The following is a 72,089-nucleotide window of genomic DNA, read 5'->3' as shown; positions in this document are numbered from 1 at the left end:
ACTTATTAGGTCCCTGTCAGAAGTTATCCCATAAGGGGAAGTTCCCAATATTAGCCTATGGAGGATTAGCCTTACTGCGGTAGCAGAGGCTTGTGGCAGATATGCCCGCCTCACAAGGTTTTAGGGGAGAGCACCTGCATCTCAGCCCTGTTTAACAGTGGTGAGGCGCCCAGAGTCCTAAGTCCAACAAAAGATAAGGTAAAAATGGGAGGCAAAAAGGGCAAAAATGTAGGGGAGACCACCCTAAGGCTGACAGGTCTAACAAACACTGTCCTTGATAATATGTCCCCAAATTTGCTATGGCAGGGCGAGAGCCTCGGCTCTCACTCTTGCATAGCAAACAGCAATGTTGAAAAAATCTTCTGGTAAGATAACAAAGGATTTTGAAGTCCATTATCGTCGTTTTAGTTGTAGTTTGGTGCCATTAAAGCGGCAACAATTTTAACGCCGTCCTTGTAAATATGCCCCTAAGTTTTATAATGTCAACAATCCCGTCTCCCATTTAATGATGCACAAAGTATTTAGTGAAGTGCATATTGGCTCGTGAAGCAACACTGTCTGATTGTGATCGATAAAGAATTCAAAGTGTTGTGTACTTCTTTTGCCCGTAATGTATATATGGGGCATATTTACAAGTCCCTGGTGCCACTATTGCATCACTTTTAACATGGGAAAAGTGATGCGAAAGTGGCACAAGGGGCTTATAAATCTGCTACACAGTGTTCTGTCTTTGTTTGCTTTCCTCTCTGTCATGTAGAGGATCCTGGGTAAATATAACGGTTTCTGTACAGCCAGTACCTTTAAACCCTACCAGCAAACTGTTTACTGCCTGTTACCATAGTATCAGTTCATGGAACACTTAAGTGAGCACACAGGTTACAAGTTCCCCACACAATGTTGCTAATCCAAACAGTTACTATGCTGGAGTTTTTAGTGTTTTCCATAGGAACCGTTAATTCCAGCTACAGACTCTGGTAAAGAGCTGGTAAAGAGTTAGCCTCAGTATTATACTTCTAGTTATAAACATCATTTCTATTTTTATTCTTTAATGTTTTCTAAGCATATGATTATCACACTAAATATTAGTGAAATATTGTCAGAAAAAGAAGACGTATATACTTTTTAAAAATTAACTTTTACTAAAACAACAATAAATAACTAGAAACGTAATGTTAAGATAACAATATAATAAATAGGTAGAAACATAACTTTAACATAACAATATAATAAACAAAATATGAGATGGACTCCAATGGAAGGAGGGTAGGTAACCTGAAAAACAAAAATGAAAATACGTGTTTAAAATCAGATCGATGTGACTAAATGAGGTCAAAGATCACAAATTAAAGTAATACTTGGCAATATTTGGTTATTTGCACGCCTGCAGTGTGCCTGATACATTTCACCTCTCTTATAGGCCCGCGTTGCAGAGGTGTCTGTAGGGAAGTGCCTACTGTGTCAGAATTACAGTATGGACCAACAGGTCTTCAAAATGATTCAGAGATGAGACAGAATTAGGTGAGAGATCATGTCATTATGCAGGACAATATTATTTATTTAAAATGCATTTAATTGGAGGCATTGTGTATCTAGGCCGCTCTGCTTACCTTGTGTAAACACTGTGCTGAACAGAGTTCACAACTTGAATTTTGCTTCGGTTCTACACTGTAGACGGTATTAAATTCAGCCTTGATATTTTTATCGGCAGAGTGGACAGCAGCATCCATAACTTTAAAAGAGAAAGAGAAACAATGTGAGAGAGAGTGAGAGAGAGAAAGAGAGAACAAACAACATTAAAAGTGTGAGAGAGAGAAAGTAATAGATGGAGCAGGAGAGGTAGTGTTAATACTAGAGAAAATCTCCGTAGCTCACCTTTTTGCCTCCGTTGTGTGTCCAAGTATGTGCCGGTTCATAGTGCACACTCAAGTTTAGTGATCTGAAAGATAGTATAGAGTCAGTAATAGCAGAGTACATGCAACTGCACAAGTATATTTCTGCTTTATGTCTTTGCACACTCAGGATACTGTATTACATCAACTTCCACTGCAAGGAGGTATCTGTGCGCTCTTTTTCTCCCAGAGTACTATACCCCATGCACTCCCACTGTATAGCGGTGAGTTCTCATGACTGTGTACCCAGACTGTTGTACCCCATTGAGTCCCAGTGTCCGGAGGTGAGTGACTTTTCTTGCGCACTCAGGGGCAGATGTACAAGCCCCTTGCACCACTTTTGCGTCACTTTTCCATGTTAAAAGTGACGCAAAAGTGGCGCAAGGGGCTTGTAAATCTTCCCCTCAGACTGTTGCAACCCATACATTCTCACTGCTGGGAAGTAATTATACATTCCTACGCAGTCAAGCTGCTGCACAGTAACCACTCTCTCAGCACACAGGTGACTTCTGGTTGCTTCGGAAACAAGCGTCTTTGCTCACCTTGTGCCATTGGCGTGATTCAAAGAGGGTGCACCACGTGTCGAAGCAGCCTTCTCAGACGTTGTTACGATGGCCACACATCATTGCAGAATCCTCAAATGTTGAGCTTTGGAGGTGTTGGGGGACGCCAATTTGTGAAACACAACCTGTTAGATAAAAAGGAAGATAACATTGTGCATCATTTCTTTATCAAAGGAAAGAGGAAGTGAGAGAGTGACTGAAAAGAATATTCGCAGCTCACCTTTCTGTCCCTGGTGTGTCTTTCACCAAGTGCCGGGACATATTGCACCCTGAAGCTCTACATCTAAAAGATAGTAAAAGAAAGATGTTATGATTGGTAATTGTTACTGTTTTAATGTGGAGTAGAAATACATTGCACTTACAAACACCTTCCCTCCCACATTAAAAATACAACTATTTGTACAGTTCCAACTTGTTTAATAGGTTTCGATTTTATGAACAATTAGTATAGTAGTAATGTTTTTTATCGCGTTGTGGTTTCAATCATCATGAGCAACGGACATTAGACCGATTATAAAAACTTTCCTGCTATTGGAAAAAAAAATACAAATGCAATAAGATACGGTATATAGGACTGCGTACGCCTACATAGCTGCGTCACCTTTTTGTATGCAGTCTGCTACACCCCATCAACTTCCTCCACTGCGCACCCAGGCCTCACTGCTCACCTTTTTGTGGACAGGGCACCTTCTACATCATGCAGTCCCGCTCTGCCACCAAGAAGTCTTACATATGGTGCTGAGTCTTGATATCGCTATGGCTAAGGACATACTTGTGCTCCCATCATCATCACAGGTTGCTCATAGGCTCAGTCCTTGTGGTACCACTAACTCAGTAACCAAAGAAGCCACACACGTAGTGGTGGGCCCCCCTGCTTTGTGGTTCGGGCCTACATGAGGCGTCCGAACCACTATGACGGGCCATCACAGCTCTTGCGATGGGAGCAACTCTAAAATGGCGTGGAGATTGTGAGCCCCATCTTTTTTATTGGTAGGGTCACATGTGTAGTGGGATTGGTGTCACTACAACGCATGCTTTTACATCGCATGCCTTTACAACGCGGTTTTTACCACGCAGTCCATTACAACGCATAATGCTTTTAGGTGCTGGATAGTGAATTATTTAATTTACTATTCCAACTCCAGTCCCCGTGGATAGCAGAGAAGGTGTTGGATAGTAAATTAAATATATTCCCTATCCTAGAGCGCCCCCCAGCGCAATGCGTTGTAATGGTATGCGTTGTAATGGTTGCGATGTAATGGTAGTGCGTTGTAAAAAATGCGTTGTAAGTGATGTTCCCCGTGTAGGGACGTATGTGCTGGTTGGGTGTGGTGTGGGTTTATACCAGCCATGAGGGAGTGTGTGTGTGCCGTTCTGACAACTAGACCTGGAAGTAAGTAATCACTACAATGGAAATCTGGGCCATGCGCGAGGCTGTGAATGATGACTCTGGAGCTATGGGGGTGGTTTCGTCGTGAGCTATATGAAAAATCAACTGATTTGGGTGTCCGTTTTGTAGTGCTGCTGTCACCAGGGTCTTACACGCTAATGTGTCATTATGTCTGTGAAGTCCCACAATATGGCTAACATGGAAGGTACGGGGTACCATTGACCTTATATTCATCCATAGTTGCACACATAAAAGATGGTGGACATGCGAATATGAATGTTTGTTGTACATTCAGTGGAGTGTTGTAGCTGTAGTATTACAGGGCTGTGAAAGGTTTAGGTTGCAGTTTTTGGCACATGAAGGGCAGATAATATATATACATATGTAGTCATTCAGGTATACTGTCGAACTTGGTGCTGGAAATCAGTGTTCGAGGCTCAGAGTCACGTCCACATCCTGTTATTGTAGAGTAATGATGTAATCTACGCCTGCCTGAAAATGTACTGTAAATACGGTGCTCATGTAAATTGTTGATATAGTTTTGGGTCGACTTCCCACTATATAAAAATGCTAAAAAAACAGACAAACAAGAAATGGCACACACTTATAAACTGACTATAGAGTTTCTTTACAGTATTGTAATGATCCACTTTGTACGTGCGTATTTGTAGAATGAGCGAGAGAAAGTTATATAATCCACGTTTTTGTTATTGGCAGAGGTAAAATGGTTGCATACGCTGTTTACAGCAGAATATATTGTGGTAGGGCACAGGAGCAGCATTTTACAAACATAATAAGTACACAGACACAGATAGATAGTTGAAGTGGGTATGGGCACGTGTGCTCGACTCCATTTTATTACGTTGCTGTTGGTAACAAGTAGAATAGTAATCATGATATCATACACAGATATTCAATCATAAACGGTTTATGACTTCTACTGTAGAAAGGTAGTATCACTATATGTGAAATAATACACAGAAGATTCTATTGTAAAGGGTTCATGAGTTGTGGTGCACTAAGGTAGGATCGGTGTGTGTGGAGCCTGCGATGATGCATGGTTCAGGCAGAGCGCACTGATAAGAATGTATTTTGGCAACTGAATTTTGCCTTAATAAGGCCACATGGTGATTATTTATGGTGCACTGAGTTAGTGGTACGTATGGTGTTCCGCGTGTGCTCACCCTGCGAGGATGCGTGGTTCGAGCGGTCTGTACTCAAAGCATTGACTGTTGCATACTAGACTGCATGAACTTTGAGGAGAAAAAAAACCTACCATCGATGGTTATCAATTGCTCTGCAAACTAGGTCTACTGATTGCTTCCCATAACAAATTAAACGATTGCATTTCACGCAGTGCATTATAACTTTCTCAAAATGGGGACGTATGTCTGGTGGCGATGTTAAAGGTGATGCCCCAGAGGTACTTGGTATTGCCGGTGGTGGAGGTACATTTTGGCGCTGTGTTCTACATTCTTTGTGAACATAGTTCACAGGATGCAGGGATTAAAGGTGCTTGCACATACTAGCAGTGCCACAAGAGTATTTTTTGTCTCTGCCTTAAATAAATCAAGGCTAAATTCCCTACTGTCTGTAGTGTAGATACAAAGCTGAATTCTTGTTGTAAACCCTGCTGTTCGCAGTGTAGATCTTAGGCTGGACTGCATTTTCTGTAATCACAATTGAAATAAAAGATGAAACATGTTTGGAATACATTGTTGAAATGTGTATCTTTCAGGGACATTATAGTTCAATTTGTGACCTGTGCTGTTCGCAGTGTAGACAGCCATTGTGTGTGCCTTTGCACTTGCAGCATGAATTTAGTTTTTCAACGAAACCTAGAACTGATATAAAATGAGTTTAAGAAGGAAAGCGACTAAAGGGATATTGTCTAGGGTTTGATAGACGTTTTACTTTGTTTGGTACTGCACTGTGCAAATAAAGAATGAAGAGTCCGTTGAATTCTGCCTGAATACGGCCATGTGGTGATGAATTATTGTGCACTGAGTTAGTAGTACCTTTGGGACTGAGCGTCTACTTAACCTGCAATGATGCGTGGTCTGGGCAGGCCGCACTGGGGTAATGTTTTTTGATACTGAATTTTGCCTTAATAAAGCCCTGTGGCGATTATTTATGGTAGTGGTAAGTCTGGTGTTTAGCGTGAACGTACCCTGCGATAATGCGTGGTCGGGGGAGACACAGTAATTGGAGTAATGTCTTTTGTCGATTGAATTCTGCATACATTTTATTTGAAAGTGATAGTATGCCTGACTGTGACATAAAACAGTTCACCCTTCTTTGCGATGATTTATGGTGCACTGAGTTAGTAGTATCTTTGGCGCCAAACTTGTATGTAGCCTGCGATTATGCATGGTCCAGGGAGCAATGTTTTTTGCCTAGTGAATTCTGCCTTAATAAGGCCACAGGGAGATGACTTGTGGTGTAGTGAATTAGTGGTACCTGAAAAACTCAGTGTGTGCGCACTCTGCGATGATTCGTGGTTCAGGCGGGTCGCACTGGTACAATGTCTCTTGCCTATTGGAATGCATCATGTACAATCGCCAGTTCACCTGAATCGTGAGGCCTTACAATGTAGATCGAAGCCAGTAGTCAGTACAGACATTGAGGAATGTTTTTTGTCGCATCCTTTAACAAAATCTGAGGACATAGAGTACAATTGTCTCTGCTTTAAAGAAAGCAAGGCTAATTTTCATGCTGTCCGTAGTGTAGAGCCAAAGTTTAATTCAAGTTGTGAACCCTGCTGTTCTCACTGTTGAGCGAAGGCAGTAGTTAGCACAGACATCAAGGAATTATTTTTGTTGTATACTTTTACAAATTCTGAGGACATAGAGTGCAATTATCTGAGCCTTAAATAAATCAAGACTGAATTTCATGCTGTCCGTAGTGTACATCCGAAGCTGATTTCAAGTTGTGAACCCTTCTGTCTGCACTGTAGATTAAAAGCAGTAGTCAGCACAGATATGGGCGAATCATTTTTGTCTCTTATTTTAACAAAATCTGAACACATACAGTACGATTGTCTCTGGATTAAATAAATCAAGGGTGAATTCCCTACTGTCCGTAGAGTAGATACAACGTTGAATTCAAGTTGTGAACCCTGCTGTCCGCAGTGTAGATCGAAGGTAGTGGTCGACACAAAACTCGCCGAATGCTTTTTTGTCATATACATTAACACAATCTGAGGACACAGCACAATTGTCTCTACCTTAAATAAAGCTGTCTGTAGTGTAGATCCAAAGCTGAATTCAAGTTGTGAACCCTGCTGTCCGCAGTGTAGATTGAAGGCAGTAGTCAGCACAGTTATAGACAAATGCTTTTTGTGGCGTCTACCTTAAATAAAGCAAGGCTTGATTCAATGCTGTCCGTAGTGTAGATCCAAAGCTGAATTCAAGGTGTGAACCCTGCTGTCCATAGTGTAGATCGAAGGCAGTAGTCAGCACAGTTATAGACAAATGCTTTTTGTCACATCCTTTTACAAAATCGGAAGACATAGAGTACAATTGTCTCTGCCTTAAATAAGGCAAGGCTAAATTCAATGCTGTCCGTAGTGTAGATCCAAAGCTGAATTCAAATTGTGAACCTTGCTGCCTGCAGTGTGGATCAAAGGCAGTAGTCGATACAGACATAAGTTTGCGGTGCTGAGGCGTTGAGTTGGGAATGAGCCTGTATCGAGCAGGCACATGGTCATGGCGGCAGCCACGTGGCAGGGTGAGGACCTTCGCTGTGGCAGAGTCTTTTCTCTTTGCAGAAGTTAACCACGCACATGGCGTAGGCTAATTATTTATATTCTGGAGTTGTGTACGTTGGACCAGCCCACTCTGCTTCTGCTTCAAGGGGGGGAGGAGACAACACAGCTACATGACTGAGATATTCCCCAGAATCTGAGATAATATGGTTGTGTCCACTGTGCAGTACACTACAGGTATCAATACTATATTTTCACATGGAAAAGTTTTTGTTTCTATAATGAGTTGTGTATAGCATATCACCGGTACACTTGGGATTTTGTAAATTATTGTTGAGGTGCGAATTTACTCCCATATACATAGCTGGTTGCCACATCTCTGAACATTCAGCTATTGTGAGTTTGAGAGGATATGGTATCTATGGAAGGTTAGTTGTCCTGTTTTGCGCTGCATCTGAGGTAGTGAGGGAGTAGGGGGGAGGGGCCAGGGGGGTGGTTGTGGTGGTGGCGGCGCTGGGTGTTGTGATTCGGTTGTGTGTCGGAGGTGCATGTTAGTACGTTGATCACATATTCGTCTTCAAATATGGGTGTGAGTTGGGTGTAATTCACGAAGTAGATAGTCGACGTCTTTACACCAGTTAAATGTTGATGTTAATTTGTTAGTGGTAAATGGAGGTATCGCCTGTTGTTTTAGTGGTTTGTGGTAATTTTGTTGGCGGAAGGAATCAATTGAAGAGTGGTGATATTTGCAGTTTTTACTACGTTGAGAACGGGATGATAATTAAAAAAGATAGAAAAAACAGGTATGCTTAGTGAACATTATAATTAGGAATTATCATTGAAAAAACTTTGAAATTCACTGAACAAACCAGAGATTTCAGGCAGGTTATAGTGAGGAATTATCATTTAAAAAAACCTTTGAAATTCACTGAAAAAAACATAGGTTTCAGGCAGGTTATAGTTAGTAATTATCATATAAAAAACCTTAGAAATTCATTGAAAAAACCATAGTGATATCATTTGAGATGTCATCAGTGATGTCATGAGTGATGTCACTGACCATGCCATGAATGATGTAATATGGGATCTCATCACCAGTAGATTGCGGACGCGAGAGTTACAGTTAGTACAACTAACTATAATGGAGTATTTTCAATAGTGTTGTATGAGTTAGATGTTCAGCTAACTATCACACCCCTTAAACCTATGTTTTTTTTCAATGAATATATATATATTGTAGAACCTTTTCTCTTTACAGATCTCCTTCCCTAACCCTTCCCCCGCTTGACCACTCTAATCCTCAGTGCTGTCATAGCATTCCGAGTTGTTTTTTTATTTATTTTTTATATTTTTATTGAGTTCTGGGCAAAGATTCAACAACATAAAGTTTGCAAAATATCCCAAAAATTCCCAATCCCACAACTGAGTCTGAACATGATCAACAACAATGTACTCGAATCCCCCAAATCAGTACATAAAGCATAAAGAATTAAATTTCAACATAAAGCTTATATTCCAAATATCCAGCTCCGACCAATATCTCAGTCAAAATAATCTTTCAAGGTTTTAGTAAATTTACGCAAAGTTCCCATCCTTTTTGCATACAAATATTTGCTGCTCCTAACTCTCTTAATTTTTTGAAAGCACTCATCTACCGTTGGAATTATTTCTGTTTTCCAGTATTTAAGAATCAAAGATCTGGCAATTGCAACAATAATATACAAGAGCTTCACTAAGGAATCGTCCAAATTAAGCTCTGGATCAACCTCAAGTATAATTAAATTATTATAACTAAAAATCGTAAAATGTAAATATTGAGACAGTATAGAAAACATATTTTCCCAGAATACCTTAATTTTAGGGCAAGAGGCAATGATATGCGACTAGTTAGCCTCATCCGGTTGAGTGCATCTAAAGCAAGTAGGCGACGTATTGCTATACATTTTTTACATGACTGCAGGCGTGTAATACAAAAGCCACTTGCTAAAGAAAAGCATACGTCTCCAATTGGCGCCTTTAAGAACCGTGAAATTCAATTTATTTAGGGTTTTCCAGGATGTAGCCTTTAAATTAAAGCTTTCATGCTTTTGCCACTTTTTAATCGCTTTGGCACTTATATCCTCCTCCCTACTTTGCGCCAAACTTTTCCTCCATACTCCCGCCCTCTTAAATACTGGGTACCAAAAAAGATCATTCGTTAAATTAGAGATTTGACTTTTCTGTGTTATGTCTATATAACCCAATAACCTGTAAAGTGCCACGTATGAGCCCATAAGAAGAAACTTTCCATGTATTAGCGTAGACATCTCATCGAGAGTCAACCAAACTCTTCTTTAATAAAATTAGATAAATTAGTGAACCCAAATCTAGCCCAATTGCCTATAGTATCTGATTCTATTCTGGTCCCCATTCCAAAGGCGGCCTCTCTTAATGGAGTTGCTAAGGTCAGGAGAGATAGTGAGTACCTTTTCAGCATAACATCTCGCTTTTGAGAAGCCAGCTCAAAGTCTTGTATCTGACTAATTTAGGTGATTTAAAGATCGAGAGTGGAGAAGGAATCTTTGTTTCTTTACAAATTAAACTAAAGAAGAAATTAATAAATAATACATCTCTGGTTGCTGGATATTTAAATCTGGAGACATACTGTGCAAAATATGCATAGTAATAATCTTTCAAATTTGGTAAACACAGTCCCCCTTGTTCCTTATCTGCATACAGGGTTTCTATGGCCATTCGTGGGGTCTTTTTAGCCCAAACGAAGGCTGAAAAAAGGGATTCAACTCTTGAGAAAAAATAGCTAGGAAGGGATGCAAGAGATGGTGGAGAACAAAAAATGGAATAAAGGGAGTACTGACATTTTAATTAATGCCACTCGGCCTAGAATGGATAAAGGTAGTGCTTCCCATCTTAAAAATATATCGCACACTTTCCGAATTAAGGGCTCAAAATTCAACATATATAATTCTCGTACCGAGGATGTAAAATATACCCCCAGATATCTTTTGGGTCTATTGTTTATACATCTCTGAATATCTGGATGCAAAACCGGGTTTGAATTACCTGCAGACTATAATCTCGGTTTTCCTTTTATTAATACGGTACCCCCCAAGGCCTCAAATTGTGTGAAAATAGAAAAAACCTGTGCTTGCGACTGCATCTCAGGTTTCAATAATAGCATGATATCATCCGCGTACAGTTTGATCTTGTCCATACCGTCTATGGGCGGAGATATATCTTTACTTTTTCTTATCGCAGCGGCTAGAGGCTCAATAAAAAAAGCAAAAAGGGTGGGGGAAAGTGGGCAACCTTGCCTCGTCCCTCTTTGAACTGGGATCGACCCTACCATCGATTTATTGATAAGAATATGAGCCTTTGCTCCCTGATACAGATTTTTAATTAAAGTAATAACTTGAGAAGAATACCAAAATGGTATAAAATGAAAAAAAGAGTGTCCCAGACTACTAAATCAAAAGCTTTTTCCTTCTCTAAAAGAAGAACTAAAGCCGACACCTTACATGTTTCAAAGAAATTCAAGCACAGTTGTTATTACTCCTTCGAGCTTGGTACCACTCACTAGCTCCGCATGTGACTTAAATCAGACATCGGACACTTCAGATATCAAAAAGAAAGATTTAATGAGTGCGGCAGTGGTGCCAACTGATGTCACTGACGGGGGGTCAGGTGGGGGAGTGGCAGACCCCCTTGGGCCCCTGTTAGAGATGAGCACGGAAACAGAGGGAGAGATGAGGTTGTCCGTGAAAGACATGCTCAACCTGATTCTGGGCGAAGTCAGAGAAATAAAGAGGTCGCAAAACGTGGAACTTATGGCAATCCATCAGAGACTAGATCAAATGGACAAAATTGAGGAATTAGTATCTACCTTTCCAGTCCGCTTAGTGGAAGCAGAAGAGCGGATCTCTACCTTGGAGGGCCAAATGGTCGAAGTAAAAAAAGATTCCAAAGTTACTACTAAAACTACAAAGGCTCTTGAGTTAAAGTTAGATGAGTTGGAGAATTATAATAGGAGGTCCAATTTACGTGTCGTGGGAGTTCCTGAGGGAATTGAGGGATCAGATACGCTGGCATGGGTGACCTCTTTTCTCCAAAAGGGGGTCATACCGGAACATAAAGGAGACCTCACTATTACAAGAGCCCATCGGGTTCCTGCCAGACCATTTCCGAACTCTACCCTTCCGCGTACTATTGTGCTAAATTTTGCAGACGTAAGGGTAAAGGAACAAATATTGTCTAAGGCAATCAAACAAAGGCAATTCCCCGTGAATGCTACGGTGAAATGCCGAATATTCTCAGATATGTCTGCTACGGCGGCTAGATGTAGGAAAGAGTTTGTAAAGATGCTTCAGTTATTTAAGGCCTAAGGTGCTCAGGCGATGATAGCACAACAGTCCAAACTCAGAGTCTTGATTAAAGGCAAATTCTTTCTGCTATCCGACATTGAGGAAGCACAGGAACTGCTTCAAGAAATACAAAATGTATAAATGGTGATAGACTTGACTATTTATTCCTATAATATTTTGCAGTATTCACATATGAGCTTTTCTTAGCGCCATCACTAATACTGTTTGTGGTTTCGGGGGGTGAGGGAGTAGCACGGTCCTGGGGGTTAGGGGGTGTTTCACCACTACACCTCAAGGTTAAGGGAAGGGTTGCTGTGGCAAGCGTGGGGGAAGAGGATAGAGTCAGTAGGGTGCCACAGGTAGGGGGGGGTAAAATCAAAAATGTGTTACTGGCGAAGACCTTTTTTTTATTCTGTTTCTGGCTGAGGATTAATATGCTTTTCGATCAGGGAGCAGATGGTTCTGAGAAGTTTGGGGAAATAAGGGAAGAAAATTATGTCATTGGTTCCAATTATATGTTTGAATTATGTCTAAGTTTGGTCTGAAAATTATTTCTTTTAATGTCAATGGCCTTAATAACAAGAAGAAAATGCGGGCAATAGAGGCATGGATTTTGACGGAGAATCCTGCAATTATTATGATACAAGAAACTCATATCGCAATGTCTAAAGCTGATAAATTTTCTACGTTTAAAGGATGGGCTTCCTATCGAGGGTTTTCCTTCTTTTCTAAGTCGCAGCGGTGGGTTGAACTCTTTTTCAGTAAGAAACTTGAGGCGGAAATCATTCAAACTGAAGCAGATAATCGGGGTCGTTGGTGCTGGGCTAAATGTAAAATTAAGAACAGACTATCACCTATTACCTTTGTGAGTTTTTATGCTCCTATTAATGATAGCCCTGCAGTTTATGAAGAAATGTTTCAGTCTCTTTTTATGGTTAACGGAGATCTGGTTATTGGAGGGGACTTCAATATCTTGATGAAACCACACCTCTTTTTTTTTTTTTTTTTGTCCTCATTAGCCATTGAGACGATCCAACTGTGCTCCTATCCGCACAGACAAGAGGCCAGACCCCCCTATAGCACCAAGAAGCCCAATAGTAAGCTCCAAGTACTCAGAGAGTCCGTCCCCATGTCACCAGCAGAGCTTGGACGAACATTCTCCCTTCAGACCAGTTCGGCCAGTTGTCCAATAGCTGTACGGTGCCTCCCTTTGGACAGAGAGATTTTAGGCCTAATCATCGGAACCGGGGAAAGAAAAAAAAAAACCCCGGGTTGACTAACTGTCCCTTCTCCAATTGATCAAGAGGTCTCAAAATCTCAAAGATCGAGGACTACATGATCTAGATAGATCCTGCTTTGACGTTGCATATAATGAAGACAGCCAGTCTGCATGTGTTGGGGGGTTTATGTTGACCCAGTTTTTGCAGATTTCTCTTCTTGCCAATAAAATGGCGTAAAACAGAAATTCTTTCTCTAATCCCTTGATATTGTCGTTTATTCCAAAGATAATTAAAAACCATGAGCACGGGATAGATGAACCAAGAATAGATTCAAGTGTTGTTCTGACTTCGTTCCAGAAGGTAGCAATTCTCGGGCACTTTTTATTTTTAATTTTATAGAGCAGGGTAAAAGATTTCTCCCATATGTCCTCCATATGTTGTTCTCCCTCCGGACCCCAGAGTTTTTCCGGGAGGTTGAGATCCCTCTCTCCATCCTCTATGATATGCGAGTAAAAGAGTGCTACTTCCTTTTTCCCGGGAGGTCTTTCGACTAGGATATTTTCTAACAGACTCTCCTCTCCCATCATTGCTTTCTTCTTAGTTTGAATCCGAAGCCAGCTACTTAATTGCAAGTACACTAACCAAGAGAATGATGATGTTACCTTGAAGTTAAAAATTTCCCAATCTATGATTGATCTTTCCACCAGGAGATCGCCCCACTGTGTGATACCTGCATCCAGCAAGACTCTTTTTACTGTGTTGGCTTCTTGTGATGCTAGTCTCGGTAAATCCCAAATCGGGGCATATTTGGATAGGTATCCTATCCCGATCTTAGACTTTATCTGAGACCATTATTTTAAAGTACCCAATAGTGACTTTAATCTAATTTTTTTAAAGAACTTCTGGTGGCCGAACTTAAAGAGAAATCCATTCACTGGAAGATCCGAACCCATTAGCATTGCCTTGTACATAAGCCCATTTGCATTTTCCCAAGGGATCTTAAGTAACATCCTAGAGTGGGTCAGATGAAATGCCCAAGCATAATATTCCAAATCTGGCAATGCAAGCCCCCCTTTTTCTCTTCTCCTTCTCATTTTTTTCCAAGCTAATCTGCTGGATTTATACCCCCAGACAAATGAATTTATATTTTGCTGACATTTTGCAAGCTGTTTGGTATCGAAGACTAACGGGATGGAATTAAAAATAAAAGTACATTTCGGGAGGATACTCATTTTTATCAAGCTGGTTCTCCCATAGATGGTGAGCGGGAGGAAGGACCAAGCTTTCATCAAGGTTTGATATTCTCGGGAAATACGGGCTAAGTTGTTTTGGGCCAGGTGTTCTAGATCTTTAGTAATTGTAATTCCCAGGTACCTCAGTGAAGATTTTACCGGGAGCTGGAGATTATGAATATTCCAAGCCATAATTTCGGTTTTCCCTGCGTTCATTTCATATCCCGAAAATTTTCCAAAATTCTCCGCTTTCTTTATAATAATTGGGAATGCCAATGCGGGATCAGTTGTGTAAATGATTATATCGTCGGCATAGAGACCGATCTTCTTTTCCCAGCCCGAAAAAGTAAAATGTGGAATGTTAGTATCCTCCCTAATAGACTGCGCAAACGGTTCTACATATAAATTAAAGAGAAGGGGGGATAAGGGACAGCCCTGCCTTGTTCCTCGACTAATTTTGAAAGGAGTTGTTCGCGTACCATTTATTAATAGGGATGCTCTAGGGTTATTATACAGTAAGCCTATGGCCCTGCAAAAATTAGGACCCAGATGGTATTTTTCCATTATTAAATTTAAATATACCCAGTTTACCCTATCGAACGCTTTTGTAGCGTCAAGGGTCATGATAGCCAGGGATAAGCCGAAAGTTGAAGCAATATCCGCGGCTCCCACCAAGTCGTAGGTTAGGTCGGGCAATTGCCGGCCCCTAATAAACCCCTTTTGATCAGGGTGAATAATTGACCCAATCTCGCTTCCCAATCTCGCAGCCAAGATTGAGGTAAAAATGTTATAATCATTGTTGAGAAGCGAGATTGGGCGATATGATCCACACTCGGCTGGGTCCTTGCCTGTTTTTAATATTAAAGCTATATTGGCTTCCCCCCAGGAGCTTGGTGGTGTCTCCCCTCTAATCATTATGTTGTTAAAAAGGTTCGTAAGGTCTGGGGTAAGAGTAGAATTAAGTACCCTATATAATTCTCCTGGGAGACCGTCTGGTCCCGCGGCTTTACCCTGTGCTAGTTGTTTAATAGTGTTGGAAACTTCCAACTCTGTTATAGCTTTATCTATATTTTCAGTTTGATGACTTTCCAATTCTGTGAGAGTTATATTATTCAACCATTTATTCCTTTCATTTGAATTAACATTAAGTTCCTCTGTGTAGATATTCTGGAAGAACTCATTAAAGGCTTCCCCAATGGCTGTATCTGTTGACCTACTTTTGGCTTCCCCAGCGACCCTCACTTCCTTAATAAAATTTCTGGACTGAACAGCTTTAATTTTCCAAGCCAGCAATTTTCCAGCAGATTTACCGTATTCGAAGTGGGCAAGTTTGCTTGCCTGCCATTTTTTATTTAACCTTTCCTGCAATAGTGTGTCTAGCTTGGCCTTTAATTCTATTTTCTCCTCTTGATTATCAGAGGGGGACTGGTCTGATGATTCTAGATGGGTCAATTCTTGCTCTATATGTCGAATTGCCTCTTCATATTTCTTTCTCCTGAATGAGGCCCTACCTGTAATACAACCCCTGATGAAAGCCTTCCAAGCCTCCCATAAAATGACCAGAGAGGCAGAGCCTAAGTTTTGCTCTAGAAAGAAAACCGTTTCCTGCATCAAATACTCTTTCTCCTCGTCCTCCAGTAGAATTGTTCGGTCAAAAGACCAAGATAGGTGAGTAGACTTCTGCTCTGATTTTATAGTGAAGAAAATAGCAGAGTGATCTGACAGATGTAGAGGCAGATATGTTATGCTTTTAACCTGATCCTTAATAGAAAGACTAAATAGGGCATAATCAATACGTGATTTATGCCTGTACTTATAGTTGTGGTATGAGACTCCCATAGTGTTCCCAGATCTTTGTCTCCATAGATCTATTAAACCAAGATTCGACATACATCTACGCAGTGTTTCCCTAATATTGCTATGTACTACGACCCTAGAGGTTGCAGATTTGTCTAATTTTGGATCTAAGACCAGATTAAAGTCCCCGGCTCATATTATGGGGTCAGAGCAAGAAATCAGCTGATTTTGCAGAATATTTAAATAAGAAGGGTCATCCTGGTTAGGCCCATAATAGCTGATGATGGTAACAGCCTTTGAGTATAATTGAGCATTGACTATCAGCCATCTACTGCTAGCATCTGTTTTCCAACCCGTAATCTGGGCCTTTGCTGATTTTTTAAAGATGATGTCGGTACCACGAATACTAGCATTGTGATCCGTAGTTATAAATTTATCGACCCATTTAAGCTTTTTAAGTATATCAGTAATCTCCTGTTTATTCAAATGTGTTTCCTGGATCGCAATGATCTGCGCGGGTGAGTCTCTTAAGTATTGTAAAATTCTATTTCTTCTAACCCTAACACGCAGACCATTTACGTTCCAGGATAGGAATTTAATGTCTGACATTAATTGTAAAGCTCTTTAACACTGTTTCCCAGCCCTCAACTCTATTAATTTTTTTGGGAGACAACCTATCATTAGCTATATCTCTTTCTGTTTTAGCCAAGCAGTCACTTTGAGACACAATTGGATCCATATTATTCGTTATTATAAAATTCGGTTTATGAGGACTTTTATATTTTGCATTACCAATCCCCCCCCCTCCCTCCCCTAGAAAACCCCTCCCGACTTGCTCTGGCATGATGGTTTGCCAGCTTGTCGTCTCTGACATGCTCCCGCTCCATACCCTAGTGTCCATATTATTAATCATTTTACCGGTCACTATGCTTAAAATATAAGCAGTGGTGATACATAAAGCAAAATTGTAGGCCCCTTATCTAATGGCTATTCTATAATAACATATTATTGCTATTGATAATACTCTGATATCCAAGTATAGATTTGGGGAATAGTGTGGGAATCAAAAGATAGACATCATTACAACTTATTAGCACAGAGATTTTGACATGAGTATACTGGGGTGGAAATCTATAGTGAAATTCCCAATTAATAACCTTTTATAATGTATCACCCAATAGTGTTTTAATAACAAAGTTGTGTATCCTCACCCAAGTGTTAATAATTTCGCGTGTTGTTGTATTTTTTTTATGTTCTTTATATTCTTTTCTAATCCTTTCCTTTTCCCCTTTTTTTCCCCCCTTCCCCCTTTCTCTTTCCTTTTCCTTTTTTCTTTTCCTTTTATTTAATTCCCCACATTATCCCCCTTTTTTTTTCTTTCCTTTAACTCATTTACAAATATTTACTAGAATTTCACCCACGGTCAGGAGGGTTTGCATGTTCACTAATAGTGGCAAGTAGCTCATCTGCTTCCAAGGGTGACTTAACATTGTACATTTTATTATTGTACATAATCCTTATAAAGGCAGGGAATCTCAATTGCACGGTAGCTCCTAGGCTTCTGAACTTCTCCATTCGTTGACCTAATTCCCACTGCCTGTCCAGCGTTGTTCTAGAGAGGTCTGATCTCACTTCAAAAGAGAAGTCAGAGGCTTTCAAAGTCTTGGTTTTCAGGGCTGCGGTCAAGATCTTCTCTTTCAAGGAATATGTTAAGAAGTTCACTAGGATCTTCCTTGGTTTATCCCTGCCCGGTTTAAGGCGGAACGGATCCCGGTGTACCCTCTGAATATCTATTTCTATCTCAGACAAAGTTTCATCCAAGTTTAGAGAGTCTTTTAGTAGGGTTGCAACGAACTTTTTTAAGTCTCCTCCTTCTTTTCCCTCTGGTATTTTTAGGAGTCTCAAGTTGTTCCTTCTGGAAAAAATTTCGAGAGACTCGACCCTCTCTTTGACTGAGTCACCTTCCCGTCGTAATGTTTGGATCTTCACTTCGGCAGACTCCAGTTTAGCCTTGAGCTCCTCAATACAATTCTCTAAACCACCAGTTCTTAATGAGAGACCATCTACCTTAGATTCTAGGTTCTCGCACATTGTGCGGATCTCTGATTGAGTATGTCTGGACTCCTCAAAACATCTCTTTGACTCCTCAAACCCATTTCTAATCTCTTCCCTCATGCTGAGAAGTATGGCTTGGATGGTATCGTCACTACCAGTGGCTTCGCAGCCCCCACTACCTTGATCCAAATTCTTTATCTCGCTTGCTGTTTCTGCAGTCAAGGCTTGCTGATCTGGCGGCAAAGTTGCATTGACTACCCGTTCAACTGGTTCCCCCATCTCTATAGCGCTGACTAGCTCTCCTGCCCCTACTACTTCTCCCGCCTTTTCCTTCAGATTACCAAGATTACCAAGTACAGGTATGGGAGATGTAGAAGTGGTTATAGCACCGTTATCTCTAATTGATACGAGTGCAGTTTGAGTACAATGTAATTTTTGGGACTCTTGATTTATATTTAAGACCTGGGGGAGGACCTTAAAATAAGACTTCAACGAGGGTGTGATTCGGGAGGTTTTGATAGCTTTTGTTTTAGAACCCCCCTTACTCAGGCTAGCCTTATGTGGTAGCTCCTTCGGAGCGGTGTACCGTAGCTGTCGTTCCTTACCCCTTTTTGATACCATTAAAACTGGGGGTTTTAATGTATCAACTACTGCCTCTCGCTCAAATTCTGGCTCGGACTCAATGGAAAACTGCTCCCCTGGACTTTTTTCTGCTACTTGTACTTGACCTGTGTCATTGGGGTCTGTAGGAGCGGCTAATTCTTTAAAACCACACCTTGATTCAACCCTGGGTGAGAAAAAGCAGTCTAAACCCAAATCTTTTCAGACAATATTGAACAATATTCGGACTTTTGATCTAGCAGAGTGTTGGCGTTTAATAAATCCTCACAAAAGGGAATACACGTGCTGGTCGGGGAGGCACAAGTCATTTTCTCGTATAGATTTCTTCCTCATTTCCTCAATACTTAAAAGTCGGAACCATCGGTTTTTACACAATGGCTTCTCCGATCATGCGATGCTTGTCTTTGAAGTTGTGCTGGATGAAAAGATCAATATTGTGAAATGATGGGTTTTTAACAAGTCCTATTTGTATGATGAACCCTGGGTTATGTCTGTTCAGGCTGAGATCAAGGAGTTTTTAGAACGAAATATGGGGACAGCCCCTGTCCATATTATATGGGACTCTCTAAAAGCGTTTATTCGGAGCATAGCCATAAGTAGGGATACTAGGGAAGCAGCTATATTTCGAGATACAAAAAATCAACTACAGCAAAAATACAGGCTTTAGTTCATCAAAAGTATCACAATCCATCTGCTGAGATACAGAACCTATTAAGTGCCGCAAAACGTGAACTGAGTGCACACTACTTTATAAGAAGTGAGGAAATCTTTTGCAGGCAAGCCCAAAAAACATATGAACACAGTAACTTCACTGCCAAATTCTTGGCATGGCAGGTAAAAGAACAAGCCGCAGCTAATGTGATTCGATCTTTAAAATCCCCAATCACTGGAGTAGATACTTCAGATGAGGCTGAAATAGGGGCAATTATGTTGTCCCATTATGAGAACATCTATTCCTCCTCTCATATCATGGATCAAGTCAGTTTAAATGAGTTTCTAGACAAATATTCCCTTCCCTCCCTTTCCAATACGGATCAAGAAGGAATGGCGTCATTTTTCTCTATTAGCGAATTGGAGCTGGTAGTGAAAAATCTGCCACGTGGTAAGGCCTGTGGTCCAGATGGACTTCCGGCCGAATTTGTTATCACATTTTTTAGTTGTCTTTCTGAAGCACTTCTCTTATTAGTAAATTCGATGCTTGAGGGGGGTGCGATTCCGACCTCCTTCTATGATGGAACAGTGGTTAGCTTTTTGAAAAATGGAAAAGAAGCAAAAGATCCAAATTCTTACAGGCCTATAACATTATTGAATTCGGACTACAAAATTATTACAAAATTTCTTTCTATTTGTTTTAATGATGTTGCGCCACACTTAATTCATGCAGACCAGAATTGGTTCATCACAGGCCGTCAATTACTCACCAACACACATTATTTAGTAGAGGCATAGCATTCCGAGTTGAAGGTTTCTGGAGGTGGACATTAAAAGTCGTAGTGTGTATCCCAAGGAAGAGGTCACATCTGACAGAATAGTTAGCCCACAAATTATACTTCCTCTTGGTCTGCATGAGGTCTTTTGCAATGGCTACCTTGGACGACCTCATGCAGGTCATAACACAACCGCAGCTGGACTTGGTTGAATCCAAGAGTGCTACAGGGGCACTCGCGGACAAGGTTGACCAGTTACAACATAAGGTGGGTGGAACTCCTTGTCAAACGGGTATCATTCCGCCCAAGCACTTCGGCCCATCTCCGGCAACTAATATTGCAGTAAATGTGCCAACACAAATACTCTTAGCAGCACCAGAGAGGTTTTCGGCAGATCTTGCTATTGTACACATTTTTCTCACTTAGGTCGAACTACAGTACACATGTAGGCCAAGTGCCTTCCCTGAGCCACAATCTAGAATTGCGTTTCTAATCTCAAATTTGGCTGGAGATGCTGCTACCTTGGCGGTGCCCTTGGTTCAACAAGTTAATAGACTCTTGTATGATTGGCAACAATTTGTAGCAGAATTGGAGAAACTGTTTAACAGACCCGCTGTTTCTTTGTCGGCTAACAGAGAATTATTAGAAATAAAGCAAGAAAATAAAGACCTTAAAACTACCTGTATTATTTCAACCACATTATGGCAGAAAACTCATGCCCTGAAAAAAGAGGTCAGGTTTGCTTAAGGATGTTCTAGCAAATGGGTACTCACAAACTTTCTCTCAGGGGCCAAAACTATAGTATATTTGCGGCCGAGGCCCTCACCAGTGGGGGTGGAGTCAGTGGGGTGCGGGGTCATTTGGGGCAGGGATAGAGTAAAAAAAATCACCTCCTTTTCGAAACATTACCAGACAATGCTGTATTTTAAAAGAAGTTGCAACTATAAAGCTACAAGGAGCACAGATAAGTTAAAGACAGATATACCAGGAACTTATTTTACATGTTATGTCTTGTACTAGTGCCCTGTAATCTGGTACTATGTCTTAAATGGCAAGCCTTAAGAACTGATCCAAATGTAAGTCTGTAAGCTTATTTCTGAGCTTACTTTTAACAGTCCCTTTGTGGTAAACAAACTTTCACAAATGCATGTTGACCCAAATATACAATTTACTTTCTGGGCCACTGTAAAAAGAAAAGGAAGTTTGTCAGAAGGCACAATTTGTCAATAAGTTCTATTTCTTCTTGCAACCATTTCATGCCAACAAGGGCAACAATGTCAAGATTCCATGCACTCACCATCCAGGGCTTTTCAAACAGCCTTAACAGAGGGGTGAGGGCTCTGAATTTAGAAAAACGCCCTTTGATCTCCCCAGAAATGTCTTGAAGATATGAACTAAGGTCTAGATTTGACAGAATTTATTGTGCATCTGTAAACCTCTGCAACACAGCCAACAGTTTTGGGAAGTGGGTGAAGTCAGCAACATCCAGTTGTTCTTTGAATAGCACAATCTTATTTTCAAATGAGTAAATGCCATTCATCATGGAGCACACAAGCTGGTGTTTGCATTGCAGCATCAAATTGAGAGCACTGAAGTGGGTGAATAGATATGAAAGAAAATGGAGAATAATAGGGTATTTTCAATCAAAAGGGGGGAGGAAGGATCACTTGTCCTGTATAACCTGGGTACAGTTCTAACTGGGATGTCCCTTGGTAAAAGACCCTCATTTACGTGTAACGATGATGGTATGGGCGGTATATGTTGATTCTCCGCCTTTGTTTACACGTCTGTGCAAAATCATAGGATCAGTTGGTATGCACCCTCCACCAGGAGGAGAACACCCTAGGTTAAAAACAGTAGTGATTAGTGATAGTGGGTGGTATGTGAGTGATTTGTTAAAAATAATTCAATCGTACCAGGGAGCTGCACTTTATTTTCCGGGATTGAATTATAGGGTGAGAATATCCAAGAATATGTTGATGGAATTTATTAGGATTCGTAAATATTCAAATCTCTAGTGTATAAAATGGTCGACATGTTTCAGCCACGTTACGCCTCTGTAGGTCAGTTGGGCTTTCTTCAGGACCAGGTGAATGTGGTATATAGAGTGACGATTCGTCTACTCTCTTAGGGAGGTCAATTTTTAACCTGTGGGTAAATAATAATGTGATACCTAGGGTTAGGGTCATAGGGACTAATGTGCTGTACATAGCTAAACAATTAAAAAAAAAACATTACTTGTGAGATGACATCACTTCCAAACAACACACTAATTGACGGACTGCCACCACATACTCATCCTGACATAACAAATACTAAATGGGATTTGTACAATTCGGTATCGTAAGACCATGAGGTCTGATATCATGTGCAGGTGTATTCCTACTTTTAAATATTTCAGTCGGTCACATATAACTCTTTAATAGTTCAAGCAGCGTGCCTTACAGACGCGCTGAGTAGGCCAGATGGCTGCAATTGTGTGCCTTCATTAGTAAAGTAGTTCAATTGTGTCACCGTAGTTTGAATGCGATCACAACTATATTGATTTTGCAGATGTTATATCTCTACTAGGCACTCAGGTGACAGGTATATTTTGTGTTAAAGTACGTGATTAAACTGAGCAGAATACCCTTGGATATGTCCGGGGTCATTGGTCCGATACGGCGCTCTACTTACAGATGTAGCGCTATTATGCAATCTTTCTACAGCTTCTCATTCCCGCTTAAAAAATGCCGTCAATGTAACTAATGATAACATGGCCCCTTTTCATACCAGTTACATTAGCGGAACAATTACACATACCTTTAACGCGTCTTAAGATTACGCCTCAAACAGGCTCCAAGGAGTTTTTAGGAGGGGCGCTTCTACAAAGATAGATGCAGTCAAATTAGTTACAGGAGAGGCGTGTACTTATCTGTGTGTCTTCCGGTGATGCATATCAAGCGGTCACCATACCTCGTCGCTCTCTTCTCCTGGCTGCAGCTTGTGCTGTCTCTACTTCTCTTGGGCCCGGAAACGGAAACAGTTTCCTAGGTCAGATTATATACTGATCTTGTTGTAAATACTGAAAAGAGACTACACTCATCAGAAAAGAGAGAGAAGACTGCCGTGAATGATTTTGGTTTTCTAAAAAAAGGGGGAAATTGCTCAGATTAAACGCTTACTTAATACGGGCTTATTTGGTTGTTACTGCCATAATTAAAATTGAGAGTTGATATTCATTAAATAGTTATTAGAAAAAAGACTTTGTCAGAAGAAAGACTTCCGTGCAAATTACTGCGATAATTACCAAATTGAGATTTAACAAATAAAACAGACAATTTAGGTTGGCTTCATGATCGTTCTTAATGTGGCCACTTTAAAAGTAGAAGGCCGATTTAGGTTCGCATTTTAAGCACGAGGCCAGATGTCTTAATGCCCAAATCTTGGGAGGTTTGTTCAGGTGTCTCATAATTTCCATTGTGGGTATATAAGTGAGGTAAATATTGAATCCACCATGATATCAATGTGTATTCTTTATCAGTATTAGCGGTACCGATCGGGTACACTCCCAGTTCTGGTATTATGAGATTGCTAGTATTGATCTCGTATATGACGCGTAAACTTAGGATAGTGCACTGTTGTGCCTTGTCCACCTTCCTACGATTCCCCTTAACAATATTCGGCCTCCAGCTTCAGACTGGCATGCTTGGTAGTCAAATTGCCCACTCACGTTTTCTTAATTATGGGTTCATCGGAGACCTTTTGGGTTCCATGAGGGTTTCTTATCTGTTAAGGCTGACCCATGGGATATTGTCGTTCAATCCCTGTCGATCTGTTCCTAGACGGTGGACCCACCTCTGTTCCTTTTCAAACAGGATGCGTTAAGCGTTGTGATATCTTGTGGTCAGGGTTTCAAGAATGACCCATTTGAGGTCGTCCACTGTGTGTCCTTTCTCCAAATAATGGTTGGCCATCTTAGTAGTCGCCTTCCTGCACTTAACATTACTTCTATGCTCACAAATTCGCTGTTTTATTTTGCGGCATGTCATTCCGATATAGCGCATACCGCATGGACATGTAATCATGTAGATTATATGGCTGGAGTTACAGTTGGTATGTGCTTTTATATTCCATTTCATGTTTGGTAGCAGTTGGATTGTCTTCGTCATTTCTGTTAGGTGACAGACCGAGCAGGTTCCGCAAGGAAAATGGCCCTGGACAGGTGGAAGATCCCAGAGTTGTGTTTGTTTTACAGCTCGATCGGGTGCAGGTCTGGTATGAACCAGGATGTCTTTAAAATTTTGTGTCCGCTTATTGGAGAATCTTGGTTTGGGCCATGAAAGATTGGCCGAGGTTAGGATCCGCCAATGTTTATTCACAATTTTCTTAATTTGATTGGTGGCCGGGCTGTACTTTGTCACGCAAGTCATCAAGTCTTGTTCAGGAGTCTCTTGGCTGGTTTCTAATAGGCCTTCTCGGTTTATGTTCCTGGCTCTTTTTTTGCAGTTCTTGATCACTCTCTTGGGGTAATCTCTTTCTGAAAGTTTCACACACAGATCCTCCGCTTGGCGTTGGTATTCCTCAGTCTTGCTACAGTTTCTGCGAAGACGTAAAAACTGGCTATACGGGAGATTTTCCCTGAGGGGTCGCGGGTGATAGCTAGTAAAGGACAGTAAACTGTTCTTTGCCGTTGGTTTGAAAAATGTTCTTGTCTGTAGTGTGTCTTGTTCCACATATATCGTTATGTCCAGGAAATCTAGGCTTTTCTTTCTTGATGTATACGTGAATTTCAGCCATTGGTCTTGGGTATTTAACCATTGATGAAACTTCATGAGGCTTTCAATATTTCCTTCCCAAATTAGGAGGATGTCATCTATATAACGCTTCCAGAAATGGATTTGATTCTGGAAGGGATTGCACTCATTGTTGACATATGTTTCCTCAAAATTGCTAACATATAGTCCGGCCACACTCGGGGCAAATGTACTGCCCATCGAGTTACCGTGTCGTTGTCTTTACAAGGTTGATTCAAATTGGAAATAATTCTCTGTCAAGGCAAGTCTGCAGCATTCGAGGATGAAAGGTCTCGGTGTTTTGAAACTCCAATCCATATTGAAAAATATGTTTTCCAGTGTGTTAAGGGTCTTCTCTTGAGGTAGACTTGTATAGAGACTTTCCACGTCTAACCCTACAAGGATCATAGTTGTTTCACAGTATGTTATAGTGGAGAGGTGGTTCAGAAGGTCTCTTGTGTCCTTGAGATATGTAGGAGTTCGTTGTGTCAGCGGGTTGAGATATTCATCAGCGAATTGAGATAGGGGTTCCAGGACTGATCCAATACCGGACACTATAGGGCGTCCAGGTGGTGGATTTCTGGCCTTATGTGTCTTTGGTAATGAATAAAAGTACGGTGTCCTTGGTGTTTTCGTTTGTAAGAACTCTGGTTCTTTTGCAGAGAGCCAATTGTGTGTTTCGGCCTCTTCTATCATCAGGGCTATTGTTCGTTGCAGTCTTGGAGTAGGATCTGTTGTTATGATTTCATAAAAGGTGCTATCAGACAGTAGTTCTATGCATTGGCGATGGTATCCTTCCTTTGTGAGCAGGACAATTCCTCCCCCTTTGTCCGCTGGCTTTATGACCAGATCTTCGTCATTTTTAAGTTCATTAAGAGCTTACTGTTTTTTTTAAATATATTCTGAAATGGTTTCTTGACTTGAGTAGTAAGGTCATCAAGTTCTAGCATAACCGCCTGTTCAAATGTTTGTATCTCAATTGGTATCTGTGAGTTCATCGGGCAGAATCTAGACTTCTTTCTGAGCGACGTGTCTCCATCCGTAGTTGGCATGTCTTGTCCGGCAAAGAATGCCTTCAGTTACAATTTTCGGCAAAATTCTGATATTTCACACTTGGTTTTGAAGATGTCCAAGTTGGGCGTAGGCACGTACCCAAGACCTTTATTCAGTACTTTGACTTGGTCAGGAGTTAATGTTCTATTGGTTAGGTTCACGATGAGGTTACTGTGCTCGGTCCTGCCTTTGCTTTCGTGACACTCCTGGTCTGTACCTGTCGTGTCTGATCGGACCAGGTCACTCCTCTTCGTCTTTGCCTTTGTGGTGCATGGCCCCCTCCTAAAAAAGGACATTGGTTGAAATTAGGTCCTAGTTGTTGCTGTTGTTGGTGGTTCATGGGTGGAGGACCTGGGAAGTAGGGATTCATCCAACCCTGAAAGTTCGGATTGAAAGGTTGGAAAGGCATGGGGGGGCCCATTTGGTAGCGTGGCCACATATTGCGTCCTCAACCGTTTCCCCTCCTGTTATAATTTCCTCTTCTTCCATTGGTGTACTGGTCGTCCCCACTGCTGTCGGACCCATCCACTGACGAGCTACAATTTGTGCCGTAATTGGAGGCATTATCGTTGCTTTTAAAGTCCTTGCTGCTGTACGGATGTATCCGCTCGATCGAAAACCTCTTCAATTCTTTCGATAATTTCTGGAGTTTTGATTGTATGAGGTATTCTTGGTTATCGCTTATCTCCTTGTTGATTTCGTCTAATTTCTGTTTATAGACTGTAATGTGTACCATATTATTAAGTTTGGTCTCGATTACTTGGATTTTGATCGTTAGTTCGTCTGTTAGCCTTGTGGCTGTCTTTATGATAAGTACCAGGTAATCTCTGGTACACTTCCACGATATAGACGACCAATCCTTCCTGAAAGCCAAATCCTTAAGAAAAATGCGGGGGCTATTTGTCACCCAGAGGCCTCTGGGTGCCGCGTTCACACGTAAATATTCAGTCATAATGATACCATGTACCGCAGTTCTTACTTGTTCCTTTTTCAATTCAGTTAGTTCATCCCATTCATCAGTGTTCGTCAGGGTTTGAGTCAGGTTGTTGTCCGCCAAAAGTTGAGGTCTAGCGAGTATCTCATCCATTTCTTCAATAGAATAGCTGAGGCCAAAATTGGACGCATGGTCTTCTTGGTCCTGCTATTTGATGTTGCGAGAATTTTTTTTGATACCTATAGCAATAGTGTATCTTTGTACTCCCACTGCTGTTCGCAGCTGAACTTCTATCAATCAAAAGGGGGGGGAGAAGGAAATCTTGTGATCCCACCAAGTTCCTTGGCTTCAAGTATTTTCAATCAAAAGGGGGGAGGGATGATCACTTGTCCTGTATAACCTGGGTACAGTTCTAACTGGGATGTCCCTTGGTAAAAGACCCTCATTTACGTGTAACGATGATGGTATGGGCGGTATATGTTGATTCACGTCTGTGCAAAATCATAGGATCAGTTGGTATGCACCCTCCACCAGGAGGAGAACACCCTAGGTTAACAACAGTAGTGATTAGTGATAGTGGGTGGTATGTGAGTGATTTGTTAAAAATAATTCAATCGTTCCAGGGAGCTGCACTTTATTTTCCGGGATTGAATTATAGGTTGAGAATATCCAAGAATAAGGGGATCGTCACTCTATATACCACATTCACCTGGTCCTGAAGAAAGCCCAACTGACCTACAGAGGCGTAACGTGGCTGAAACATGTCGACCATTTTATACATTAGAGAATTGAATATGTACGAATCCTAATAAATTCCATCAACATATTCTTGGATATTCTCAACCTATAATTCAATCCCGGAAAATAAAGTGCAGCTCCCTGGAACGATTGGATTATTTTTAACAAATCACTCACATACCACCCACTATCACTAATCACTACTGTTTTTAACCTAGGGTGTTCTCCTCCTGGTGGAGGGTGCATACCAACTGATCCTATGATTTTGCACAGACGTGTAAACAAAGGCGGAGAATCAACATATACCGCCCATACCATCATCGTTACACGTAAATGAGAGTCTTTTACCAAGGGACATCCCAGTTAGAACTGTACCCAGGTTATACACGACAAGTGATCCTCCCTCCCCCCTTTTGATTGAAAATACTTGAAGCCAAGGAACTTGGTGGGATCACAAGATTTCCTTCTCCCCCCCCTTTTGATTGATAGAATAATAGGGTAGGAAGTTAATTTTGCTACGCCGAGTTCTTGCCCCTCCGCACTCCACTTAGAGCACGGAGTTCTGCAAAAAAACTTTGCTTTCCACCGCGTAGCAGAGTTTCCTGCAACCCTTATTAAATTCAAAATGTTCACAAGGTTAACAGTGTGCAAATGCTAACTTGTATGCCACACTGTGTTTATTGCGCACCGCAACCTGGGGTGGGGTCTAAGGGTGGTGCTTCTGGCATGACTGCTGATCCATGCAGTTGTGTGTCTCTTTGAGGGACCCTGCATAGCAGCTTGTTTGTACTTGGGGCTACAGCTAGAGCAGAGTCGCCGAGAGGCCCGCAGAGTCTCCTTTAATGAAGGATTTGCTTCCCTGCTCTTGTTGGGGCCAGCTGTGATGGCAGTTGAATGTGTGCAAACATCCTGGATGTCCTGTGACCTGGCTTGTGCTTCAACCTGGATCCAATTAGCAAGCATACATCACAATAAGAAGAGACGTGCATGCGTGCACCGGCCCTGGGGTGGATGTGCAAGCCCTGCTTTCCTGCTTCCATGGTGAGATGGAACAGATCATCATGAATCAATGTGCAGTTAATATTAATTATAAGGGCTTCCCTAACTTATCACACTGTTTGCATGGGGCAGTTGATGTAGTGTTTCATTTGTTTTCATGAACATTTAGCTGACCCCTGTCGCCATGGCAAGAGGTGTGTGCTCCAAAAAGAAGTGGTTGCATCCGTTCCCGTTCCCAGTCTATTTGCAAATTACAGCATGTGTCACACCATCGTCCCAGCCTGCATCCTACAATTTCTTCCTTTCAGACCAGAAGGGCAATGTTCATGTTAATGTAGCTCCTTCCCGCATTGCTGCTTCACACTGCCTGCACTGTTGTCTGTAAACTGATACTCCGCAAGCTGCTTTTGGTGGACAAAACTCTTCGGAATTTCACAGAGTCGATATGTCACTCCATGGAATTCCACAAAGTGAAACTCTGTGAATTCCACCCAGCCTTAATAATAAGCCATTTCACATCCTGGAAATGACTGAGCTCTACTGTTTACAAAGAGTTCAATTTCAGGAAGCATTGCGATGAACTGCTCCAGAATTTTCCCTTTGGTTAGCCATCGCACGTCAGTGTGCATCAAGAGGTTTGTATATTCACCTTTGGAATCCTGCATCATTGCTTTAAAAAGTGGATGGTTAAGTGCTTTGGCATGAATAAAATAAAAATTTTCACTGCAACTTTTAGGACTTGGTGAATAATGCAGTGGGGGTCTATCACAGTCTGTCCGGTGAGCTTCTTTTTAAGCAGAAATACGAAGCCTCTGTCATGGCCTGCCATGGTAGGAGCTCCATCTGTTGTGTTGCTGACAAGAGTGTTCAATGGTATGTGATGAGTTTCAAAGTATTTGCACATGCTGTCTAGTATATCTTCTCCTCTTGTGTGCCCTTAAAGTGATAGAAGGCACAGGAGCTCTTTTTGGGATGAAGCGATTGGTCAAAAAACCTCACCCAAACTTATAACTGGACCACATCGCCTATTTCTGTGGACTCATCCATGGCAATTCTGAAGAACGGTGACTCTCTGACTGCTTTGATAAACTGCTCCTGGATGTATTGACCCATTGCCTCTATTCTGCTTGCCCACATGGAATGCCGATACCCATAATGCTCTGTTTTTCTTTAAAATGCTGGCTTTATTAATGCAGTTTTCAAATAACATTTAGGCTGCTGAAAGGAAACATTTCTTCACCAGCTCTGCCCAGTGAATGGTTTTTTATGTTTGGCAAGCAAGTAGCATTTTTTGAACGATGCTTCTGTAACAGACTCAAATTCCTTCATCTGGAAAAAGAAGATCTTCTTTTGGGAAGGAAGCAAATGCTTTAACAATTCCACTTTTGCAGAACGTAATTTTGAGTTCACTGGGGAGAGGATGTAGCCTTACGGCTAGAGCGGTCAATCTCGAAGCTGGAGAACTGGGTTCAAGTCTCGGCAGCAACTCTCAACAGCCTGTGATTCTGGGCAAATCACTTAATCTCCCTGTGCCTAATCAAAAAAGTTTTTTAAATGCATGAGTCTATTTGTAACGAAACAGGTGCTCATGTAAAGTGCTCTGATACCCGATGTCTCAGGTCTAATTTGCGTTATATAAAACTCTAACAAAAACAACATATGAAGTTCTCAGTGTATCTAGAGTGTTTTGTAGTGCCATTCTAGGCTATAACTCTGAAGAACATTTACTTTCTCTTTGCAAAGCAAACAGGTGGCAGTCTCTTTTAAGTATTCTACAAACAAGTACTCTTCTTGCCATGCTGCATGGAATGCCCTTTGTTCACTCTGTATCAATCTGGGTTGTTTGCCAGACTTGGTAACTGGACTGTAGGCGCGATTGTGGAGCTCTCCAAATAGTTTGTTACTGTGCAATAAGTAACCAGTACCAGGAATCAGATTTTCCACCTGACGACCGATGGGCTGACACCGCCTCAAGACCGATGGACCGACATCATGACCGATGCGGCACTGTCTCACGACCGAAGGACTGACTACGCCTCATGAGTGATGGACCGACGCTGCCTCACACCGTTGGATCAACATGCGTCTCGCTACAGACCTCTGTGAGCAACACCAAAGTAATGTTTTGGTTAAACATACAAAGAAATGTGTAGAAAAAGTGACGCATGCACACTGCAATTAAGCATTTAATTTATACCACACATATTGACATTGGCTTTACACCCAGAATTCAAACCCACAAATTGGGGCATGTAATGAACGTGAAATAGTGCTAGGAGTTGATAGCAACCACTGATATTGAAATTCTGAAAAGAATAGCAGCAATAAAAAACATACTAAGCCAAAGACAAGAGAAAAACTGGTGTTTCAGGGGTTGTGTACTTGGCATTATTGCCGTAAGTTTTCAAGACATTTAGGGCCAGATGTAAGAATCTTCCAATTTGCAAGTCGCAAATTGCGTTGCTTTGTGATTCGCAAAATAGAATTTACAACAGTGTCTCAGATACTGTTTGCGATTCCCAATGGGGTCACAAAGGACCTACCTAATTAATATATTCATGAGACAGGTCGCAATTGCCGACTCCATTGGGAAATGCCAGCACTCCCAGGGATGGTGGCCTGATGGGGTCAGCAGACCACCATGTCTGTGACTGCTTTTTTAATAAAGTAGTTAAAAAAAAAATTTTGCCCCTTTTCTTTAAAGGAAAACGGGATGCATTTAAAAAAGAAAAATTAAACTTTTCTGTTTCATCTTTTAAGCTTTAGCAGTGGTCTGTGGGACCACTGCCTGCTCTTAAAAAATATTTTTGCTGCCAGTCACAAAGGGGAAGGGGTCCCCTGGACACCCCTTCATGTTTGCAAGTGGCTTGCCTCGTTTTTGGAATGGATGTTAAACTGCAAAAAATCGTACATAGAAGTGTGATTTGCTATTAGTAAGGGATGCCCTTGGCATGCCCCTACCTAATAGCGAGTCGCAAACCATATTTTGCGAGTCAGTAACAGGTTACTGACTCATAAAATAGGGTTTGTAGATAGGGCAGACCGCTTGCAAACGGTTTCCAGTCTGCATCCGCAAAAAATGGTCATACATCTGGCCCTTAATTCTTTTGTGGCGATCTTAATGGAAACACTACTATAAACCCATGTTTGACTTATTTGTACATTACAAAAAGAAGTAATGCTTTATATAGCAGCTGTTACACATTATAGAAGCATTTAATAGTTGGGATGGATACATATTGTTTTGGTTTTGAGATGTGGGACATTTTTTAGCTTTGACATGACAGCATATTGAGGCTGAAAGAGATCTCAAAGCACAAATAAAGGATCACCATGGAATGAAGGAGCGAAAAAAAGAAACGAAAAACTATCCGCCATATTCATGAAAATCGGCATTTGCGATTCTGTAATAGCGAAAAAAAGCGAATCGCTATTCAGAAATCGCAAATCCGAATTCATGAAGAATTGCGATAAAAAAAGCGATTCGCACGCGATCGCAAAATCCGTTAGCGATGACCGATAATCGCAGAAAAATCGCTATTTTCGGCTACCCGCGCCGGGATTGCGAACTCGCAAATAGCGATATCGCTATTTGCGATATCGCTATTTGCGAGATCGCAAACTCGCGAGATCGGGAAAACGGGAAGTCGCATTTCGAGCCCAGTGATGACATCACAACCAGGAAGCTGCCGGTTCCCACCACCATTCTCCACAGTGAGGCTGACTGAGAGGGAGCAAGTTGGAGAGCTGCAGCTATTCAGGAGAGAACCACAGAACCACAACTCTGCTACAATGTCTGAGGAACCTGCACCTGGCACCAGCAGCTCGTCTGGGCGCAAAAGGAAATTAAAGTTTTCGGAGCAGGAGCTAGAACACCTGATAGAGGGGGTGGTGGCAAACCATGAGAGACTGTTTGGGAAAGATTCCCGGAGGGTCCCTGAACAAGAGAAGCGCAGGATATGGCAGGGGATTGCCTCGACTGTGAACTCCGTGGGAGTGGCGGACAGGTCCCTCGAGGAGTTAAAGAAGCGCTGGTACGACCTCCGAGGCCGTGCCAAGGAGAAGGTGGCGGCGCGCCTTGGGGAGTCCTCGGGCACAGGAGGAGGAGGACCAACTGTCCCACCCAATACTGCCATGGAGGACCAGGTGGAGGACACCCTGGAGAAGGAGGCCTGTGTAGGATTTACACGACTAGACTCATCCCGCACCACCCAAGACACCCAAGGTAAGTGGCATGCGACTGCGACCCTGCCCCCTATGGATGTCCATGACCAAATAGGCTCCCCTAATGTCCCATAGGCATGCCCTAGTTGCACATCAAGGAATGTCCTGAAGCATTGTGGGAGATGTAGTCTGGCCACAATGTTGTAGTACCACAATGCAGCCAGACAGGTCCCAAAGCACACAAAGCCACAGCCATTCAGGGAATGTCACCCAGCATGCATGTAGCAACTGCACGTCTGCCAGATACATGCAACTAATGATCCACCACTTACCCCCACAGGTGGCGAAAGCAGCGACAGCGAAAGGCTGCAAATCGATGAGGAGGTCCAGGAGGAGGAGGTGCCACCACCAACCCAGGCACCAGCCCCTGCCGCTGCATCAACACCAGCAGCAAGATCCACCTGCAGTGTCCCCCCCTTCGACTGGTGCAGCACCCACAGCCGCTGCCAGGCCAGCCACCATTGTGCCTCCTGCTACCGCTGCTCCACCTAGAGCCGCAGCCAGGGCAGTTACCATTGTGCCCCCTGCATCTTGTACACCAGCAACACCAGCAATCACACCCCCTGCATCTGGCGCACCAGCAACACCTGCGGTCACACCCCCAGCAGCTGTCGCCACAACATCCGGGGCTGCGCCAGTTTCCACACAGCGGCCAGCCACAGACTCAGGCCAGCAGGGCAGGTGTGGCAGGTCACGCCAGCACTCCACTCCAGCAAGCAGGCGGGCCAATGAACAGGGACTTGCGCGGCTCAGCGTCGAAAGATGCATGCTGCGGATACACCAGCGCCAGGCACAACAGCAAGGAGCTATTCAGCTGCAGCTCCATATGATAGGGCGCAATGTGGCCACAGTTGCAGGCCACATGGACGGCATGAGGGCAGCCATGTCAGGTGTGGGGGAACGATTAGACAACATGACTGCAGCCATGGCAGGTGTGGGTGAGGGAATAGCCCGCATGGCTGCAGCCATGGAGGCCAACACCGCTGCCATGTCGACACAGCGCAGTGCAGCACGCCGCCGCCACCGCCAACTTATGAGCCGGCTGGCCTCTTACAGCAGGGCAAGTTATGTAGCAGCAAATGCTACTTCTCTGTTGGCGCGGCACTCCCTGACCCAGCAGCACCAACTAATACAGTGCAGTGAGGACATGACTAGGGTGCTGGAGCACCTCACCACGGCCGTCATTGCACTTCACCCTCTATCAATACCATCCACTGTGGGGGGGATGATGCTAGTGAGGGGGCGTCCAGCGTCAGCTCTCACTCTGCCTCACAGATCCCACCACACAGCCGCAGCACCAGGCCCACGCTAGGGCCTGAAGCCCCGGAGAAGGATGCCCCTCAGAGGCGCTTGGGCGCAACGCGCAGTAGGCGCACCTGAGAACTTCAGACTATCATTGGCACAGGCTGACGTTAAGCCTGCCATGTTGTGATACACAGCAGTATGCTGTAATACTGTTTGTTGTAGTTATTTGGACTGGAACCTTATTTTTATTTTTGTGAATTGAACAAATACATTTATTTTGCTACACACATTAACGTTGTGTCATCATTACATTTTGCATGCATTGTTGATTTGTGGGGTGATGGAAGAGGTTGTACTAGAAACTGTTCACTGTGATGTGGTTGCGACGTCTGTGCCCTTCTGCTGGGTTCTCCCCATGTGCATGGCGCGCATGTGCAGGTGGCCGGTTGTCCCCCTCAGATTCACTGCCAGAGATGTCAACAGGTATCCGGCGCTTGGTTGCAATGTTATGTAGTATTGCGCAGACAGCCACAATGCGGCAGAACATTTCAGGACTGTAATACATGGCCCCACCTGTCTTGTGCAGTATGCAGATTTTTGGAAAAGGAATAAGCACACCGGGTTATGTGTACTGGTTATTCATGAGTAACTTAGACATGTATTGTTATAATGAATCATTTTCCACTCATAGAGATCTGATTGATGTTATTTATTCTTTATGCCTCTTTGATATTTTTTTCCCCCTTTGTAATAATGTTTCTAGCTTTTCTTTTTTTCTCTTTTTCTCTCCTTTTTTTATCTTTTTTATATATATGTACTTTCACTTTTTTTGGTTTACAAAAGACATTTTCACATACAAAACATTAGAATAGTTTCACATAAAATCTGTATCATTTAAAACCACATATTTCCTGTTTGAAACTTAATATAAACGCAGAATTAGTTCCTTCAACGCGTTTCGGCGGTCGCCTTCCTCAGGAAATCTGCCTTGTTCTTTGCTATAATACCCGTGGCTTATTTGTAAGGATATCGTGGCTTCCAATAGATTTATTTTTTGCAATTATACCAGGTTAGACCTGGTATAATTCAGGATGAACCGGTGGCACATCGAGAACCTCTTTCGTTTAAACATCAGACAGTCGATTGTTAAAAAGTAAAATCCTGGGCTATCAAGAAGGAAACTTTGTGAAGCTGGCTAAACCTAATAAAAGTAAACAACTTTTCTATTAAAGGTCATGTATCACTTTTGATTGGAAAGCAGACCTTTACACATTTGTGGGCAACCGGAAATCCCAACTGACTATAACCGAAAAAGAGGCAGTATAATTAACGGATGAATCTGACTATTTAAAGGAAATGACCTCTACATCCAGAGCAACTGAATTGACATAATAGAAGCAGTGTTGTTGCTTCGGACACAAGACGGATATACACCCAAATACAGTTAAAGATAACCTACACTTGAGACACAAAGGCCCGGTTCCATGTCTAACCTGGTATAATTGCAAAAAATAAATCTATTGGAAGCCACGATATCCTTACAAATAAGCCACGGGTATTATAGCAAAGAACAAGGCAGATTTCCTGAGGAAGGCGACCGCCGAAACGCGTTGAAGGAACTAACTCTGCGTTTATATTAAGTTTCAAACAGGAAATATGTGGTTTTAAATGATACAGATTTTATGTGAAACTATTCTAATGTTTTGTATGTGAAAATGTCTTTTGTAAACCAAAAAAAGTGAAAGTACATATATATAAAAAAGATAAAATAAGGAGAGAAAAAGAGAAAAAAAGAAAAGCTAGAAACATTATTACAAAGGGGGAAAAAAATATCAAAGAGGCATAAAGAATAAATAACATCAATCAGATCTCTATGAGTGGAAAATGATTCATTATAACAATACATGTCTAAGTTACTCATGAATAACCAGTACACATAACCCGGTGTGCTTATTCCTTTTCCAAAAATACTTTACCTTGCCAGGGTTCATCCTTTAAGGCAGGGGCCCCAATTTTTCCACAAAGTTGTGCAGTATGCGGAACCTGCTCTTGAGCAGGCCAAATGTCCTTTCTATGCAATTCCTTGTCCGTATGTGTGCAATATTGTAGCGCCGTTGCTGGGGTGTAGCAGGGTTGAGGTATGGGGTCAGGAGGTATTCACGGAGGGCGTAGCCACTGTCACCTGAATGAGAGGAGCAGATGGTGATTGCCTGTGCTGCGCTATTACATCTTAGCAATGTGACATTTTCAACTAAGTGTACTTACCAAGTAGGTGTCCTTCCCCAAACTCTCCCCTGACCAGTCGTGTGTGGAGGCCGCTGTGCCGGAAAATGAAGGAGTCATGGTACTCCCTGGGAACTGTGCGACAATGTCAGTGATGTATGTCTTAGCATTGCAGACCATCTGGATGTTGAGGGAGTGGTAGGACTTTCTATTGCGGAACATATACTCCATGGCAGCTGGTGGGCAGATGGCGACGTGGGTACAGTCTATGCATCCGAGCACATGTGGAAAATGGGCTACATTGTAGAATTGTAGCTTGGTCATGTCCAATTCCTGTTGGCTGGCGGGGAATTTGATGTGACGGTCTAGCTGGGTGAGCATGGCGTCAACAAAAGTGTGGAGGCAGCGTGGCATGGTGGGCTGAGATATCCCCCCAGCAGCCGCTACTATCCCCTGGAAACTCCCGGAGGCCAGGAGGTGCAGGCTACACAATACCTGCACATGTGTAGGCACCGCATTGATACGGCTTGTTGGGTGCTGCATCAGGGGGTCAAGGTCCTGTATTAGCTGCATGATCATTCCCCCATTCAGCCTGTATTTAGCATATATCTGTTCTCTGGTTTGGCCCAGCAAGGTGACCCGCTGGCGGAATATCCTGTCCTGGATCCTGCGTCTCCTCCATGCTAATCGCTCTAGCCTTCGACGCCTCACCACCATGTACATTCCTGGCATTGTGGGACTCCTAATGCTGCTGATGATGATGGTCCTTATGTGTGATTGGTCAGGCCAGAACCTGTTGGTGATAGGACAACGGTTTTTTGGAAGTTTTTTTGCATGGCTTTTATGGTTACCACCTGCTTTGAGTTGTCCTTATTTTGCGCGGCGCAAATAGCGATTTTTGGGTTTTTCGCTAATAGCGATTTTTCTGGAATACCGATTGCGATTATATAGCGAATTCGCAATTATTTTCGCGACTCCGTGGTGTGTCACAATTTCCGAATCGCTAATGCTCACCTGCCGGGATTCTGAGAATATATTAGCGAATTCACAATTCTGTGTTTGCGAATTCGCTATTTTGATGTTGAATGCCGATTACGGAAATTGCGCCCGCATTTGCATTTTCGCAGCGATTGCGGGCGCAATTTTACTTCATGAATCAGGCTGTATTTCCTAAAGGAAATGTGTTCTTTGTGCAACGGTGTGTGGAAAGTTGTAATATAAGTCATATGTAAATTATGCTGCACAAGTGTCCCATGTATGGTAAAAAAAACGAAAAACACAAGATTGCAAGTTGGTTTATCTGCCGTTCTAATCCAGATTTTACTGATAAATCACAACACTGTAGAAAACATAGATACCGAACAAATACAGTCATGACACCACGCAATGAAAAAATAACTGGATTGTGTAGAAAAGGGAAATATAATCTGCTAAGTATGCTATGCAGCTATACAAAATGCACAATATGGACGCAATGCAAGCAAAAAACAGGAGGCTGTCCTAAAGCCAGTGGTTTATGCAGAATATGTGTTACTAAAATAGGATTCAAATTAAATTACATGCATAAGGTCAGAACAGGCTAGAGTCACCAAACTGTCTTGCTGTGTATTGTGGGTTTAATGGGTTATCCAAAATATTACAATGAGAAAATTGAAACAGCTCTTGACCTTTGAGGAATCTGTGCACAATAACCTATGACATTTCCAAAAGATATAAAATAAATGCTGCAGTTTTTTATTATACAATGTAGGGTAAGGATTCACAATTGTGATTTTGGACAAAAAAAGCCATGTAGACAAATGAACCGCAAACACTTTGTTATGAGATAGTGGAAAATATATTAGTGTTCATGAAAGAATAACGTGGACCTACGTTTCCCATGCCCAACTCATTGGTTGCATTTCAGCAAGCAATGTGTTGAAAAAAAAGTATTGGCAATGGCAATGGCTTTTGTTGCTTGCCCACTTAAACAGTGTTTCACAAGCTAATAGAGGCACAGGCAATGTGTACCATGTGGGTATCCAATCCAATCCAAAATTTCTTTATTTCGGTCGTTAAGACCATAAAATATTCACACAAAATACATTTATACAACCACATTTTAAAAGGTACATACAATTTAAAATATAATGGATAAACCTTAAAAATGTACCAAAGGTAAGAATGGATTGGAACACAGTTACATAATAATTCAGAGAATAATCAGAATGTTAACAGGATGAATATGAATGAATGGGAGAAACATCACTTTTATACTTTTAGGTGGGTAACAGTTTTTTCCTTATCTGCCACATAGCCATAATGAACTTAGCCACAGCGAATACAATATGAGGCAAAGTGCTTGTTTTTAGGATTCTATATACAGACAAATAAAACCTAGATCCCAAATTCCTACATAGAGGCACCAGCCAGTGTTTTCTGGGTCTATTGTAAGCAGGGCAGAAGAAAAAAAGATGGATTTCCTCCTCATCATACATTTTACATCCTGGACAGCATCTATCCCCCCCTTAGACCAATTACAGGTGAAGGTTTTTATGGGCAAAGTGCCTAACCTCCACTGTATAAACAATTTCCTCGCTAGGATGGGGAATATTATGTCCATAAAATCTTCAAATTCGTAGGAATTCTTAAATTCCAAAAATCGGTTGGTCAGGGTGCTATTGGTGGTAGCCGACTGGAGAGTAGACAAACTGGATTCCTTGTGGATTTGCACCAAGTTTTTACCGGAAATGGTTCGACACCCCTGCTCAGGATCCTCCCATAGCTCCTGGAGCTTCAGACGATATAATTCCTTTTTGACAAAGGCCAACCATGGGATTCTATCTCGCTTGTTCAAGCTCATTACATGGGTGAGATCACGCCTGTAGTGTGCGAGCTCACTGGTAGTCCATAGCCTATGCCAGAATCTTAATGGCTTTGACTCCAGTTCTATGGCAATCGAAGGTAATCCCACATCCAGTCTTAGGGGGAGTAAGGGTGTGCCTCGGGGAAGAGCCAAAAGGCGCCTTAAGAAATTATTTTTCACCTTAGCCAATTCACGCCCCGCTTTGTACCCCCAAAGTTCGCTACCGTAGGATGCAGCTGCTTTGGCTTGGGTTTTATAGAGTTCTAATGCCGGGCTTATGGGTTTGAAGGTGGAAGTGTTCACAACCTTTAAAATAGCACCTGAAAGTTGGCACAGCTTCAACCGAGATTTTAATATTTGAGGGTCCCAGGAAAGATTCTCTTGCAATGTGACGCCCAGGTATTGAAAAGTTGTGACCCTTTCCAAGCTGGCTTCGCCCAGGGTGGGATTTGGTCTAGTCTTAGGGGATGGGTTGAAGATCATACACTTGGTCTTTTCAGTATTGATCTCTAGACCATGCTGTATACAGAAAAGACCAAATCCATCCAGGATCCATTGTATCCCCATCGGAGATTTGGAAAGCAGGAGGGTGTCGTCAGCAAACATGACGGCTGGCACCCTCCTGCCTGCCAAAAGGGAGGCATCATTATCCTTAACGTTGACCAGATGGGATATGATATTGTTGAAAAAGAGGCAGAACAGGGTTGGCGCCAGGACGTAACCATGCCTGACCCCTCGGCGCACAGGAAACCTAGATGACAAAACTCCATCCCTCCCACACCTAACCTGTGTGTAGTTATTATCATGGAGCCTAATCAAGGCTTGCAATATATGTGTGGGAACACCAAGCTTTTTCAGAACCTCCCAGAGTTTTTTCCGTGGGACCATGTCGAAGGCTGACCTCAGGTCCACGAACACCATGTACAGTTTCCCCCCTCTATCCTCACCGTTTTCCAGTACAGGAGGACGAGGCGGAAGATCTGGTCCATGGTGGACGTGTTTTTCCTGAAGCCAGCCTGCAGAGGACTCAAGATTTCATTTTCCTCCATCCAGTCCATAAGGTTTTTGGGGACATCTATAAGACTGATCGGCCTGTAGTTGGCTGGGAGCAGGGGAGAGCCCTTTTTGAAGATGGGCACTATCTCCGCCCCCAGCCAAGTACAGGGGATCTTCATCCCTCCCAAGATAGCATTGAAGAGGATTAGAAAATATGGACCCCAGATCTCCGGATGGTATCTGAAGAGATCGCCAGGCAATCTATCTAGTCCAGGGGCCTTCCCCCTTGCTAATCTCTCCATTGCACCCACCACCTCCCTTAGGGTGAATTCCATAGCAATTTCAGAGGTTGATAGATCTCCAGGAGCAGTATCGTCAATTGAGGGTTGTTCAGTCTCTTGGTAAAGTTTGCTGAAATGCTCTTCCCTCGCAGAAGATGCAATGTTAGGCTCTACTGCAGCTTTGGGTTCTCCTGTGCCAAAATTAACCAGGGACCAAAATTTTTTAAGGTCCCTGGATTCGAGTGCCAGAGAAAGCGCCTGCCAGTGGTTCCAGTCCCACTCTGACCTTGCCAGTGCCAGGGCCGCCTTATACTCTCGCCTAAGTTCAACTACCCTTCCCCTGTCTTTGCCTTCTTTTATTGAGGCAATGAGCTCTGTTTTGGCCTTTTTACATGAAGAGTTATACCAGGTAGAGGTTCTGGTCTTTTTACGTCGCAAGGGTACCACGGGATAAAAAATCTCACCTAGTGCTCCCACCAAATTATCGTGGATTTGGCCCAATTGCTTGTTGAAATTCGGTTGCCTGGGCAAATTAATTAAATCCTCCATTTCTTCCAATTTGGGGAGTGCCACTTCATAGATCCTTCTTATATTATCCTCTGCACTAATTATATTCCCCCATTTAACCCTACGCCTATTGGAGGTAAGGACCAAGTTCCCAGGGTCGCCACCTTGGTTGGAGAGGAGTGGCTCGCCTACAGGAGCGGGGTGTTTCATTACTAGTGACAGGGCGTTATGGTCGCTATCTGTTCTAGGCACTATCCTAAAGTCCTGGACCTTGGGCCATAAGGAAATATCAACAAATATATAGTCCAATCTTGATTCATGATCCCTCCTATTAAAAGTACACAGAGAGGGGCTGTCGGACGGGGTTCGTCCATTGCAGGCCCTCACCGCGTAATTCAATGTGAGGGACATGATTTGTACCGCAAGGGGAGACCAGGACTTTGGGTGGGGGGATTGACAAGATGGAACACCCCAGTAGTCATCTTCAGAAGTGATAGCGCCCTCTTTAAGACCTTCCAATGGTTCAAAGTGACAATTAAAGTCACCGCCCATTACTATTTTACAATCACTGGGGAGTTGGCCCAAGAAGGACGAAAGGTCTTCAAGGGTAGGTGATTCCGAAGCCACACTAACAGGACGAGAATATACATTAACAATTGCCAGGGTTATAGCATTTGGCCATCTGAGAAGCACGCACTGGATGTCTCGGGAGAACTTAGGTATACTCTCCACGGAACACCCAATGTGCGCAGCCACCCAGACCGCCAAACCCCCCGAGGGCCTCCCCCTACCACTCCAAGTAGACGGGATTTCAAGAACTTCATAACCCGTTCTACTCAGTGGATCCCTTGCCCAAGTCTCCTGGAAGAGACAGATATCACTCCCTTCAACTAGGAGATCCCAATCCTCTGTGTGAATTTTATTTGCAATGCCCGCTACATTCCAGGACAGGAACTTCAGAACCTCAATATGAGTTTTCGGTTCCTGCCCTCCAGATGGTCCCGATGGATTTTCTGCTACATCGTCCGCTGATCAAAATGCGAGGCGACGAACAGGAGATTCCACAGTGGGGTGCAAGATAGGAGTGGTATTAAGGGCACACAAGATTTTAGGTGTTGGCGTACTATCGGGTTGGCTCCGGGGTAAAATGTCTACAACCCCACCATCAGTGAGTGTCTTTAGAATACTCCCCTGGGAACATTCCAGATCTCTATTTTTTTGGGTCTCCGGTACGGTAATTACTTTCCCCTCCCCCAGGGGATCATTCTCACTGTTCCCTTTGGAATGCATGTGGGTATCAACAATGCAAGCTTCTCCTACATTTACAGAAGAAAATACCCAGTAACCTTGAACTGGGTGTTTATTATGCTCAGAAGAAAGGTGCAGCATGGTCAGAATCAGTAAAAGATATGTAGAAGGAAATACCAGTGAACAGAGAGGGAAAACTAAAGAGAAACTACTAATAACACTGGAAGGAAGGAAGGAAGGAGAGAGCAGTGAAAAAAGGAAGGAAATACAAGCAGAAAGCACCTTAAACGGCCAGTTCTGTGGGCGGCGAGGAAGGAAACAGGCTGGCTCGATCCAGAGAGGCCCCCGTGCTGTAGTCCTAACGGTGTCTGAGAGTGCAGCCTGCAGACAGCGGCAGAAGAGCACCAAGCTGCGGGTGGAGAAAAGCACAAAGTTGAGGGGGATTAAGAACGCCAAATTGCGGGCAGAGAGCACCAAGCTGTGGGCAGAGAAGAGCACCAAGCTGCAGGTGGAGAAGAGCATCAAGCTGCGGGCGGAGACCTCTTCGGCAAAAAAGGAAGTAGGAAGCGTTCCAAAAGGTCCCCTAAAAGTCAGCTGTGAAATCGCAACAGCTGACATTTAAAGGGCCTTTGCTTTCCGCCTGTGCCAAGATGATGTCACAGAGGCAGTCAATGAACACAGAAGAGAGCCACTGGAGCATATGTAATGAATACATAGTTAATCTGCTATCGCGCATGCTCCAGCAGCTCTCTTTAGTGTTTACTGACACTCTTTTTTCAAAACATTGCCACCAAGAGAGTACAACGGGTATAGTGCAAATAGATCCACAACTCAACTTTTGCTTAGATCTGATTCATCTAACCCGGGACTAGACCATAGATTGTCAGAGAGAAAATGGGATCAAAAGTGATCTGAGAGGTCAAGTTGGCTCCCAGAAAGACCCAGACACCATCCTGTGACACAAACACAGAAGCTATGGAAATATTCATGCCAGGAGGTCCAGTAACAGAGGATTGAAATCCAAATTTCTAGGTTGGATCTGGCAAGTCTATTCTGACGTCACTAAGGCTCCTCAGTATGGGTTAATTCTTGGGATGCCCTGGTTGGTCCTACATAACCCACTCTTTTATTTCACCCCACTGTCTGACTCATTGTGTATATCACATATCTGGAGACAATGGATTGAGCCCTCAGTTGCAGATTGCAACACCAGCAGAAAAAGAGTTTGAATTACCCCCCCATGCAGTCGGTTTGCTGATGTGTTTAGCGGAAAGGAAACCGAAACCCTATCTCTGCACAGGTCCTATGACTGTGAAATTGGCTTAATGCTTGGCACCAGCATACCCAGTTGTCAAATCTATGCACCATCAAACAAAGAAAATCAGCATCTACGTAAATATCTTAACCAATACCTAGCCAACGGCTTTATCGGCCTTCAAAATCCCCAGCTGTTTCCCCTATTTTCTTCATCCTGAAAGCCAATGGGGCCCTGAGGATATGTAGAGATTATAGGCCCTGAACAAAATCATTATAAAAACCGCTACCCCTTGCCCCTCATTACGGTTCTGCTAGACCAGGTGAAATCAGCAGTAATCTACACAAAGCTTGATTTGCGACAGGCTTTACCCCTTGGTCTGTATGAGAGAAGGGGACAAGTGGAAAACAGCTTTTAAGACACATTATGGCCTTTTAAAATATCTGGTTCTGCTATTTGGCCTATGCAATGCCCTATCAGCATTCCAATTCTTTTATAACTTTTTTGTGAGACTATTTGGACTTCTTTGTCATCGTATACATAGATGACATCCTCATCTGTTCTGACAGGGATGGGGAATTCATATTTCCCAAAGGCCAAGACTTTGGTTATTGTCAGTGCCAAGTAGATTTAATGTCTATTTTGTCAGACAGACAACTAGACCTTAAATCAAAATAAACAGGGACAAAGTTACAGCACTTTTATTCTCATAGCCAATCAGAAGGCTTGGCATGATAAAATATGCTAGTCAGAGATCATTTTATCAATCCTCTCAGGCCATTGCTGTCATTTTATTTTCACCCACCATGTAAGTTTGAACATTTACGAAGTACTACAGTGTCTGAGTGTCTGGCAGGGGCCCAAGTTTGTTTATGAGATAAATTAGAGGGAGACGCTGCAGTGTCGTTTAGAGAGCTGATAATGCGTACATGCGGAGTGCCATAAACTTGCTGGATACTGACTAAAACCTTTAATGCTCGGTCAGGGCGTCTGATTTGGACTATACCGAAAGAGTGTTTTGACCTGACACTTTAGAATTGAGATTTCTACTGCCCCCAATGATTCTGCAACTAGTTAAACTGGGGTAAACTGCCAGGGATTTACTGAATTGGTCACTCTTTCTGTGAAAAAAAGACTGTTCAGACCATGGTTCTGGAAAACATTTTGGCATTTTTGCAACTCGGTAATCAAACATACCCAAGCTCATCCCTCTGGGGAGTGATGTGGGCCCCCCACCCTGCATCACAAAGTACTTGTGAATGTGAGTACTCCTATCTTTAGGTACTTCAACTAGCTGTGACTTTTTAGGAAGAAGTGTATAAGTATATCCATATCGTCAGTTGTGTTTGTCTCCAGTTTTGGACTTGGCCAAACTGTATTGGTACAGAGCTGGTGCCATCTCCTCACATCAGCACTGAAAGTGACACAGAGGGGATGGTGGCCCTGTCTGCTTGATCCAATCTCTGCTCCCTGACAAGTCAGTGGCGTTGGCTAAATATCTTCTGAATTAAAGGAATGAAGTTATCAGAGTTAGATATGCAGTCCTTTCAAGAATTCAATTATGTTTATTGATGCCATCAATTCTGTGCTTGTTGGCATGTGAATTTTGGAACATCAGATGTAAAAGAACAGAGAGCCTTAAAAAGCCAAAGAAATACAGGGTGTCCAATGTGGGTCAAGCAGGGCCAAACCCATACTAGATTTTCAGGATTATCAGATAAAAGAAACAAATATTTATTTAACCTCATTTGGATAGCCAGTGGCAATTCTGAAAGTCTAGCTATGGATTTTGACATGTCCTCATGGATCTACACTGGGCATCTCTGCCGCATAATCCAAAACTTCAGTGGATCCCTTCTCCTTCTGCAAAATACATTTGTAGAATGTCCCCCCTTTAAATAAACAATGAGTGGCCTTTTCCAGCTTTTTGGAATTCCGTAGATATCTTTGCAGGCACACTTTCTACTTCGGTCAGGCTCAAGTTAGACACATGTTATGTAAACCTTTCCGGTTAGGCACTGCCTAATAAATAAATGGCTTTGCTCAAGCTGCCGGGCAGGTCAAAGGCACCAGCTTGTCAGTAAGCTTTGTGGTTTTTCTATTAGCGCAGTTATCTCTGACCACTTTGGTATAAAACAGCATCAGGAACTGACCAGAACAGACTGTAACACATTTGGAATAGGCAGGTGAGATGTTCCCTGCAACACTGCATGCTTTCTACAGGTGATGGGACTGTTTTTGTTTAGATGGTGTATGGGGGGGGGAGGAGCTGAATAACAAAAGATGTATTGCTCAGTGCAGCTTTAGAAGCATATTTATCTTATTTTTAGAGCTGCTAAAAAGGAAGAATGCGAATACAGATTACATCAACCCCCACTAGCAAGGGGCAAACCTTCAGCCAGCAGAATAATGGGTCCACAACTAGCAGATGGGGACAATGACTGACCCTTCCTCTCTTTATGATATCTTTATCTGCATTCTGGCAGGCCAGCCCACCCTCGTACAGCACTTTCCGCAACTGCGTCATGTCATCCCCTGATCCGGGCAGCAACCTCTACTGTTTGGGAAGTGTATGGGAAGTTGGGATTCTCGGAGGGGGTATTATTTTCTGAATCCCTTGATTACTTGGATCGCGGATTTAGGGGAGGAATTTGTCGGGGGGTCGTAGGTAGTGGCTAGGTGTGTCACTTCCTGAGGAGAAAGTGAGGTAATAGCTCTTCTAGGTCTTTCGTAACCACTATCCTTTCCCTTACTGGATGACCCGGGTCGGGGTCTGGGGGGGGACTTGGGACTCTGTAGAGGTTGGAGCCTTGTCTAGACTGTGTTGGGTGAGATTAGATAGCTCTCTGGGAGGATGGGTGGGGTTTCGGATCAAGGAAAGGTTGGCTAGAATTTCATTCAGGCCTTGCGTCAGGATTTCCAGCTGGGTTTCTAGGAGGGAGAGGCGTTGCGTCATGTAGTCTAAGGAGGGAGGGAGTAGTCTGTGGCATCACTGCCCTTGGGTGCGGGACCAGAGGGGGTGAGGGGGTGACAGGGGCAGCCTTGTCCTTGGGGAGGGGGATGGGTCCCTTACGTGATGGTAGTTGACGGAGGGATGTGAGTCCCAGTCCTGATGAATATTAGGGGAGGGGCTGCCTAGGTTGTTTTTTGGTAGGGCTCAAGGATATCGGGGTGCAGTCTCATGGCAGGTGACAGATCTCGTGTGGCGTGGGGACCGGGAGGGCTTTGAGTGGGCTGAGCTGGAGGGAAATGCTCAATCCTGGATGTTGGGAGGGGAAGGGAGGTGGGACACGGGTGAGCGAGCTGTCTGGTGTAGGGGGAGTGGGCGGTATTGGGAGGAATGGAGTAAGGATGAGGATGAGGGCCTCGGTATGGTGGGGAGGTGGATCTCGAGGAAGCTGAGAGAGGGGTCCGCTGTCTCCCCTGTCGTGAAAGGATCTCAGGGGGGTTGATCCAAACCAGGAGGAGACCAAGGGGGCCTTTTTTAGTGAGAGGAAGAGGGAGTCGAAGGCCTCAAGGGGAGCGCTCTTAGCCTGAATTAGGACTGTACCGTTCGTGTAGATGGTTATGGAGATATTGCTGCTTTTCGACTGGTGGCTTGGGAGAGATGTTGTCAGTTTGCTGCTGTGGAGGATAGTGGTGGTTTTGGAGATGTTGAGATGGGTGTTGAGAATGATGAACCAAAAGTTGGGTCCATCAGTGTGGAAGATGAGGTCCACTTCTATTTGACCTCTGGAGAGGCAGTGATAGGTGTCTGCGAAAAGTGTCTCGGGATGTTGTCTGAGCAGTCTTTGCTTGAAGAGTTTCTTCGCTTTACTCAAGAGTTTGGGGGGAAAACGATTGCGAAGGAGTTCGTACCATGAGGGATCAGGGGGTTTGGAGTGAGTGGGGCGTCAGCCGGTTGCGTGTCCGGTGATATTTTTATGTGAAGTGAGGGAGTCGGGTTATCACACTCCAGTGTATTTTAATACAGAATGAAAGCAGACAATTGGAACTAAGTAAATACAAAAAGAGTGTTTAGATTTGGAAATGCAACAAGTGCAGGCTGCTCATGTAGGCGACCTCCACAAACAGGATATATATATGGTGAGAAAATAGGACGTGTTTTGGCCCATCAGCACCATAGCAGATAAAAAATGTGTGCAATGCTGTTCAATGCATTACAGGAGATGACGGAGTCATTTATGAGTGCCCACATCTTATCGCTGATCAATTTACTGCTTTTTATCAAAAGGTTTATAGTATTCCAGGTAATACCGAACAACAGGCTATAGCCAACTATTTGGTTGAGAGTCAGATACCCTGGTTAAATCCCACACAATCCTCTGTATTAGCTGCAAAGGTGAAGTGAAGACAGCAGTGAGATCTCTAGCATCAGGGAAAGCCGATGGGGATGATACTATTCCCCTCGAACTGTATAAAATATTTATAGATATTTATAGATTTATTGAATTAAGTGGGCTGATTGTTGTGAAGGGAGTACTGCACTGACCCTGTCGCCGGAATTCCACTTCCGGTTGCCATCTCCGGCCGCCATCTTGTTAGGGGAGGCGGTCTAGTCTTCCACCCCCTTTGTGCTGGAAACACTATTTATGCTGCCAATGGCGCAGGAGCGCCGGCTGCGCGCCAAAGGCACGCCAAAGGCAAGCCTGTCTGCGCCAGTCTGCGCCTGGACGTCGCCAGACGCCAGAAATGCTGGCGGTTTGGAGTCAGGCGGGCCAATCTATACCAGAGAAGTCCTGATGTCTATTGGCCAGCGGGTAAACCCATGCAGACAGTTTTGGTGGGTGCCGTGGAAGGGCCTTTCTGCTGTCTTAACTGTGGCTATGATTCCCATCCCGTACTGCCCCCCTGCCTTCCCGTGTCTCCACCTAGGCCCTCTATGAAAATGTTATACCTTAATGTCCACCCTCTGGCTAAACATTTCATGGAGATCTACAACGTAATAGAAGATGAATCTCCTGATGTGTTTTTCCTAACTGAATCCTGGTTGACCTATGTCATGGTGGCTGAACCGGGTTTAGCACTCCCACCGGGTTTTAGCATTTTGACTGTAAACAGGGAGTCTAGAGGTGGGGGCATAGCTGTCATCTTTAAGTCCCGTCACCGCTGTTCATTAGTTAAGGAGGACGTGGATGGGTGCGAATACGCGGTAAACAACCATTACAACACAACTTTTACAACGCACTGCTTTTACAGCGCAACTTTTACAACACAGGATCTTTTACAACGCATGCCATTACAACGCAGATGTCATTACAACACATTTTTTCGTATTTAAGTAAGTTTGATTTTAATAATTGAGTACTTTTTTGTTACTAGAGTACTTTTCTTAAGTTTAAAAAAATATGTTTTTTATATTTTTATTTTAAGGTATTAGTGTATTAATTTGCATATTTTGATAATTATTAAGAAAATAATTAATACTCTAGTATTAAACACACATGTTGTAAGAAGAACCCTTACAAGACTTTTAAAAAAAAATAAAAAAATAATACTCTTTTATAAAAAATAGAATACTCTAGTATTAAACACTCATGTTGATTTAAAAAAATACACTAGTATTTAAAAAAATATACTCTAGAGTTAGAATAGTAATTGGAACCCCTACACTATCCAGCACTTACCCTACTATTACACCCCCCTGGAGTTAGAATAGTAATTTGAAACCCCTACACTATCCAGCACTTACCCTACTATTACACCCCCCTGGAGTTAGAATAGTAATTGGAACCCCTACACTATCCAGCACTTTCCCTACTATTACACCCCACTGTAGTTAGAATAATATTTTGAACCCCTACACTATCCAGCACTTACCCTACTATTACACCCCCCTGGAGTTAGAATAGTAATTGGAACCCCTACACTATCCAGCACTTACCCTACTATTACACCCCCCTGGAGTTAGAATAGTAATTGGAACCTCTACACTATCCAGAACATACCCTACTATTACACCCCCCTGGAGTTAGAATAGTAATTTAAAACCCCTACACTATCCAGCACTTACCCTACTATTACACCCCCCCTGGAGTTAGAATAGTAATTGGAACCCCTACACTATCCAGCACTTACCCTACTATTACACTCACCTGGAGTTAGAATAGTAATTGTAACCCCTACACTATCCAGCACTTACCCTACTATTACACCCCCCTGGAGTTAGAATAGTAATTGGAACCTCTACACTATCCAGAACATACCCTACTATTACACCCCCCTGGAGTTAGAATAGTAATTTGAAACCCCTACACTATCCAGCACTTACCCTACTATTACACCCCCCTGGAGTTAGAATAGTAATTGGAACCCCTACACTATCCAGCACTTACCCTACTATTACACCCCCCTGGAGTTAGAATAGTAATTTGAAACCCCTACACTATCCAGCACTTTTTCTAATTTTACACCTCACTGGAGTTAGATTAGTAAATTATACCACTACACTATCCTGCTTTTCACTACTATTATACACACCTTGAGTAAAAATAGTACTTTTTACTCTTGTAATATCTAATATATATTATTGGATTACAACCCACTTGCATGTAAAAAAAAGTAATTATATTTGTAGTAAATATAAATGTTAAAAATTAATTAAGAGTATAATTTTAAATTAAAATAATTTTTTGAAATTTTATTATAGATTAATGAAGTAAAAAAAAAAAGTTATATTAGTTGGAAAAATAAGTAGAAAGTATTTTATAAAAAAATTCTCACGCTTTAACATTGATTGCAATGAAAGGAATTGTTCTACATTTATTTCAATAGCTCTCTATGTGAATATCGCGTACCTGAAATAAGAAGCTGGCTGGAGACTAACTGGGTTCGTTTTACATTAAAAAGAGAGTATGTATAAGGTAAGAATAATATAACATTTATGTAAACATTTTAAATAAATAAAAATAAACATGTATAAATATAAAAGATATGTAAAATAATTTAATATGACACACTTTATTGAAGTAAAAATGTAAAAAAATTATTTCGTGACGGTTTATTTAAATACATTTTTGCACATTTTTTAATATTTTTGAAAAATTAATAAAATTTATAAAAATACATTTTAATATTGTTTAATAATAAATAAAGTTTAACCAAAAAATAGTCCTTTTGCATTTTTTGCAGTTTGTGATGTCGTATACGCGTGAACATCAAACGCGTAGGCAGCCATATTGAGGAGCGTCACTGGACAGAGCAGAAGCAGGGAGATCTGCGCTCAGGTAGGAAACTTTATAAAGTTTATATTTACATTAAAACAAGCATAGGTAAATATTTATTGCAAGGAAAGAATAGGGAGGTGTAGAATATGTAAATAAGATGTTTGGTTACATTCCGCATGTCCACTAATACATTGTTAGAGTATGCCTATGTCGGGTCACGTGTTTGTTTAACTTTTTTGCAATGTATGCTTAATAATTTTAAAAAGTAGTTAAACAATGGTTGGCCATTGTATTTTTGTGAAATTGTTTGTTCGGGATTCCGTCGGACACAGAAGAAGATCGATTTACGGACATTGGATTTCCACTGGAGAAAATGGATCGTTAATCGTGGAGGATTTAAGGAATCGTGGAATATATCTTTGGTTTCTTTTTTGGCTTTGAATTTCGATGGATTTGCAATTTTGGAAATGGATTTTGAAGGAGTGCTGATTTGGAGTAAAGCTAGAGGATGGATCTTTACTTGTTTTTTTTTGGACTTTGGAATTTGACGAACAGCAAGATGATGGATACATTTACGATTTTTTGGGAGTTGGAGATTGTTTCGAATTGGAGAAGAAAATGTTTTTGGCTGGAAATGTTTGTTGTAAACCGATCTTCAAAAAAGGAATTCCTTATTTTGGAAATGCATTTTGTTTTTTAAAAAAAAGCAACAAGAACATTTATTTACTTGTTTTTTGGGAATGGTTTTGAAAAAATGGAATACAAAACAAGCATGGCTTTGGATTACATTGGATTGCATTAAAGAAAAGAAAAAAAGAAAAAAGAAGACATCTAAGGTAAGGTGACCCGACTTTTAATTTTGCAAAAATTATTTTAGAAAAACCCAATTAAAATGCCAAATTAAATATGTTGTGTTGTAATTTAGCGAAAAACACAGTTGATGGACAGAATGTAGAACAATGTCATACATTCACCCCAGTACAAGGATCTGGGCCTAAATCCATCATTTTTTTGCACTCCACACCACCCTGGGTTAGACACTGGCTATATGCAAATCAGCTCTGACCCTGTGCCTCATGGGAACAGTCCAGTCCGAACTACCAAGCCATGTCTTTCCTAGACCGGAATCAAGCATCCAAGGACCGGTTTCTGGCAATCAGCCTTCATCAGCCTGGATAGCTTGACTCCAGTGGTGTGGAGAGCCTGGGACTCCCGTCTGAGCATCCCCAGCACACTCGGCGTGAAAATTGCAAAAAACACAGTTGATGGACAGAATGTAGAACAATGTCATACATTCACCCCAGTACAAGGATCTGGGCCTAAATCCATCGTTTATTTGCACTCCACACCACCCTGGGTTAGACACTGGCTATATGCAAATCAGCTCTGACCCTGTGCCTCATGGGAACAGTCCAGTCCGAACTACCAAGCCATGTCTTTCCCAGACCACAATCAAGCATCCAAGGACCGGTTTCTGGCAATCAGCCTTCATGAGCCTGGATAGCTTGACTCCAGTGGTGTGGACAGCCTGGGACTCACGTCTGAGCATCCCCAGCACACTCGGCATGAAAATTGCAAAAACCACAGTTGATGGACAGAATGTAGAACAATGTCATACATTCACCCCAGTACAAGGATCTGGGCCTAAATCCATCGTTTTTTTGCACTCCACACCACCCTGGGTTAGACACTGGCTATATGCAAATCAGCTCTGACCCTGTGCCTCATGGGAACAGTCCAGTCAGAACTACCAAGCCATGTCTTTCCCAGACCAGAATCAAGCATCCAAGGACCGGGGTGATTGTATGACAATGTTCTACATTCTGTCCATCAACTGTGTTTTTTGCAATTGCAATCGATAATTGCAGTGTAGTACTCGTCTACACTTGTAGGAGGGACAAAACAAAGTGCAGTTAGTTTTTTAAGTTCAAATTGCAGTTTGCTGTCTGATATGTAATCCACAACTAGGGATGATTTTTGTATTTTACGCCAAAATGCGTGGGAAAAATGGAAAAAAAAATCCCTGAATTTGGGTATCCGTGTACGTTTTGGAAATAATATTTATCATCGCAAATTCAAAATCAATAATTATTTTCCGAGGACTTTTATTGGATGTCTTAGATTTAACCACTGTTAAAAGTTCAATGTACGTTGTGGATTGTTTATCTGGCAGCAAACTGTATACTAGGGGTACTACTGTATAGTTAATTTTTGCATGTTTAGTTTATATTTGGGTGAAAGGATGGGGCGTACTTTTAAACGTCCCATCCATCATCCAACTATCACTATTTTCTAACTTAGCAAGGTTACGGGGTGTGCTAATTATTCATTTTTGAGGGTTTTGGTTATCATGCAGGATAAAGGTTTCATTAGAAATAGAAAGAGAGAGTTCAGGAGGAATTACAATGTCACTGAATGACTGGGGTGTAACTCTTTGAGGGTTACTTGCCTGTTTTTTACGTTGAATAATTCGTCTCAAATTAGGTATTATAGGCATACTACTAGCAATGTGGCCAGGAACATGTTTAGCTACCTCCCTCAAAATCGACCCAGAGGAGTCATTGGAGGTGCTTGCAATATTTTTAATTTCGTTAATGGTTTCTATTACTTTAATCTCCATTGCAGAGGCAGAGTGTTTATGCTCAGTTGTCACCAAGAGAAACCGCTCTGCCTTTGCAATGGGATGAGTAATATTGCACGCACCTCCAATGTCTCCTTGGTTCAGTTATTCTTTCCTTGCAATAAATATAACCTGCATATTGTAGCAGACGGTTTCCTTTCCTGCTTTCAATGTATTTGGCTGCTTTTTCTTGAGACATGTTCTGAAACGATAAAAAGACAAGAAAAAAATGTACATTTTTAAAAAATGTTTTTATACATTATATTGCATTTACATTCCTTTATGTGGTTTTATTTTACTTTTTGTGCCCTTTCTGGCGTAGATTTAGGTTAGTTAACTTTTTTTGAAGATAATTACCTTGCTGCTGCACTTTGAGTTGACTTTTAGATTTTTCTTGATTCTGGATTGATTTTTATCTGATCGGTCTGTAGGTCCTGTTCTTGTGTTGGTTTGCCTTGTTATTGTTTACGAGTTTTCTGTAATATATAGCTTGTTTAATTATTGGTTTAAATACCCTATTTCTTTGGGATAGAAATGTCATTTTTGAAATGGTTAATATCCATGACCTTTTCTTAAAAAAAATATTTTGGGAGCACAGCGAAACATTGTTAGAAATAAATTCAAAGATTTCATTCGCAAATTTTTTAAAACAGTTGATTCTATGTGCTCACTTACCCTCTCTGTGGTAATAATATCTCTTTCAGTTTTGTCGAAAATTAGATGTTCTTCCTTAGCTCTTGTGCTTGAAGAATAAAGATGATTTCTGTTTTAAATTAAAAAAATATAACAGATGTTTATTTCTACATTATAGATATCTTATGTATTTTGAATGTAAAGAAACATGTTAAAATTGTTAGTTTACTTGACTGATTTAAAAAAAACAATTTTTTCACTACACTACACCGCAAATACTTTCATATTTTTGAAAAAGGCATTTTCAAAAACAATGATAGTACTTATTCTATCTGGTGAAATCAGTTCATTTTACATCGTAAATTATTTAAAAATGTACTTACAGAAAAAGTATGTTTTTTTCTATGTGTTTCAGTAGTTTGTCTTTTTTATGGAAGCTGTTCGTTTGGTGTTTCTTCGCAGCTTTAGATTTTTATCTGTAATTAAGAAAAGGTATATTTTTTAAATCTATTTAATTCAAATTACTACACACTATTTAAAAGTAAATTACTGTTTGACATTTTTTTAAATCACAACATTTTTCCTTAAGAATATTTGCTTGCAAGTTTTAAAAGTATTACATTTCGATAAAAGTGCATTTTTATCTGTTTCTATTTCTGCATATTAGCGGTTTATAACATTGTAAAAGATTAAAAAATATATTTTGCTTACTACTTTAAATGGATAGTTGTTTTATTGTTTTTCTTTAAAATAATTCTTATCGAAGTGAATTAGAAACTGTAAAAATAATATCTGTATATTAATTTTTAAGTTAGGTATATTTCGTAAAGTATTACTCTAATATAGAATAGGTTACTTACTTTTAATTTGAATTGAATTTCAATGAGAGAAGCTCTGTGTCAGGCACGTTAGCAGTGGCGTAACATGTGTGTGCTCTCGCTCGTAGTCATCCGACCACTGAGTTCAAAATGGTGGTTCGCCTGTATTTATAGTTTTAATTGTGTGTCATCAATATTTTTTTTAAAAATAATCGTTGATTTTGTAATTTTTTGATGTTTCATTTGATGTGAGGATGTATATTTTAATGTATTGTTTTAAAAAGTGTGTTTATTCTGTTTTTGGTTCGGCATTTCTCCTCCATTTTGTTTGCTGTGCGTTCCATTTATTGTCATTGAAACTGTTGTAGGACTGCGGCATTTGCGAGCTTCTAAAATGGTGGCTTCTTTTATTTACGTTTGTTTACTCTCAATGAAGCATTTTCCCTAGCTTTTCTTTTCAAAACCTAATTTTGGGAAAATGTATTCTCCGTGGATTATCTATTTATTTTTTTAATAAAAATTCTAAAAAATGATTTTTATTTTAATACCCGAGTATTAATTTAAACACTTGAGTATTAATTTTAATGGTTGAGTATTTATTTAGTTAAAATACGTTACTTTTCGTAAAAAAATACGTTCAGTTCGTTTCACCGTTTTAATACACTTCCCACCCAAAACCCCTATTTTCCCCGCATCCTGTGCCCGGTTGTAAGTTACAAAAATAATATTAATTATATTTTTTAAAATATATATGCGTTGTAATGGTATGCAGAGTATTGTCATGCGTTGTAATTGCACTTTTTTACTATTTAATACAGTTGCGTTATAATGGTATGCGTTGTAAAATCATTTGTTGTAATGGTATTTGCGTTGTAATGGTATGCGTTGTAAAAGTATGCATTGTAATGCCATACATTCGAATACGCTCGTTATACAATCTCCTTTAGCGCTCACACTACGATGACAGGATTGCTAGTCTACCGCCCCACGGGGCCAGTCTCGGAAATTAAATCGGCCATTATTGAGGCCGCGGCCTCCCTGGCACTGACGGCCACCAATGTTAGTATTATTGGTGATTTAAATGTACATATTGATTGCTCCGCTGATCCCGAAATCAGCAGTTTGCTTGCCGACTTCGTCGCTTGCCAATTAAGACAGCTTGTGGGGAGCCCTACCCATACTGCTGGACACTTGCTTGACCCTGTTTTTTCTAACATCCCTTCTCTTCTGGTCAAGACAACAAGCACGGTGTGCTTCTCTGACCATTTTTTGGTCTCTATCTCTCTCCCGCTTTCAGAGTCAATGCCCAGAGCCGATCTGAAGGCCTCCTTCAGGCGTTGCTGGCATAAACTTAAGCTGGAAGACCGGCATGCCATCTTGTCATCCTGCCCCCCTATCCCAGCATGTGATCCCAACCTGACGTACAAATAACTTTCTGACTGGAGCCTTCATGCTATAGTCACTCTTATTCCTGCAAAATGGTCCAAGGGTCGCTGCTCGAATTCCAATCCTTGGTTTAACGATTCTCTGGCTGCTCTGCGCAGTACCTGTAAAAAACTAGAACGGGTTTGGAGATGGGACTACGATCTGGCACCAAGAAGTTGTAACAGGATGCGATTAAGTGTTATCAGAGAGCCATCCATCTGGCTCGAGCAGCTTACTTTGCCAATGAGATCAAGTCTAGTAAGAACCCTGCCAAAAGTATTTATAATTACTTAACGACTTTAAAAACAGGAAAAATCCTTCTATCACGGTGATCACGTCTGGCCAGCAATGTGAGGACCTGGCCACCTTCTTTGTTAAGAAGGTGGAAGCCATTTATAAATCCTTTCCTATATCCCCTACAGATCCTCTTGCTTCGTAGCCCCCCCTCCCATGGATCCTTTGAGGCCTGCCAAATGTAGGGACTCTCTACCTGTACTCCTTACACCTTTGTGTCAGGTAATCAACTCCTCCTTCACCACTGCTGTGGTGCCTTTGTTATGGAAGCAAGCCCGGGTGGTCCCCTTGCTGAAAAAAGCCTCTTTGGACCCGACTAAACCGGAAAGCTTCCATCCCACATCTTTACTGCAGTGGGCTGCTGAAGTGGCTGAGGCCCACACCAATAACGTCCTCTCGGGCTTTTTGAACAACACTGGCGACTTGGATCGTTCTCAGAATGGCTTCCGCCATGGCCACAGTACTGAGACTGCGCTCTTAGCAGTGACCGAACATCTGTGGACCATTCTTAATGAGGAACAAACCGCAGCCCTGATATTGCTCGATCTAAGCACCGCTTTTGATACGGTCTCTCACTGGATCCTCCTACATCGCCTAGAGGAGGTTGGGGGGTGGGGTGGGTCTAGCCCTGTATTGGTTTTGATCTTTTCTGTCTGACAGAACATTCCAGGTCACTACCCCCCCTTTCTCTCCCACACCCATCCCATTAAGCAGGGGGTCCCTCAGGGCTCGGCCTTGAGCCCCATACTGTTCAACCTGTAAGTTCAACCTCTGGCTGTGGTGGCAAGAGACCATGGCCTGACCATGGCCTCGTATGCTGATGATACGCAGCTGGTAGTGGCCCTCTCTGATAATCCTATGCGGGGCGCTGCCAAATTTAGGAGTGGTCTGGCGGTGGTCGCGCAATGAATGAGCACCAACTGCCTTCAACTTAACGCTAATAAGTCAGAAGTGTTGTTGATGGGGAGAGATAAGGGCTTTGGAGTTCGCAATGGTGGCCGGTGACCCATGGCAGTGCCCCCATTCCGAAGTCTGTGATGAAAATTCTTGGGGTCTGGCTCGATTCCACACTTGGGTTCCAGGAGTATACTAAAAAGGTGTCAGGCACCTGTTTTGGCCTACTCCGGGGACTAAGGCCCATGTTGGGTTTTTTCGACCCACTCACTCGCCAATTGATAGGCCTCTTCGCTCAGGCAGCTGTGCGCTATATAAGAACACATAACATAACATATATACAGCGGTGGAGAAGATCCATTATTATGGGGATTGACGAACATTGCTGTTTCTCTTATCCGGAAGATAGAGAGTCTTATCGCCCAATATCCTTGATAAATGCAGATGCAAAGATATTTTCAAAAATCTTAGCTATGGGACTTGCCCCTTTCATGCATGAGTTAGTTTTTAAACAACAGCATGGGTTTGTGTCTGGATGAGACACAACGGCACACATAAAGACTGCTATATCTGCATTTTATGTCTCTGGCAAAATGCAAGAACAAATGGGAAAGATAATGCTGGACGCAGAGAAGGCCTTTGATAGAGTCACCTGGGAGGAACTCTGGGTGACCATGGGAGCCTTCTGCATTAGTGATCAGTATGTAGTGCTAGTGCAGAAATTATACAATGGACAAAGGGCCAACATTTTATTGAGTGGCTAATTCTCCTCTTTATTTTTTAAATATAGGGGGACGCAACAGGGATAACCGTTATTCTCATTATTGTTCACACTTTATAGTGAACCCTTTTTCAAACATTTGATGTTGAACCAGAACATTCAGCCACTAAGGCTAAGGCATATGCAGATGATATCGCAGCATATGCTACCAACCCATGTACTGCTATGAACTGTATATCTGAGGAAGGAGAAATATTTGGGGCATTTTCCGGATACAAGTTAAATCTATTGAAAACTCAAACAATTCTTAACTTTGAAACACCCACTCTATCTGCGCCAGTTATGGGAGTCACCGATACGGCCTCTTATTTGGGGGTTGGGCTAAGTAGTAAAGTGGAAAGTATAGTCGCTCTCAATTACTAGCCGCTGCTAAAGATAGTCAATGTCAAGTTACTGCAATGGCACCGACTTCCTCCGAGTATGTGGGGTAGATGTAATATCATAAAAAATGTATAGTTTACCTAAGTTTCTTTATCTTTATTGCTCTATACCGCTGAGGGTACCTAATGGGTTTTTTAGGCAACTTGATGGGGGTATAGGGAGTTTTTCATGGGGTTATAGGAAAGCTAGACGGGCTGCTAGATACTTGAAATTGCCATATGGGCAGGGGGGATTGAAATTGCCGGATTTTTAATTTTATTTTTGGGCTGCATTCATGAGCCGAATTTAGGGCTTATTGATTGGGGATAATTTCAGTATGCGCACAGTTGGCTACCAATTAACACTAGGACCAGATATCAGGTATGGAATGCATACGCTAAAAGATCCTAACTATTTTTTAGAAGATTAAGATTTATTGTGTTTCGGGATGTAGTTCAAGTTTGGTGGGAAATATGTATTAAATTCTCTTTGCCAACTATTTATGCACTTACTCCATTATTGGGTAATCCACTATTCCCCAATATCTTTTCATGACAATGTGGGGCAATCCTGTGGGTTAGAGGACTACAAAATGTGGGACACTTATATGATAGCCAGGGAGTAGGATCCTTTGCTGCATTACAGGAAATATTTGGCTTACCAAAAAGATAATTTTTTTAATATCTCCAGGTCAGTGATTATCTCATTCACAAATGTGAATTTAACAAGGATCAAGAGATCTCTCGAGTTTAAAAATTGCTGTATCAGTCTTCAAAATGCGACATAGGTATGTTGTACCGGGAGTTTATGTAGCACGGTGAAGATGATAGTGCGCATATAGCAGCCAAATGGAGCCAGCAATTACAGTAACGGGATCAGAATACAAGAGGGACAGGAAATACTTGATCAGGCAATTATATATGTTAATCTCGCAATGCAACAATTTAAAACAGTATATATTCTTTAATATACACTGGACATATTTCCAAATGGACATTCTCTATGAATTCATCACATGTATATTGCCCAAAATGTAACCTTTATGCAGCAGACATTGTACATATGTTTATTGGATGTCCAGCTCTAAAAGAATTCGTGGAAAGTATATTCCAACTGCTATCTACACAGATGGGGCTGAACTTTTACTTAAATAACAAGGAGAAATTAACTGGCTTACAGAGGGGCGACAACCATAGTCTTAAGTCTTTGACGTCAATTATCACAGCTAGTGCGCGCTTATGCACTGTGAGGGTATGGGTGGATGTAGTATCACCTAGAACTGCTGAATTCTGGTCAATACGACAAATTTATGAGTGTGAAATGGCAATAACTAAGGCACATGGATACAGATGAGTTACAAAAGTGGTTAAGTTTTTGGTTTAAACTACAATGAATGTAATTTATAACATTAAAAAAATTGGTGGGCTGACTGTGGTAGATGAAGGCAACTGATCTCTGCTTTATGAATATTTATCTGTCATGGTTTTTGTGTTTTTTTCTTTCTTTTTGTTAATTAAAGAGGGATAAGATATGTATTAATATGTGATTTAACTCTGTAAGATGATATGATCATCCCGACCCAAGATAAAATTTAAAAACAGTATAAAAAAAGGAAAGCAAGTTAGATCCATTCTTCATCTTTGAGATGATCAGCAGGCGTGGTGGAGAGTGCGTATGTTCCTGGCTCAGTGTGCCCTCATCTAGGGTTGAAGATTTTTTTTATTCATAGTTGTAACAAGTTGAAACAACTATGATTAAAAAATAATTTTGCATTTGATTCTAGTTTTGGGAAATGCCCAACGTCGAAAGCAAATATGCCAGAAGAGAATAATATCATGTGTAATTCCAAGGGGGTCACACTTACTTCGCCCGCCATTTGTTTAATTTCCTGAAAAGTTAAACAACTAACCTGTGTGGAAGGAAGCACGAAGAACCTCTTTGATAAATCAATGCTTGCGGCCTCACAGCCTGTCTCTCTTCTTGCCGCAAGAAAAGGAGAGAGAGAGTCTCCTTCCAACCCATATAATACAGCGTCTTTAAATTAATCCAGATGCTGCTCTTGCTGTTTCAACATTGCCTGGATTGGCTGAGGCAGACAACCTCCACACTCATTACTGAGCCTGGGGATGTGGCTAGGAGTCACCCCTCCGGCTCCAGTATGTGCAGATTGGGGGACTCAGAGTCTTGTCTTGTGGCTACTCCAGTATTCAGGACCACGTCAGGGATATTGAAACCAGCCTGTCAGTGGCAGAATCAGTAGAAAACTGAACCGGGTCGCGAAACGGGAATTCGCCATTTTGTGTTTCGTTTTAATTAAATTACAAGATGGAGGAAAAACAATGTGAGAAGTGGGTATAAGGGGGTATGGGAGACGTATCCTGACCCCCTATGTTTTCTGAGGGTGGCTGAGGATGCTCATATATGTTAATACTTGTCTTTCAAGTTTTTTTTTGCTGCGTGACGTCTGTTAACGTTCGATTCGAAGGAAATAAGGAAGTGTTGACCACCATTTTGACACTGCGAGTAAATATATTGTTAAAAATAATTGTTATAAATTAATCCGTATTGATAAACATTGTCTGCGCCATCTTGCCTTTTTTCCAATGCCACACTTTTGTCGTGCACGGCAGCCATTTTAGATGCCTTGACCAGACCCACTCTCTGCACGCCGCCGATCCTCAGCATGGCTCCCCACCCTCGCAAGCATCACCCCCACGCACTGGTCACCCCCGCTCTCTCTCTCATGCACGGGCCATAAACCTCCCCCCATCTGCGCTGCTCTTCCCTCAGAATCACACCCTGTGCCCGCCCGACACCTCCCTTTCACCCTATTCACTACCGCACCCTCTGCTGACACTCCTCTTCCTCTGTGTCCGATTGTCCAGGCCGGTCCCAGGCTTTCACCTAGCCCTGCGGATGTAGTTTATGGCCCCAACTGTAAAGAATCATCCCTCTTCAAAGGAGTTACAGTAGATCAAGGCCCCCACCTCATGAGATCCGTCACACCACACGCGTTCCTACTATCTGATAACGATCCTGTATTGTGATTGGGGAGGGGATTCTCACTGAGAGGGTGTGTGGGACCGAGCCTGAAGCGGAAGATTCCAGGGATGCGTTTTTGTACATCAAAGTCTTCACAATTATGTGTCACATTAAAAATATATATCACTCCAACAAAGTAGTAGGATTATAACACTTTAATAACTTATAAATATATACAACGCTCCAACAAAGTAAACACGCTAAAAATTTTTTTTAAAACAAAGCAACAATGGTCTGCTGTGAGGTGGCGTCAGTAGCGGTCTGTTGTGCGAATAGTCGGAAGGCAGCACAACGCGCTGAGATCTGGACGGCACCTAGGTAATGTCCTTTACTTGCCGCACTGGTCTTGGCATCCTACAATGCTGCGCCGAAAAACGGCGTGGGGCGCCCCGGGGGAGGGGGGAGGCGGCGTGAACGGGCCTCCCAAGGTGGAGGCTCCTCTGCTGCAATGGGGCGCCCCTTTACCGTTTCAGTTGCCATTCAGCGGTTTTCCGCCCGCTTTTGCTGAACTGTGCCTCATCCGCCATTCAGCTGTTTACCGCCCGCTCTTGCGGCTACAGCGTCTCGCCCACCATCCAGTTGAATTGCGCCCACTCTTGCGGTGCAGCGATAGGCAGCTGCCACAGGACTCTTAAAATTGCGGCCGGCTCTTCGGATTTGGGCCTGATCCACTAAAATGGCCCTGGGACACATTTGAACTCAGACATTTGCCTGCTAGGGCATGGGCCCCATTCTCGAAAGCGTCCCCTCAGCCTTGAAGATTCTACAAAAGTCATCGGGCCCCCGACTCCTGCAGGCTTCCGGTGGGGAGCGGCTGCCATGATTGCTTGCGGAATGGCCACGACGGAGCCACAAGATGGTGGTGCTCTCATGCTGACGCCAGCTTCAGTCTAAAACATCCAGAAACACTGTAGACTACAAATTCGATGACTTCCGGTGGAGCCCCAACGTGACCCGGTAGGGAAGAACTTGCCCTCCCCTCTTTTGACTGATGGTTCTTGTTGCCTGTCCCCTCTGTTGTTATCTAACGGAACCTTTTTGGATTGCCGAGTGAGAAAAAAAAGGTGGGGCTTTCATCATTTGGGAAAAAAAAATGTTTCAATCCAATGAAAAGTGTTATTTTTAGGTCATATGATCAAGCCTTCCATCATTAGGAAACCAAAAGTAAAATGAACCAATGAAAAGTTTTATAAACAAGTCACATGACCTGTTATGCGGCTTTGGGCTATAAAAAGCCTACAAAATCCGTTGGCCTGTGAGGCGGCGTCAGTAGCGGACCGATGTGCGAATAGGCCGAAGGCAGCACAACGCGCCGAGATCCGGATGGCACCGAGGTGGTGTCCAGCAAGTTGCACTGGTGTGGCCATCCTACAATGCTGCACCGAAAGTCGGCGTAGGGTGCCCGGGGGGGGGGGGAGGCGGTGCGAACTGGCCTCTCCCGCCTCCCCAGGTGGAGGCACCTCATCTGCAGTGCGGCGCCTCTTACCGTTTCACTCGCCGTCCAGTTGAGTTGCGCCCGCACTTGCTGCTACAGTAGGCCGAAGGTAGCACAACGCGCCGAGATCCGGATGGCACCGAGGTGGTGTCCAGCAAGTTTCACTGGTGTGGCCATCCTACAATGCTGCGCCGAAAGACGGCGTGGGGTGCCCGGGGGGGGGGGCGGCGCAAACGGGCCTCTCCCACCTCCCCAGGTGGAGGCACCTCATCTGCAGTGGGGCGCCTCTTAGCGTTTCACTCGCCGTCCAGCTGAGTTGCGGTCACTCTTGCTGCACAGTGCCTCACCCTCCATCCAGCTGAGTTTCTCCCGCTCTTGCGGTACAGTGCCTCACCCGCCATCCAGCTGAGTTGCGCCCGCTCTTGCGGCTACAGCGTCTCGCCCATCATCCAGCTGAATTGCGCTTACTCTTGCGGTGCAGCGAAAGGCGGCTGCAACAAGACTCTCAAAATGGCGGCCGGCTCTTTGGATTTGGGCCTGGTCCACTAAAATGGTCCTGGGACACCTTGGAACTCGGACGCTTGCCTGCTAGGGCATGGGCCCCATTCACGAAAGCGTCCCCTATTTTGACTGATTGTTCTTGTTGCCTATCTCTTCTGTTGTCATTTAACGGAACCTTTTTGGACTGCCAAAAGGGGTTCTGGTCCGACCGCTGGTTGGTGGAGACATTTTTACTATATCCTGGACCTGCCCGGCCTTGCCCAAAAAGGCGCCGGTATAAATGGGACTCGTAACTCCTTGTTGTGTACTGGTTGCCCAACCTTGATATCACGAGATACGTATGCAGTTTTGAAGCACATGGTGGGCGGGGACGAGTACTGATTGAACATTTGGACATCCCTATTGATATTAAGTTCTGATGTGTTATTGATTACTGTACTATTGAAAGTTCGAATTAACGTCACCCATGGTACTTGCCCGCAAATGTATATCTAGATAATTTTATTGTAACTGGCCCTGTCGTACTTTAATTATAAAATGTACGTCCACCGATTCCGCAACTGTTAGACACCTTAGTTCTTGCAACCTAATGGGTCGCCCGTTACGTTCTTCTACAGTGTAAATGTCCCCTCATCATATACGATTCCAGTTTGCTCCGTGGCCGGCCCACGTGGTTATAGGCCCGTATTTGTATACTGACATTTTCACAATAAAGGTTTTTAAAACAAAACATGGTAGTAGTACCTAGATTGGTAAAGTTTTGAATAATAGCCACTGTTTTCGAATCAGTAAAAGGCAAGTGAAATAAAGCAGCCCGATTACATGAAGGTTAAAACGTATAATACGCAGGAACGCAGTAAAGATAAATGGTCAAGGGCTGTTGTGTTTTCCACTCCTGCAACATAAAGTGATCGATAAGAATCCGATATTCACGCCTATCAGCGACTAAGACAGAAGGCCGAGCCTCTTTTGTTCAATGGCTCCCTCATGGGACAAAGAAACGCCCTTTTTCTCGAAATAGGAATATTTTACTTGCAGGACAGTTGTAAATTTCCCGGGAAAATACATTAGCCTGGAACATTGTTAGTGATAAACTGTAAATGCATCTGGGTCCTTTGCTTTACAAGTCAGAGTGAGAAAAAAAAAGGTGGGGCTTTCATCATTTGGGAAAAAATGTTCGAAAGCAATGAAAAGTGTTATTTTTAGGTCATATGACCAAGCCTTTCATCATTAGAATAACAAAAGTAAAATGAACCAATGTAAAGTTTTATTAACAAGTCACATGACCTGTTATGCTTACATTACGCGCTGCGCGCCGCGCTCTGGATCGTTTCCGGGAAGCTGCGCCTCACGCACCGGAGCACTTCCGGGTGCGCTAACGTGGCGCGTCATATGACGCATTACGCGACAACGCAGGTCCAGAATATAGTCAAAATGTCTCCACCAACCAGCGGTCGGAACACAACCCCTTTCAGCAGTCCAAAAAGTTCTGTTAAATGACAAGAGAAGGGACAGGCAACAATAACCATCAGTCAAAGAGGGGAAGGGCAAGTTCTTCTCTACCGGGTCACGTTGGGGTTCCACCGGAACTGATCGAATTGGTAGTCTACAGTGTTTCTGGATGTTTTAGACTGAAGCTGGCGTCAGCATGAGAGCACCACCATCTCGTGGCTACGTCGTGGCCAGTCCGCGAGCAATCATGGCAGTCGCTCCTCACCGGAAGTCTACGGGAGTCGGGGGTCCCGGTGACTGTTGTAGAATCTTCAAGGCTGAGGGGACTCTTTTGGGAATGGGGCCCATGCCCTAGCAGTCAAGCGTCCGAGTTCCACGGTTGCCCAGAGCCATCTTTGCAGGCCAGGCCCAAGTCTGTGGAGCCGACCGCCGTTTCGTGAGCTCTGTAGCAGCCGCCTGTCACTGTATCGCAAGATTGGGTGCAATTCCGTTGGATGGCGGGTGAGACGTTGTAATAGCAAGAGCAGGCGCAATTCAGCTGGCCGAGCGAGGCACTGTGTCGCAAGAGCGGGCGCAAGTCAGCTGGTCGAGTGAAGCGCTGGGGTGTAGCTGAGAAACCTCCACATGGGGAGGTGGGGGAGGCTCGTTCGCACCGCCTCTCCCTTCTACTGCACCCCACGCCGTCTCCTGGCGCAGGTATATGTGATGGTCGGACCAGGGCACCGCAGGACGTGTCTTCAGATCAAACGGATTGTGGGACAAGGTGTGGAGCAGGCGCAATTATCTCGGGGGCCTCCGTCAAGTGGTTCAGGGAGGCACCGCATCACATTGTTTTCCAATGAAGTCAGGTCCACAAACAGCCCCCATTTACTTTGAGAATAGTGAAGCTGCAGCAGGTGCAAATAAGCTTCAGACAGTGTTACAAGCGCTGCTCGGAACCCTTAACTATGGCACCCAACATCCAGTACTTATGCCATTTGTGCAAGGCAGTGACATCGAAGCATCTCAGGGACCAAGTAACATACCATATCCAGAGTCTTTCCCACAACCTCTGCCTTCCTTCTTACCTAGTTATTGTTCTTTCACTCCCACTCCAGGCTTTTAGTCTGTGGATGGAAAACCATGAACCTACACTCACCTATGAAAATCTTACTATTGATGGTTTATTTTGAGCCCAAAATACAAAGGCTTGTTTGGATCGATGTTGCAGCAGGCTGCCATGTAAATAGTTATTTAATAAAACGTTTTACCCTGTTACTTTGCTGGTGTGTTGTATATATTTATAATATTTGCATAGTGTTTGTCGTTATTTTGGGTGGGGTGGGCGGCGGAGCCGAGCTGTCTTGTAGCTATCATGGTGTCGAGCTCAGTTCCTCTCACTAGTTTCGTATTTGTCAGGAGGGGTTGTTCATAATGTTTCTATTTTAGCGAGGTCAAAAAGAGATCCCATTAGTGGCCTACTGATTTTGCTTGATTCCATTTGTTTTTTTAACGATTTTTCACTATCTGCAAAGACTAAACAGAGTATTGCGACTCTGTGCTTGTTTGTACACAGAGAATGAACCAAAGAGAACCAATTCCAAAACAATAAATGCTAGGCTAACAATCAATCAAATGGAGAGGGAAGCAGGCACGACGGATTACAACGGGGGCAAAGGCCTGTGTTTCCTACCCTTCACTATCTGCAAAGAGAGAATACTCCTAAAAGAAAAGAGGAGGGGGGGAGGGGCAGCGTTCAAAGCACATCAGCGTGCATAAATACGAAAATGTTTTTACCTACCACGTACTTGACATTTTACAGCTTTTGATATTTGCTATTAAAAAACCATTGAAATTCACTGAAAAAAACATAGGTTATAGACCATATATAGTTAGGAATTAGCATTTACAAAACCTTGAAAATTCACTGAAAAAAACATAGGTTTTAGACCATATAGAGTTAGGGATTAGCATTTACAAAACCTTAATTTACTCGCACAAAACCATTGAAATTCGCATATATAGTTAGTTGAACTAACTATATATCGCGCACCCGCAATCCACTGCTGATGATGTCACATATTACATCATTCATGACATGGTCAGTGACATCACTGATGACATCACTGATGACATCTCAAATGACATCACTGATGACATCACTGATGACAACACCCAGTGACTGTATGTTTCTGTAAAGTTAAAATATGTCTTACATATTGAAGAATGAGTGGATGTATAAGTGTCTGGATGAAGGATTTAGTAGGTGCATGACTGACTGTATGAGTGAGTGATTTAATGTGTCTCACTGAGTGCATGGGTTAGTGACTAAACTGTCTTAATTTGTGCATCATTATTTCTGTTGTTCTGTAAACTGCTGCATGTGTTGATCAGTAGCTATATGAGTAACTATATGGGTTATTGATTGGTTGCCCAAGTATTTGTATGGGAGACTGAGTGTGTGTGTGAGTGGCTGGGAGGTGTGTGACTCTGTGCATAGATGTGTGAGTAGTTGATTCACTATATGTATGGGTTCAAAAGTGCATGTGGAAACAGCTGTATGGGCGGTTGACATGTCTGCATGAGTGTATTGGTGATTGAATGGATTTCTCAGTGCTACATGTCAAAGTAAGTACATATGTAAAACACAGTACATGTGAGAGTTGACATATATAAATAACTGTGCATAAGAGCCAGTGAATGTGTGAGTGGCTGTATGGATCATTGTGAACATGTATCAGGGATTGTATAAGAGAGTAAATATGTGTTAGTATATGTTTGAATAAGTAAGGTGTGTATAACTGTATAGTTGAGAAAATGGAGGTGTGATTGATTCTTTGCATGACTGACTAGGTGTGTGAGTAACTCCATGGATCAGTGACAGTCTGTGAGTGTCTGTTTAGACTGATTGTATCTAAGGTTATATTAGAGTCTGAAGATGTTCATTGTATTATCACATAAATGATATCATCAGTGATGTGATCAGTAATGTCAAATGAGATGTCATCAGTGATGTCATCAGTGATATCATTTGAGATGTCATCAGTGATGTCAGCAGTGATGTCATTTGAGATGTCATCAGTGATGTCATCAGTGATGTCCCTGACCATGTCATGAATGATGTAATATGTGACATCATCAGCAGTGGATTGCGGGTGCGCGATATATAGTTAGTGCAACTAACTATATATGCGAATTTCAATGGTTTTGTGCGAGTAAATTAAGGTTTTGTAAATGCTAATCCCTAACTATATATGGTCTAAAACCTATGGTTTTTTCAGTGAATTTTCAAGGTTTTGTAAATGCTAATTCCTAACTATATATGGTCTATAACCTATGGTTTTTTCAGTGAATATATATATATATATATATATATATATATATATATATATATATATATATATATATATATATATATATATATATATATATATATATATATATATATATATATATATATATATATATATATATTACCTACTGGCGGTCGCCAGTAGGTATATATAGTTAGGATTTTTTCTCTATGAGATTTTTGAAAATTCTATGTCTAATAACTTTGGCGTTTGTGGACGGAATTGGCTGAAATTTTCAGGAAAATGGAACATTTTGTTTCTGAGCAGCCCCTGACAATTTGGGGGGGTTTCATGAAGGGGGGCCGAGAAAAAAGGGGGGTCCCAAAACACGTTTTTCCCATGTTAATTTCCATAGGGCGGTTGGCCTCACTTTTAGCTCGAACGGCTGAATGGATTTGCACGAAACTTGGCAACATTGTAGGGACTGTTAGCCCGATGTGCCTTTGCTAGGTCTCAATATATGTGCTCCAGTGGATTTTGAGTAATTTAGGTTCAAAAAAAGATATATATCTGGGCGGAGCCTAACCACACATCTGATCTGATTGGCTGTCAGCACTTCATCCAAGAAGTGTTGGCAGCCATCTTGGGACCAATATACATGATAGCACCTCATTAAAAAGCATTGTAGTTAATAGAGGGTTTTAGGACTTTAGTTACATTATAAATCATTTGTTGATGGTACCATACTCGTTTTAGGAATTGTGGTGGGTTCTAAGGTGATTTTACCATGTGAAAAAACCTTCTGCTGTGATATCATGAATATTGTTTGAAAGAAAACTAATATCTCATGATTTTCCCACAGTGGTTTGGAAGGGCATCTATAAGCTAAACTGAAAGCATATTTTCTGTAAATTCACATTATCTTTCTCAGTCATGTGAAAATGAAGTCTGACATTCTCAGTTAAACATGTACATCCAACAAGGACAGAGACTGTCAGTTGATTCCTTTGTGTTCTACTGCAGCCTCCTAGAGTGTTCTAAAGAACAACTAGAGCGCTAACAGTCCTACTTATTACAAAGGTATGGCACACCTGAAGCCATCTTGATTGGAATAAAGTGGTAACTCTTAAAACATTTAATTTAAAAAGAAACAACATGAGGGGGTATATTTTGCCATAGAAAGTATGATTAGTGCTGCAGAATGAAAAATTAGGGCACAGTTTGAGTGACTTCTCAAATCCTTTTCTATTTCATTAAAACATTCTGACATGCAGTCTCCCAAAATGGCCACCAGAGACAAAAGAGCCCAAATGTAGCCCAAATATCACCCAGATGTAGCCCAAGTATAGCCCAATGACAGAATGTCCCAGAGTGTTCTAAAGAACAACTAGAGCGCTAACAGTCCTACTTATTACAAAGGTATGGCACACCTGAAGCCATCTTGATTGGAATAAAGTGGTAACTCTTAAAACATTTAATTTAAAAAGAAACATGAGGGGGTATATTTTGCCATAGAAAGTATGATTAGTGCTGCAGAATGAAAAATTAGGGCACATTTTGAGTGACTTTTCAAATCCTCTTCTATTTCATTCAAAAATTCGGACATGCAGTATCCCAAAATGGCCACCAGAGACAAAAGAGCCCAAATGTAGCCCAAATATCACCCAGATGTAGCCCAAGTATAGCCCAATGACAGAATGTCCCAGAGTGTTCTAAAGAACAACTAGAGCGCTAACAGTCCTACTTATTACAAAGGTATGGCACACCTGAAGCCATCTTGATTGGAATAAAGTGGTAACTCTTAAAACATTTAATTTAAAAAGGAACAAAATGAGGGGGTATATTTTGCCATATGAATTATGATTAGTGCTGCAGAAAGAAAAATTAGGGCACATTTTGAGTGACTTCTCAAACCCTCTTCAATTTCATTAAAAAAATTCTGACATACAGTCTCCCAAGATGGCCACCAGAGACAAAAGAGCCTAAATGTAGCCCAAATATCACCCAAATGTACCCCAAGTATAGCCCAATGACAGAATGTCCCAGAGTGTTCTAAAGAACAACTAGAGCGCTAACAGTCTTACTTATGACAAAAGTATGGCACACCAGAAGCCATCTTGATTGGAATGAAGTGGTAAGTCTGAAAACACTCAATTTAAAAAGGAACAACATGAGGGGGTTAATTTTGCCATAGAGAGTATGATTAGTGCTTCAGAAAGAAAAATTAGAGATCATTTTGAGTGACTTCTCAAATCCTCTTCTATTTCATTAAAAAAATTCTGACATGCAGACTGAAACATGCACTTTGAATACCAGCAGCAGACGTCCCTGGTGAGCAGTAGCTTTACTAGTGATCTAATGTGCAACTAGAGTGTTTACATTCATAATTTATGGCAAATGTGTGACACATCTGAATGCCTTCTTGATGGAACCAAAGTAAACAAGCATTGAAAATGCAATAGATCTCGCCCTCGTTTAAGTTAAAGCCATTCTGTTTGTAATGAGGTGGCTTTTTAGCTTTGCTTTTATTAGTGTTTTTTCAACTTTCATGTAAATAACATGCATCTGTATGCATATAAGTATATGTATGCATGCATTTATGTTTGTATTTATATAGATATACAGATGATATATGTTTATATATGTATGTATATATATATATTCACTGAAAAAACCATAGGTTATAGACCATATATAGTTAGGAATTAGCATTTACAAAACCTTGAAAATTCACTGAAAAAACCATAGGTTATAGACCATATATAGTTAGGAATTAGCATTTACAAAACCTTGAAAATTCACTGAAAAAACCATAGGTTATAGACCATATATAGTTAGGAATTCGCATTTACAAAACCTTATTTTACTCACACAAAACCATTGAAATTCCATATATAGTTAGTTGCACTAACTATATATCGCGCACCCGCAATCCACTGCTGATGATGTCACATATTACATCATTCATGACATGGTCAGTGACATCACTGATGACATCACTGATGACATCTCAAATGACATCACTGATGACATCACTGATGACAACATCCAGTGACTGTATGTTTCTGTAAAGTTAAAATATGTCTTACATATTGAAGAATGAGTGGATGTATAAGTGTCTGGATGAAGGATTTAGTAGGTGCATGACTGACTGTATGAGTGAGTGATTAAATGTGTCTCACTGAGTGCATGGGTTAGTGACTAAACTGTCTTAATTTGTGCATCATTATGTCTGTTGTTCTGTAAACTGTTGCATGTGTTGATAAGTAGCTATATGAGTAACTATATGGGTTATTGATTGGTTGCCCAAGTATTTGTATGGGAGACTGAGTGTGTGTGTGGGTGGCTGGGAGGTGTATGACTCTGTGCATAGATGTGTGAGCAGTTGATTCCCTAGATGTATGGTTTCAAAAGTGCATGTGGAAACAGCTGTATGGGCGGTTGACTGTGTGCATGAGTGTATTGGTGAGTGAATGGATATCTCAGTGCTACATGTCAAAGTAAGTACATACGTAAAACACAGTACATGTGAGAGTTGACATATATAAATAACTGTGCATAAGAGCCAGTGAATGTGTGAGTGGCTGTATGGATCATTGTGAACTTGTATCAGGGATTGTATAAGAGAGTAAATATGTGTTAGTATATGTTTGAATAAGTAAAGTTTGTATAACTGTATAGTTGAGGAAATGGAGGTGTGATTGATTCTTTGCATGACTGACTAGGTGTGTGAGTAACTCCATGGATGAGTGACAGTCTGTGAGTGTCTGTTTACACTGATTGTATCTAAGGTTATATTAGAGTCTGAAGAGGTT

This window comes from Lissotriton vulgaris, chromosome 3_2 (genome assembly GCF_964263255.1).
Source record: "Lissotriton vulgaris chromosome 3_2, aLisVul1.2, whole genome shotgun sequence".
Classification (NCBI taxonomy): Eukaryota; Metazoa; Chordata; class Amphibia; order Caudata; family Salamandridae; genus Lissotriton; species Lissotriton vulgaris.
This window is presented reverse-complemented; position numbering follows the sequence as displayed.